Below are 72,089 nucleotides of genomic sequence, written 5' to 3'. Positions count from 1 at the left end.
TTTCTAAACCCAGCGTTTTCCCTACTGACCTCTGCTACAACCTGAAACCCTCTACGTCAGCCTACTGAGGCTTTGCGCAACCTCTCTGGGCTTCTGCATCACTCCTGCAGCCTCTGTGTGGCTTCCTCTAGCTCTGCACCTGCCTCTTCTGTGCTGATCTCCCATCTCTCTGTTTCATACTTTCTGCCTCTTGACTGTTCTCCAGACCATTGGTTCAATTTCTCAACAAACCTCGCTCCCGAAATTGAATTGACTAGTCTTCCTCAGTGTGTCCTCCAAGTGCCCCTCAAGCCTCCTCTTCTACTTTTTTTGTTGACATATCAACGACCGAAATTAAGTCCCTAATCAACGGATAAGATTAGATCTGGCTTGATCCATGTCTTTTGGACCATTCTAAAGCAGATTCATATTAATACACATTAATATTTTATTTTCCCTAAGTTTAGACTTAGGGACTCCATTAAAAATATTAATTATTTTAATATCTCCTAATATGTTTAGAATCTACCCAAACCCTTTCTGGGTATTGGATATCTTATGTGCCCCAACCTCTCCACCAAATTTCGTGGCTAAAGCACATCTGATGCTACCCCAAATCAACACTCCATTTTAGTGAGGACTGTGCTCTAACAATACTCCTCACTGTGTATTACTTTGATCATCTGACATTGGTACCTGTGCTGATGCTAGGACTTCCTGCCCAACATCCTCTACACAGTTGCCTCCTGTACTGTTTCCCATGAATCTGCTACTACCACTGTTGCATCTGTACAACAGCTCCCTCTGCATTCGTGATGTTGCTGGTCCTTTCTCCCAACACTGCATCTGCACTGCAACTTCCCCTCCATCTGTGTTGTTGTTGGTCCTTCTCCCAACACTACATCTGCACTGCAACTCCTTCTGCATCTCTATTGTTGTTGGTCCTTTCTCGTAACACTGAAAATCCCTCTTCATTCATGCTGCTAAACACACTACTTCTGAAAGGGATTCTTTACCATCCCCATCTTTTTCCTGAAGTAGTCAAATTTTGACTTTCCAAGGGCCTTGGTGAGGATATCTGCCACGTGTTCCCCTGTAGGAGTGTAGCTCAACTGTACAGCTCCTCGTTGGACACAATCTTTAACAAAGTGATACCGAATATCAATATGCTTTGACCTATCATGAAATACTGGATTCTCAAAGAGTTTGATGCAACTCTGACTATCACACATGATCCTGGTCGCCTCCATATTTCTTTTGAATAGGTTTACCAGTAGTTTTCTGAGCCATGTGGCCTCACACGAAGTTATGCTGCTACCATATATTCTTCCTCAGATGAGATTAGAGCCACAGACTTTTGTTTCCTACTGCACCAGGAGGTTATTCCTGATCCAATGTTGAAATAGTACCTAGAGATACTTTTCTGATCCACTGAACTTCCTGCCCAATCTGCATCAGTAAATCCACTCAACCTGATATCCTTCCCCTTGTTGTACAAGAGCCCATAATCAACTATTCCCTATAAATACTTGAGAACATGCTTGGTTTCTACCCAGTGAGCCCTCTTTGGTTCCACCATGAATTGACTGAGGGTGTTGACAGCGTAGCAAATATCTTCCTTGGTATTGACTAGAAACATCAGGGACCCTATGAGCTGTCGGTATAGGGTGGGATCGACATCCTTTTCTTATGATGCATCAATCTTCTTCCAGTTGGTGATCATTGGCGTAACCATAGGTAAACAGTGTACCATCCCAAACCTTTTTAGAATTTTTGTAGCATACCTTCCTTGCCCAAGGAAGATATCTCCTTTATGCTGCCAAACTTCCAACCCTAGGAAATAGTGCATTCGTCCCTGGTCCTTCATATCGAACTCTGTGGCTAGATTCTTCTTGTAGTCTTCAATGAGTTTGGACGATCCTGTTAGGAAGAGATCATCCACATATAATACTAAGATAAGCGGCTCGCTCTCTAGGACCAGATAGTAGAGATTCATAGCTGCGTCACTCTTGACAAACCACATCTTCTGCAAGTAGCCATCTATTCGACCATACCATTCTCTTGGTGCCTGCTTAAGCCCATACAAGGCTTTCTTCAGTATGCATACATGAGACTTCTTCTCATGAGTTTCAAAGCCCCCTAGTTGTTCAATGTATACTTCTTCTTCTATTACCCCGTTCAGAAATTTCGTCTTGACATCCATTTAATGGATCTCCCACCTCATATGGGCTGCAAGAGATATCACAGTCCAAATAGATGTATACCTAGCTACTGGGGTGAAGGTTTCCTGATAATCAATCCCTTCCTTTTGAACATACCCCTTAGCCACAAACCTAGCCTTTTATTTTTCAATATTGTCGTCCGCAGCATATTTGATCTTAAGTATGGGGGATTTACGTAGTGCATTATATTAGAAATCATGAGAAATTAGTCAGTTACGACTACCTCTCATGGAAATGGTCATACGTTTGAATGACTTACTTAACGCAGTTGAATCCCAAAAAACCCCTGTGAGCATCACCCGATGCAATGAGTGCTAAGTGAACTATTCAGAAATCATGAGAAATTAGTCAGTTATGACTACCTCTCATGGAAATGGTCATACGTTTGAATGACTTACTTAACGCAGTTGAATCCCAAAAAACCCCTGTGAGCATCACCCGATGCAATGAGTGCTAAGTGAACTATTCAGAAATCATGAGAAATTAGTCAGTTACGACTACCTCTCATGGAAATGGTCATACGTTTGAATGACTTACTTAACGCAGTTGAATCCCAAAAAAACCCCTGTGAGCATCACCCGATGCAATGAGTGCTAAGTGAACTATTCAGAAATCATGAGAAATTAGTCAGTTACGACTACCTCTCATGGAAATGGTCATACGTTTGAATGACTTACTTAACGCAGTTGAATCCCAAAAATGATATCTAATATTTGATCTTGTAGATCCATCTTGAACATACCACAGATCTATCTTGAGGCCTTGACACCACCTCCCATACATCGTTTACCATTATGGACTCATACTCCTCCGTCGCATCTAGCCAAACCTGATGTTGAGCTGCCTCCTTGAAGCTGGCAGGCTCTCCATCCTAAGCCACTAACGCTTGATACATGTCTGGCTGTTTTCACTCCCTTTTACTCTTCCTTGGGTCTCCGATGAAGTTCTCTGCATCATGCAAAATCTGACGAAGTTACCTGTTGTTTCTTCCTATGCCAACAGGTGCTTTTGTTCGCTCCTCTTCCTCATCCTGAGAATCTTCCTTGTCTAAGGAAGGATTCTTCACTTCCGTTGGTTGCAGAGGCATGACCAACGGATCCTCTTTCAACTGCTCCTTGGAAGGCATTTCGCGAGATCTTCTGAAAGCTCTGTCCTCCATGAACTTTACATCTCGTCGTACTACCACCTTCCTTCTCCCTGGAAGATAGACCCTATATGCCATATCATTCTTGCTATACCCTGCCAGATACCCCTTTTCTGCAGTATGATCCAGCTTCTTCCTCTTTCCTTTGGGTATGTGATAATATGCCAAACTCCAAAATATCCTGAAATGACTAACTTCAATTGTCTTCCCAGTGAAGAATTTTTCTGGAGTAATATTTCCCAATGCCCGATGAGGAGTCTTGTTCTAAACGTAGACAGTTGTGTTGCATGCTTCTGCCCACAATTTTTTTGGCATAACCTGATCATACAGCATGGCCCTAGCTGCTTCTACAATAGTCTTGTTTTTCCTTTCTTCCACCCCATTCTACTCTGGATTGTATGGAGTTTTCCACTCTCTTCTGATTCCCTCCTTAGTGCAATAATCAGTGAAGTCCTTATTGACATATTCTCCACCATTATCTGAGTGCAAGACTTTTATTTTCTTACCTATCAGATTCTCCAATAGAGCCTTGAACTCCTTTTGATGGAAAACTTCATCCTTGGTTTTGAGAAAATAGATCCAAGTTTTCCTCGAGTGGTCATAAATGAAGGTAAGGAAATACTCAGCACCGCTGAGAGCTTTGACGGACATAAGTCCGCAGATATCTGAGTGTATCAATCCTAATACACTCTTGGCCCTGTGGTTGCTCCTAGGAAATGTTGCCTTGGCATACTTTCCTAGAGCGCATCCCCTGCATACATCATCTTTCTCCATACTCCGATCCGAAACTCCTGTTGCAATGCTCCTAAGAATTCTTAGAGCTCCATGGTGCAAGTGACCCATTCTTCTGTGCCATAGTTCATTCAAGTCTTTTTCCCCATCACTGCTTATTAATGCCATTGGAGATTCTAGTTGTAATTTGTACAATCAATTACTTTTGATCCCGATCTGCACTTTATTTGTCCAGCTTAGGTGTTTGACGTATACCTTTTCCTTGATGAAGTAGACGTCATAGCCCTTGCCTTGTAGTTGTGACACGGAAAGTAATTTCATCCCCAATCCTGGCACATGCAACACATTTGTGGCACGGAACCGCTCTCTTGATTATGTCTGAAAAACTATGGTACCCTTTCCTATTGGAGTGCACTTTGCCTTGTTCCCCATGGTGATCTGAAAGTTCATCTTCTCTTCTCGATATTCTAAGAACACTACAACAAAACAGGCAATTTGAGCCAGATTTAGCACCAGATTTTAGTGCATTTTTTTTCTCAATTGGGATGAGCAGCGTGGCGCTAAATCTGGCTCTATTGTACAATTTTTAAAGCGTCCTTTCTTGCATCAAATTTTGCATCTATTTTACGCCAATTTTTCCATCATTTTTTGCATCATATTTTGAACCAAGATTTTCATTTGGTTCTACAACAGGTTTTGCTTCTAGTTTTGTGCCATTTTTTGCTTCCTCTTTTGTGGCATTCTTTGCCTCTAGTTTTGTGTCATAATTTGCATCGAGTTTTACACCATCTTTGGCATCTAATTTAGTGCCTTTTTTTACATCCAGTTTGTGCCAATTTTTGCATCTGGTCTTATGCCATTTTTTGCTTCTAATCTTGTACTTATTTTTACATCTATTTTTGTGCCAATTTTTGTGCCTTTTCTTATACCATTTTTTCCATCCAATTTTGCACCATATGTTGAATCTGATTTAGTGCCAAATGTTGCATTCATTTTTGCACCATTTTTTGCATCCACTTTTGCGTTTTATTTGTCTCCTTTTTTTGCATCCTATTTTGCACCATATTTTGCATTTAATTTTGCATCATTTGTTGCATCCAATTTAGCATCATTTTTAACACCATTTCCTGTATCCAATTTTGCATCCTTTTGAACGTCTATATTTGCATCCTATGTTGAACCATATGTTGCATCCACCTTTGCATCCCATTTTGTGTCTATTGTTATGTTCAATTTTGAGCCATTTTTTCGTCTACTTTTGCATTTGTTTTTACACCAAGTTTTGAATGATTTGTTGCACCTCATTTTACATCCAATGTTGCATCTCAATTTGCATCCAAATTTGAACCATTTTTATGCCCATTTTTGCACCATTTTTTCTTCTTTTGTGTCCAATTTTGCACCATTTTTTATGTCCAAATTTGCATCCTTTTTGGTATCTAATGTTGCATCCTATTTGGCTTCCAAATTTGAATCTTTTTTTCTGCCACATTTTGTGTCCACATTTGCATCTCATTTTGCACCTAGATTTTAGTTTGAATTTTCACCTAGTTGTGCATCATTTTTGACATCCTTGGTTTCACCCTTTTTTAGTCCCATTTTGCATCTTGTTTTGTGTCTTTTCTTACATCCTTTTTGCATCCTAATTTTACACCATTCTTTGCATCCTCATTTTGGTGTCCATTTTTGCATCCTTGTTTGTGCCCAATTCAGTATCCTTTTGTATGCCCTATTTTGTTCCCTTCTTTGTGTATAGTGTTGCACCCTTTTTTAATTTTACTTTAAAACCCTTTTTGTGTCATTGTTTGCATCTTGTTTTGATGGCTAGTTTAACATCCAATTCTACTCCCAATTTTGCATCCATGGTTAAATCGACTTTTGGCTTCTTGTTTAGAGTTTTACTTTTATTTCCATTTATGACCCCCTCTATGTGTTTATTTTACTATGTTCATTTACATAGTGAAATATATTAAAGTTTCTAAATATCATTTTGCTATAGGATTTAATGCACGGTTAGATGAAAATAAAACCCTCTCAATTTATCCCGAAAACCTAGGACAAACCAATTAAGAGAAAGGTTGTTCTAAGGCTTAGGATTCTTAGTAGATCAAGATGTAGAGTATAGATTAAGAAAAAGAGAAGGAATTCTTGTGAGTCCTCGCATGCAGGTCTTCTTGGAGTTTTTAGTATAGCTAGGAAACACTCCTAACTAGCTCCAAAGCTTGGTCCTACACATAAGAGAGAGAATAAAGCAACCTTAATAGCATAATATCTTGATAATCAAAGCTATCAGAAACATATAAATATTATTGAATAAATAAATATAAACCAAAATCCCATACATCCATTAGTTAAATAGAAGAAGTAAAGAATGAATAGAAACATATGGAAGGAAGAACAACTGATCTATATTAATAAAGGAGTTGGAGGAAAGTTACAACAATCAGATGTAGTTGCAACATCACCTCCCCCAAATCATAGCTCCAAAACTCTCCCTCTCAAGATAGATCTCAGTAGCGTGACAATACAAGAATTCCCATCATTCTTTCAATGGCCAAGCCTCCAATATATAGGAAAGTGAAGGCTATGAAGATTTCCCAAATTCCTCATTAGTTCAATTTGGGAAAAATCTTTTGGGTGAATAATGTTTCCTCATATAAAAATGACCTTTTCCACTTTCTAGATGCTTTTGTGCTTAGGAAAAAGCTTCCCCATGCTTTATGGCTCTTTCTCGCTTTTGTATGCTTTTATTTTTTAGGAAACAGCTAAAGATGAGGATAAAGAGATCATATTCCACCATATGAGTTTCCAAAAGTGAACAAGAGTGTCAAATTCAAATTCTAGTTTGCTTATGTTTTAGTTTTTTTTAATATATATTTAGTTTTAGTATTTTTTTATTTTCTAAAAAAATATATTTAGTTTTTGGTATTCTTTTTCTATAAGAAAAATTATATTTTGTTTTATAAAAATGGATTTTAAACATTCCATTCATGCTAAATTTGTGATTTTATGATAGGAGTTTAAATTATATATAAAAAGGTAACTTAATGCCATGTGTTGTGTCATTGAGATGGGTGTTATACATCTCTTCCTTGCTAAGTTATAGACTTTGCTTGGGTTTTCTTAATGCGATAAAACTAATTATGTTCTTCATGATATCTTCAAATGTTCATCTTGAACCAGGCTAATAAAACGATAAAGTTAAAATAAGTTTTCCTTTGTCCTTTGTAGATCTCTGTTCCCATTAATCTTGGTCTTAATAGATTAATTGTCTTATGGTGGCCTTGAGTGGTCACTTCCATTAGGTGCATGCTTTATAGTTTTCTGTTAGTGACATTTTTTAGGCTTGATAATATGTTATTTAATTTATCAAAATGTGTTATTGTCCATATTATTGTTAAATATGTTGGTTTTTTAGCATGGTTTAGAAAAATGTTCCCAAAATGTTTATATATTGTATTTTATAATGCAATGATTCATTGCTTGATGAAATTGTTTTGGATTTTTTTTTAGTACATTAAATTGTATGTGATAAAGTCAAAAGTCACCTATTTTTTAGATTTTCATTGGTCAATTTCCCTTAAGGCCATCAAGTTCACCATTCGGTCTCAGGTTAAGGAAATATAGGAGTCATGAAGTGGAATTGTCCAAGCACTTAAATATTGAGACATTTTTTTTAGTCACATTATACTTCTTTTCTATGTAAATTCTCGATGAAAATAGTCTCATGGAACATGAGGGGCCTCAATAGTAAAGGAAAACAAAGACTCATAAAAGAAAAATAGTACGCAAAGAACCCATCAATAATGTTGATATAAGAAGCAAAAATATTAAGTGAGGTTCTACCTCATATAATTAGAAAATGGGGGAGGAATTTCCATGTAGTAGTGGTTGATTCTTAGAGATACTTGGGTGGAATGGTTATTATTTGAAATGATCAAGACATCAATGTTACCAATATGTTTACCTCTTTTCACATTATGACATACAATTTTAGTTAATTGACATCAAGGACTACTACCATGTATCCAATGTCTATGACTCCAATATCTCAAATGGAAAACCTCCATTTCTCAATTCTATTTCTAGCACAAGTAATTTATATTCCCCATCTCCATGGATTATTGGGAGTGACTTCAATATTATAAAGTGTCTCGAGGAAAGGAAAGGATGAATCACAATGTTTAACAAGATATTTTTTAAGCTATACCATTAAAGCCATAAAGTAGTCTCCATTAAAGTTGTCAAGCAATGAGTATCCAACCCACACATGTGGATCAATGAGATGTAATACATGTGTGTGTGGTGACTAACTTAATACATTGCTATAATAACTCCACAAACTTATGTATTTCACTCCATCACATAAATTGAAAATAGTGTGACATAAGTAAACCAAGAGTAGACATGAAAGCCTTAGGCAATAAACATTCCCTAGATCCTCAATTAGGTGCTTAAATGATGAAGTGAAAATGCAAGGAGAAAAGAGGAACTCATGATTTAACCATCACAAACATGTGATAAAGTGTGACTAGGAGTGTATATATTTATATATTTTCCAAAGAGGGAGTGAAGACATGAGTTACCATTCATTGGGCCTTATTTTTCTTTCTTTTTTATTTTCTTATATAAAGGACTTAGGGAATAAGGTTTTCATAAGTTTGGCACAACTCATAGATATAAGATTTACATGAATTTTCACTTCAACTTTAGAGTTTAGACTTAGATAAATCAATATAGGGTATCTTTAATGATTTTGTCTTTCCCTTTTTGATTTTATTTCATCACAAATGAAAAAAGGGGAAATATTTCTCCAAAAATCTATGAATGCTTAATCATAATGGCGTCATGTGATGAAAACAAATTAATGATGTTATTCTCTATGAAAATGATGGGTATTCTTGAGAAAATATTATGCTTGTGGATGTCTCCTCTCTGGTTAAGAGGGAGTGAGGGTAGACACCATATTATCCATGTGTGATGTACTATGGCGAGGACTAACAATCGTAAGCCTAGTAAAGATACTAGTAGGGATAATGGTGGATTGGATAAACATCTTGGACCAATATTCTTTGAGAATTTGGACTTTGACTAGGACTAATCGCCATAAGTCAAGTACATTAATCCAAGGTAACAATAGTCATGAGGATTGACATTTCCTGGTGTTAAATATTATGATAGTGGATGAGGAAATGATCATGTGAGGACATACCTTGTGAACATCCTGGTGGGGTAAGTGCCTAGAGAGGCAATGGTGTCCAAATTTATGCCTCCCAACATTGTGCTCTAATCTAATGGAGAGATAAACTTGTTAGTCAAGGCCTTACTATTTTGACAATGTTGGCTATGATGATGTAAATCATCATTGATGCTTATCAATCCAGATCCCTTCTTATATGAATATTTCAACTTGAGAATACTTTTTCGTCTCATTATGAGTACCTCCCTAGTTTAGAGGGAGGGTCATCATCTTCATTATCGCCACCATCAATATTGTCATCATTTCATTATCGTCATAATCACCATTCATGTCTTCATCATCATCATCATCATGATTATGGACATTGTCGTCAATTGTTCATAATTATAGGTATCATAAGAAATATCATCAACCTAAAAAATGTTACGAGTGCTCGAAAAGGGTTCTTAAGACACATGATATATGAAAGAAAAATAAAAACTTTATTTTTTAGAGATGATCGATGATCATCATCATCGCTACCATTATCATCATCATTATAATTGCCATCAAACCCATCATCATAACTAATATATTTATTATCATAATTGTTGTCATCTTCATCATGAACATCATAATCATCATTCATGCCATTATTGTTCTTGATGATGACCAAGATGAAAATAATGATAATGATGATCAGATGATCATGACTTGGAAGATGACGCCAAAGATAATTATTATGATTATGACCATGACAACATTTAAAAATTGGGAAGAATGGCCAATGTCATTAGCATCATCATCATCATTATCATTGTAACTCCCATCGTCTTTATCATCATTGTCATTATCATAACAATCGCAATTCATGTCATCGTCATGATCTTCATTATCATCATCGTTATAATTATTGACATTGTCATCAATTGTTCATAATTGTCAATGTCATAAGAAATATCATCAATGCAAAAAATATGATTGTGTGTTGGAAAAGGGATGCAAAAGTGAACAAAAGAATGGGGGTAAAAATAGACGTAAATTTTGATGAAGAGTGGACACAACATAAGTAGATGCAGAACAAGACAGAAAAATTGACACAAAAGTGGATGAAAAGGTAGATGCAATAGTTGATGCAAACTTGAACAGAAAATAGGATTCAAACATGAAAGAAAAAGTGGAAGAAAACATGGGCACAATAGTAGGCATAAAACGTAGCATGAATTGTGGTGAAACAAATGTGGATACTACAATGAATTTAAAAAAAAAAAAAAAAAGGATACAAACTTGAATGAAAAAAGGAGGAAAACTTGGATGAAAAAAGGGATGTAAAATTGGGCCAGACATGGGTGCAATAGTGGACACAAAATTAGTTGCAAAATTGGACGAATCAAAAGTGGATGTAAAAGTAGATTCGAAATGGGATGCAAAAAACATAAACAATATTTGATGCAAACTTGGACACAAAAGAGGATGAAAATGTGGATACAATAGTGGAAGAAAATGTGGGTTGCAATGATAGGCATAAGATATGGCACAAATCATAGCACAAAAAAAGTGGATGAGAAAGTGGATGTAATAATAAACACAAAAAAAGATGCAAACTTAGATGCAAGACAAGATGTTATAAGGGATGTAAAAGTGGATGCAAACATGGGTGCAACATGAGAAACAAAACTGGATGCAAAATATGGATGCAATGGGAGTACATGAAAAAGAAGATACAAAATGAGACGCAAAGGGAGGTGTCAAACTAGGTGCAAATTATGGCACAAGAAAAATGGATGCAATAGTGGACACAATAACAAATGAAAAAGAGGACGTAAATATGGATGCAAAACAAGATGTAAAAGTTAATGCAACAAAAGTAGATGCAAAATTAGATGCAAAACTAGACACAAACCTCGATGAAAAACTTGGCACAAAGGGGATGCAAAAAATATGCAAAAATGGATGCAAAAAATGATTTAAAAAATGATGCAAAAGAGGATGCAAGAGATGATGCAAGTGTAGGCGCAAAAAGTGGATGCAAAAGATGGTGAAACAAAATTAGGTGCCAACTTGATGCAAAAAATGGTGCAAAGGATGGCACAAAACTTGGCATAAAACCTGGCGTAAAACTTTGTGTAAAATCTGGTGCAAAACCTATTACAATACTTGGTGCGAAACTTGATGTAAGACTTGGTGCAAAACTCGGTGAAAACTTTGCATTAAGTTGTGCACCATATTTGATAAATGGACACAAATAGCACCAAAAATGGTCTCTAGACGCAAAAAAGGAAGCAAAAAGGGATGCTAATCACAGGGTTTTGTTGTAGTGGAAACACTCCCTGATTCCCGTCATATGCCATGAGGCTCCACTGTCTATATACCATACTTCTGATGGCACAGCACTAGTCATGCACACCGCTTCTTCTTCCAACCTAGAAGCCAATGTAGAGAAATCGAAATCTCTCTCTCTTGTGCAATCATCTAAAACTCTACGTGAGTCTCATGAGGTGGATACCTCTGAATCATGGTCTTGACCCATAACTGATTTTCCCTTTCTGTCTCTGATTACTTGCTCTGATACCATATGAAAATTCTAACGCTGCAGCAACTAATTTGCTTTTCCTACTTAATTCATCATAAGTTATTCATGAAATTACTTCCACAAACATTAAAATAAATACTGTTGTAGATATAACACCTTAATATAGAAACAAACATATGCACACATTGACATAATTATTTTGGACTAATGTCCCTGAAAAACCCCAATGTGGGAAAACTGGTGCAACAAGGGAGGATTTTGTTATTCAGCAATTTTCTTATACAACAGGGTGCCAAACTAGCTTACCCACAGAAAAACAACCTTCCAACACTTTTCTAAACCCAGCGTAGGCCCTACTGACCTCTGCTACAACCTGAAACCCTCTACGCCAGCCTACTGAGGCTCTGCGCAGCCTCTCTGAGCTTCTGCGTCACTCCTGCAGCCTCTGCGTGGCTTCCTCTGGCTCTGCATCTACCTCTTCTACGCTGATCTCCCGTCTCTTGGTTCCGTACTTGTTGCCTCCTAACTGCTCTCTAGACAACTAGTTCAATTTTTCAGCAAACCCTACTCCAGAAATTGAACTGACTAGTCTCCCTCAATGTGTCCTCCAAGTGCCCCTCAAGTCTGCTCTTATATTTTTTTTGTTGACATCTCAACAGCCGAGATGAAGTCCATAATCAATGGATAAGATTAGATCTGGATTGATCCATGTCTTTTGGACCATTCTAACACAGATTCATATTAACACACATTAATATTTTATTTTCCCTAAGTTTAGACTTAGGGACTCCATTAAAAATATTAATTATTTTAATATATCCTGATCTGTTTAGAATCTACCCAAACCCTTTCTAGGTATTGGAGATATTATGTACCCAAACCTCTCCACCAAATTTCGTAGCTAGAGTACATCTGATGCTACCCCAAATCAACATTTTCAACCTTAATATTAAATATAAACTATCATAACTCAAAAAAAAAAACAAAACAAAACAAAAAAAAACAAAAAACAAAACAAAGCAAAACAAAACAAAACAAAACAAAAAAACAAACAAACAAACAAAAACAAAAAAAACAAACAAAAAAACAAAAACAAAAACAAAAAACAACAACAACAACTTAAAATTTTGACCATTTTTCAACCATGGAATTAAAAAACCTTAAGAATTCAACGTATTTCAGCCATGACATTATGAAGAAATTATATGACTAAAAAAAACTTAGAAAAATAGCACTTGAATGAAAGAATCATTATTCCAAGAGTAATTTTTATTTTGAAGGCTAGAGTATAGCACTTTTCAAATATTAACCTAAGACAGCTTATCCATCCCACACCCAAGCCCGAGGCCTAAGAGCCCTGTGTGCCTAGGGCTGGTTCTCGGAATCAACCATGTGTTCCCAACACTAATTCCTAGAATCAACCCTGTGCTCCCAGCACTAATTCCTAGAATCAACCCTGGGCTCCCAGCGCTGATTCCCATAATCGAGCCTAGGCTCCCAAGGCCAATTCTTAGAATTGACCCTAGGATCCCAGGGCCCCTGGGTCGGAAGCCTAAGTAGGAGCACCTCACCAACCCTCGCCTAGGCTTGCAACCTAAGGGCCCTGGGAATCAAGGGTCAAATCTCAGAATCAGGCCTAGGTGCCCAAGGCCTCGAGGTCGCAGGATTAGGCACAGGGGGCCTCGCCCACTCCAGCCCAAGCCTGCAACTCAGGGACCCTAGGTGCCCAGGCTCGATTCCAAGAATCGGCCTTGGGCGTCGTGGGTTGATTCCAGGAATTGGACTTGGGTGCCCAACATCGATCCTGGAAGTGACCCTATGTCCTCAAGGCCTGTGGGTCACATGCCTGGGCGAGGGAAAGCAAGGTGCCCATCCCAATCCCACGACCCAGGGGACTTAGGTGCCCACGGTCGATTCTGAGAGTCGGTCATGGGCGTCTCGGATGCTTGGGCTGCGAACCTAGGCGAGGGCACAAGCGGACGAGGCGTCCTCACGCTGGCCCATAACCTAGAGACCCTAGGCACCCAGCATCGATTTTGAGAATTGACTCTTGGTGCAAAGGGCCTAGGCATAGGTAGGCGAGCTGCCGCTCCATAGGCCAATGACTTAGGGCCCTAGGGCACTAAGGGTCGATTCCTGGAATCACACCTAGGGGCCCAGGGCCCTTGGGCAATGGGCTTGGGTAGGGGTGGGCAAGGCACCCAAGGCCCTTGGGCAACGATCTTGGGTAGGCGTGGGCAAGGCGCCCAGGGGTCTTAAGTGCCCAAGGTCAATTCTTGGAATGCGCCTTAGGCACCCAAGTTTAATTCCAAGAATCAACCCTCGGTACCCAAGCTGAATTCTTGGAATCAACATTGGGCACCTAGGGTCGATTTCAGGAATTGACCTTAGGTGCCCAGGACACCTAGGACGTGGGCCTAGGTGGGGGCAAGAGAGGCACCCTTGCCCCAAGCCCATGCTCAACGGGCTCAGGGTGCCTAGTCCGCAAGCCTGGGAAGGGGTGGGATAGGCACCCCCGCCCAGGCCTATGGCCTAGGGGCCCTAGGCATCCAAGGTCAATTCCAGGAATCACCCTTGGGCTCCCAGGGCCAAGGTCGATTCCAGGAAACTCCCAGGGTATCACCCATGGTCAGTTTCGAGTATTTCCTAAGGTGTCGATTTCAGGAATTTCCCAAGGTTGATTTCGGGAATCGCCCACGATTGATTCTGGGAATCGCCCACGATTGATTCAGAGAATCGCCCATGGTTGATTCTAAGAATCACCTTTGAGAACCTAGGGTAGATTATGGGAATCGCCCAAGGTCGATTCTAGTTATTGATTCTGGGAATTTCCCACGGTTGATTATGGGAATCACCTAGGGTTGATTCTGGGAATCGCCTAGGGTCGATTCTAGGAATTGCCAAGGACCGATTCTGGGAATCCTCGAGGGTTGATTCCAGGTATCACCCATGTTCGATTCTGGGAATTTCCCTTGGGTGCCCAAGGCTAGGGTCGATTATGAGAATCACCAAAGGTTGATTCTAGGAATCACCCAGTGTCGATTCAGGGAATCGCCCATTGTCGATTTTGGGAAGCACCCATGGTCGATTCCTAGCCCAAAGCTAGGATTGATTCCAGGAATTTCCCAGGGTTGATTCCCGAAATTACCCATGAACGATTATGGGAATCGCCCCTAGTTACCCAAGGCCAGGGTCAATTCTGGGAATCGCCCAGCGTCGATTCTGAGAATCATCTAGGGTCGATTCCAAGGATCACCCAGGGTCGATTCCAAGGATCACCCAGGGTCGATTAGGGCCCGGGTCAATTCTACCAATCGTCCAAGATCAATTCCAGGAATAGCCCAAGGTTGATTCTAGGAATCACCTGTTGGCATTATGATACAGGTGTTGTCCTTGATGGAAAATCACTCGATGACAGTTCACAGTGCAGCAGGTTACTAGCAAAGAATTACAGATCAGACTACAAAGAATGAAGAAAGAGAGGTATACGCAGGTTCACCTTGACCAAGCTGTGTATACACACAGGTTCATAGAACAAAAGGAGCATATACGTACACACACACTTTCACATAAGGAAAAGTGTGTATACCTTGGAAAACTAAGTTTTTGGTCTGAGGTATTTGATCCATGGTATTGGTCTATGGTATTTGGTCCGAGGTATTGACCCTAGGTATTTGGTCCAAGGTATTGGTCCTAAGTGGTTTTGGTCCATGGTATTGAGAAAGGCCTAAAACTATATAAGGAGGAGAAGATCATTAGGCCAGGTGTGCAAGTATTGAATATCTGATGAAGTGTGAGATCCAGTATGCAGGTTATGGGTTTGTGATTCTTTGCTTGATCTGAACTAAGGATGCACCTATGTGGTTAATGATGGATGATGGATCGGGATCTTAAGGCTTGGAATGTATTATCATTATGTGGTTTGATCATGGATAGTCTAGATCTGAATACTGACGCATATTTTATTATGCAAATGTTATGATATGGGTATGGCTGAATTCTGAAATAGTTGTGAAGTTTTTAAGTTAGTATTTGCAGATCTGTACGTGGGTTCGCTTTGGTAAAAGCGCGTATACACGCTGGTTCGTCTCATCAGAGTAGCGTATACATTATGAAATATGATATTTGAATTTGCAGTTGATTCTAGTGGTTGTTGCAGAATTCTAGGTTCTGCTCTGTGTTTTGGTGACTATGTTTCGATGACAGGCCTTTAGTGACTCAGTTGTGGGTGATTCAGAGATTGATGATTAAGTTTCAATGATTGGGTAATGCAATGGTTTTATTGCAGTGGCGATTGATTTTGAGCTTCAATGTTGTTGATGGGTCTAGTATGGAAATTGGATGAAACATGGCCTTCATATTGTGGTGTTGTGTTCCAGGAGTATCCAGTCTAAAAATTTATGAAACGTGATCCATGGAGGAAGAGAGAAGGTCGTAGCCTTCTGTAGGTCGGTGCCTACGTATTGGTAAACATATCGACCAGTACAAGAGCCACGGGATTCAAGCTCCGTTCCAGTAGTAGCTAGAAAACGAGTGAAGGTTGGAGCCTTCAGTAGGTCGGCGCCTATGTACTAGTAAACATATCAGCTGGTACAAGAGCTAGGGGTTGTAGCTCCCTTCCAGTAGAATCTGGAGAACGAGAGAAGGTAGTAGCCTTCTGCAGGTGGGTGCTTGCATATTGTTATGAGTCTACACCAGTACAAGATTATAAATAGGTTTTTCTTATATTAAAAAGAAGACAATAGCAAGTGATTTTTGTCCCGCATTTGGTTTCCACCTTAAATCTTGGTGTTCATGTGTGTTTCTTATGTATGATGGTTTGTTCTGATTTTACTGCACATGGTTACTGTTTATATGGTTAATGAAGTACTGATACACTGATTAAAGATCAACATATGATGAATTAACTAAATCATAAGTTTGTTGGATATATGCTAGTTGCCTTAAACATAGTTGCATGTACACGTGAGTTACCTTCATTGAAGTAGCATATATGAATTTGAGTATGAAAAGAGAAGGATTATTGATTTGACTAATACTGATTCAGCCCCCCCCCCACTCAATATTATTTCCAAAAATTGGTATCAGAGCAGGTCCATTGGTACAAGCTTGATCGCTTTAAGGAGATCCGTAGAACAATGGGAAAGAAGCTCAAGAAGAAAGCGTCTCAGAAGAAGAAAACAGCTCAAAGGAATAGCGACAGCAGGAGAGGAAATTGGTCGTTAGGTGGAAGCAAGTATTCAGATTCTGAATCACCTTAGATTGAAGATGGACAAGAAAATGAATCATCATGTACAAATCTTTGGTCTTCTAGTGATACTTTTCATTCTTCTTGCAAATTTGGAGATATTGGAAGTGATCGTGAAAGAAACATAGAGACAGAAGTTAAAAGACTTACAGATAAAATCAGAGATCAACAAGATCTATTTAACAAAAGGGAGTGTTCCTTCAAAGAAGAAGTTACCAGATTAAAATCTCAGCTGGAGGAAGGAAAAAAAGTAAGGAAGTAGTACAAGAAAAAGGAAGATCAATGTCAAAAGCTGCAGGATGAAGTGATATCATTAAGAAATGAAATAAATGATCAGAGTATAACAATCAAGAGACTTCAAGACAAATCCAGTTACTATATAAGTCTTGAAGTTGAGATCCTCTCTCTAAAAGAAGATCTAGAAAATAAGCAGAATGAAGAACTACCTCAAGCAGATGAAGAACAAGAAAATGAGATTCTCAAATTAAGGCAACAAGTGGAAGAAGGAAGAAAGGCTGAAGAAATCTTGAAGAAGCAATATCTGGAAAAGGAAGAGAAATATCAGGTTGAGGTAAATATATTAAAAGGTAAATTAGAAGAAAAGGATAAACTGTTACGATTTCAAGACAATACTAAGATCTTGGATAATATTCTTAGTAGTCAAAGGTCTCCTACCATCAAAACTGGTCTTGGTTTTCATGAATATGTTGAAGGTGAATCTAGCTCACAAGGTGACAAATGCAAAATTTGAAATGTTCAACAAGGAGATGAAAGGTCAACCCCATCAACAACCAAGGAAAGAAAGTCTTCAAAGAAAATCTTTTACTCCTAACCGTGAAAGTGATAGTCGGTTATTTCCTCCAATAAATAATGTTGAATGTTTTATATGTCATAATTTTGGACATGTTGTAGCCAGATGCAGAAGTAGAATGGTTCAAGACCATCACACAGAAATATCATCACATTCCAGGTTCTTTAAGGGATATTGTTTTGCTTGCAATATATTTGGTCACAAAGCCATTGAATATTATAGAAGGAATATGAAACATTTAAGATGTTATTCTTGTAACAAGGATGGACATATAGCAAAGAAATGAATGAGAAAATTTTGGCCACCATACAAAGGGAGAAAACATCATTAAACTCGAAGATATGGAAGAAAAAGGAAGTACAGTCTGAAAGATGTGGCATAGCAGAGTATACAGACATAACAGACTCAGAGGGAGCTGAAAGTGTGGAACCTCAATGTTCTAACTCTCATACGCAAGTTCCGTGAAGACAAGTCATGTATATACGTGAGTTAGAAGCTGCACAGTCGCGTATATGTGGTTTGAATAAAAATGCAGTGGGACAGACTCAGAAAAACTGATTTGATATGTTATATTTTCTGTCATGATGATAGATGACTACAGTCTGTGGATGTTATTTAGAAGTTCTCTTGATCCTCACAAGTTGTTAATAACTTGATGTATATCTGATTGATGATGATGCCTTGATACTTCTTACTGACATATGCAATGATCATATCTGACAGTGAACAGGTGGAACAGGTTCAGGGGGAGAACATGCTATGCTTCTAATAATGCATTGTTGGCATTATGTTTAGAAGTCTTTGGTACCTAATGATTCTTATCAATAGTGATGATGCTTATGCGGCTAAAGTGTTTAAATGACACATCATGCTATGTTGCGGTTATAAGTTGCCTATGATGATGATATTTGTATTGCTTGGGGTTACATAGTTGTTATTCAGATCAGATTTATGGGTGATTGTGGATGATTGTTGATGATACATGGTTGATATATTGAGGGATCTTGTGGAAAGATCATTCAGTTCTTGATGATGATGTTATGGTGTTTTCACATGCATATGATATGATGTGAATGATTTTGTGTTACTACTTGGAGATATGACATATGCTTAGTTGATTCATGGAAGGTTATGATAAGGCTCTTTCTACTAAGGAAACGAAGCAAGTTGATCTTGATGAGATCAAGAGGATGAGTTGATATCTATATGTGGCATACTTTTTCACAAGCTGATTATATTTACATTGAACCGATGATGGACGTATACAGGCTGTTGGTCTGGATGTTTTTGACAGATGCTTATGGTGCAGATCATATATGGTGTGATAGTTTTTGATGACTATCATGGTATTGTTTAGGTCTCTAGTCTTTGTTAAAAATGTCATGTATATCTTTTAAAGACCCATGAGTCATATGATGTAATAATTTCTATTTTAGTCATGTATAAACATTTGGTATATCCCCACTTGGTTGGGTGGATGAGTCAAAATTGGTGTATCCCCACTTGGTTGGGAGATTGTTGTATGTATGAGTCATTGGTGATAAGAAGGTCATACTCACTTAGTTGAATTATAGAGTCATGTTATTCTTTTGAAAATATTTTTGCAGACTCTGCATGTGCTCAGGGGGGAGCATGGACGACATAATGTATATCAAAGGGGGAGAATATCTTGGTCCTCCCTTTTCCCTTGATTTCAAAGGGGGAGAGTGACTTGGTGTTGTTGTTGCCATCAAGTCCAAAGGGGGAGATTGTTTGCATTATGATACAAGTGTTGTCCTTGATGGCAACTCACTCAAATGACAGTTCACAGTGCAGTAGGTTAACAGCAAAGAATTACAGATCAGACTACAAATAATGAAGAAAGAGGGGTATACACAGGTTCACCTTGACCATGATACGTATACACGCAGGTTCACAGAACAAAAGGAGCGTATATGTAAACACGCACTTTCACATAAGGAAAAGCATGTATACCTTGGAAAACTAAGTTTTGGTCCGAGGTATTTGGTCCATGGTATTTTGATCCATGGTATTGGTCCAAGGTATTGACCCTAGGTATTTGGTCCAAGGTATTGGTCCTAAGTGGTTTTGGTCCATGGTATTGGGAAAGGCCTAAAACTATATAAGGAGGAGAAGATCATTAGGCTAGGTGTGCAAGTATTGAATATCTGACGAAGTGTGGGATCCAGTATGCAGGTTATGGACTTGTGATGCTTTGCTTGATCTGAACTAAGGATGCACCTATGTGGTTGATGATGGATGATGGATTGGGATCTTAAAGCTTGGAATGTATTATCATTATGTGTTTTGATCATGGATAGTCTAGATCTGAATACTGACACATGTTTTATTCTGCAGATGTTATGATCTGGGTATGACTGAATTCTAAAATAGATGTGAAGTTTTTAAGTTAGTATTTACAGATCTGTACGTGGGTTCGCTTTGGTAAAAGCGCGTATACACGCTAGTTCGACTCATCAGAGCAGCGTATACATTATGAAATATGATATCTGAATTTGTAGTTGATTCTAGTGGTAATTGCAAAGTTAGGGGTTCTGCTCTGTGTTTTGGTGACTATGTTTTGATGACAGGCCTTCAGTGACTCAGTTGTGGGTGATTCAGAGATTGATGATTAAGTTTCAATGATTGGTTAATGCAATGGTTGTATTGCAATGGTGATTGAATTTGAGCTTCAATGTTGTTGATGGGTCCAGTATGAAAATTGGATGAAACGTGGACTTCAAATTGTGGTGTTGTGTTCCAAGAGTATCTAGTCTAAAAATTTATGAAACGTGGTCCCTGGAGGAAGAGAGAAGGTCGTAGCCTTCTGTAGGTCGGTGCCTACGTATTGGTAAACATATCGGCCAGTATAAGAGCCAGGGGTTGGAGCTCCCTTCCAGTAGTAGCTGGAAAACGAGTGAAGGTTGGAGCCTTCAGTAGGCCAGTGCCTACGTACTAGTAAACATATCGACTAGTACAACATCTAGGGGGTTGTAGCTCCCTTCCAGTAGAAGCTGGAGAATGAGAGAAGGTTGTAGCCTTCTGCAGGTGGGTGCCTACATACTGGTATGAGTCTGTACCAGTACAAGATTGTAAACAGTTTTTTATTATATTAAAAAGAAGACAGTAGCAGGTGGTTTTTGTCCTGCATTGGGTTTCCACCTTAAATCTTGGTGTTCATGTGTATTTCTTATGTATGATGGTTTGTTCTGATTTTACTGCACATGGTTGTTGTTTATATGGTTAATGAAGTACTGATACATTGATTAAAGATCAACATATGATGAATTAACTGAATCATAAGTTTGTTGGATATACACTGGTTGCCTTAAACAAGGTTGCATGTACACGCGAGTTACCTTAATTGAAGTAGCGTATATGAATTTGAGTATGAAAAGAAAAGGATTATTGGTTTGACTAATTCTAATTCACCGTCCCCTCTCATTATTATTTCCAATATCACCAAGGGTCAATTCTGGGAATCGCCCCTGGGTGTGCAAGAGCCCTGGGTTCTAAGCCTGGGTGTGGGCGAGTGAGGCGCCCCTACCCAAGCCCACGAACCAAGGGCCTGAAGTACCTAGGGACGATTCCCATAATCAACCCTGGACACCCGAGGGCCCTAGGCCACATGCTTGGGTAGAGTCGGGCGTGGTGCCCCCGCCTAGGCCCGTGGTCGACAGGCACTTGGTGCCGACGATTGATTCCACGAATCACCCATGGTCAATTCTGGGAATCGCCTAGGGTCAATTTTGGGTATTGCATAGGGTATCAATTCCAAGAATCACCCAGGGTAGATTCCTGGAATCACCCAAGGTCGATTCATGGAATCATCAAGGATCGTTTCTAGGAATAGTCTAGGGTCGATTTCGAGAATCGCCCAGGGTCTGATTCAGAGAATCACCCACTGTACTGACCCATGTAATCGATTTCGAGAATTTTTGGGAATCACCCTTGGGCGCCTAAGGCCATGGTTAATTCCTGGAATCACCCTTGAGTGCTTAAGGGCTCCTAGGTCATTGGCCTGGGTAAGGGTGGGTGAGGCACCCCTGTTTAATCCCGCAGCCCAGGGACCTTAGGCACCCAGGGTCCCTAGGTCACTGACCTGGATGGGTATAGGAGGGACATCCCTACCCAGGGCCCCTCGACTGTTGGCCTAAGCGTGAGCAAGAAAGGTTCGCCCACCTAGGCCAATAGCCTAGGGGCCCTAAGCACCCAGGGATGATTCTTGGAATCAACCTTGGATACCTAGGGACCCTGGGCCACAGGCGTTGGTGGGGGCAAGAAATATTCCCCACCCAGGCCACCGGCCCAAGGTCCCTATGTCACGGGCCTTGGTGGGGGAGGGAAAGACACCCTGCCCAGGCCCTAGGTGCTCAGGTTTGATTCCCAAAATTGGCCCTGGGCTCCCAGGTTCGATTCCCAAAATCACCCTAGGGCACATATTGTCAATTCTCGGAATTGAGCTTGGGCACCTAAGGCTCCTAGGCCATTTTCCTTGGCGGGGTAGGCGATGTGCCCCTGCTAAGGCCTATGGCCCTGGTGTTATAGACATTTTTGGGTACTACAACCCCAAGCATAAATGTCCATAAACTAAGGGCTCCTAAGTCCCTAAAGGTGTTGTTCCAACCCCTAAAAGAACAAGGTCAACTGACTACAGCTTCTCCTAGAAGTTCTCCATGAAAGACTACTCAGAACTAGTCAAAATTGGATCATTTCACTTGCTCCATGGCCAGGGTGTGATGCATCACACCTAGTACACACGGGAAGTGCGTTGCATTTCAAAAAGCCCTTCTATGGGGTGCGATGGACGGGAAAAGACAAGTGGCGGAGACATTTTGCGAGGTGGATGATCATGGAATCTTCCAGAAACTTCTCCTGGGACACTTGCCTCTCAAAATCGCCCAAGGATGAGTAAGAGATCAATGAGATCTCCAAGTGGCATCAAGAACTATCAGAGAGAAGACACTAATCAAAAACCCAGAGCTGACTCACACCTATGCAAATATCTATATATAGATCTCTCATCCCAGAGATCCAGAGGTTAGAGGCTAGAATTTTGCATATTGTAAGGAATTGTTGTTGGTTTCTTGAGACAAACATCATATTGTTGGGTGATCTAAGCTTTGTTTGAGGTGAAGAGGGGCTTCTTTTCTGCGAGGTTGATGCTGGGTCAGAAAAACTGGTTGTAACTCCTCTTGGCTCTTTTCTTGTTTATCAATAAAAGCTATTCAATTTTTCCTCCATGCTTTTGTGTCATTGATGCTTGCTACATTTGTATGATCAATTTACATCTGATCCTAGATAGTTTATGATTATAGATCCATGTCTTTGTATAGTGCTATGCTTCTGTGATCTTACAGGTACTTTGTGAAGCTGGGCGTGCAAGGGAGCAGGTAGTTGAAGACTATCAAAGAAGAGAGGGATCGAATTAGGAGATTAGCGCAAGACAGAGGTTGGTCTTTCTGTTCCTCTCTATCTATAATTCATAAAGGAAAAACGAAAGTAGCTTTTCTCTGTTTGTTTCTAAGGCAGATGTCACACCTTAGTGGGATAGAGTAGTTCTACATAGACACTTTTCCCTATAACAAAATGGCGACTTCACTGGGGACGAATTAGTTGGTTTGTTTATCATTCTTTGTTGTCTGTTTCATAAACTTACAAGTAGCATTCGAACTGCATTTGCCATAACAAATGCAAAGTAGATAATTGCTACTTCAATCCATCTACTGGATCTGTTTATGATTTAAACAACTGATTCAAAAACTATCTGATTGCCCTTATGATAGCTCTTAGATCCTCCTTAGATCTACCCCTGATTGTTGCATTACTGATTGCTTTTTGCTCGGCCAAAACCCAAGAACTGAACTGCAAACTGTGACACAGAACCCGAACAGAGTCTCGTTTCTAGCCCAGTGCAGGTACTGTTCAAAGATTATGAACTTCAGCGCACTTCCGAAGTGGACAAGCTGCGCTGCATTTTAGATTCTCTGTGTTACAGGTGTGCTGATCAGACTAGCTCTATGCAGTTGTGGCTTCTGTGATTCATTCTTTCTAGTTCTATTCCTGAATTTTGCTGCCTGTGATCAGTATATGTCTGTTTGAAACCCCTTTTCCTTGTTGTTATTCCGCCTCCTTTGTACAAAATAACTGTAGATGTTTTTGTGTGTTTGTTGAGTCATTTACAGTTCTCCTTTGCAAAAGTAGCGTAATCGTACTGTCGTCCTTTGATTTGAAACTGTCGCAAGCGTCGATTTCAATCATAGGAAAGAGTTTGATTGCCATTGATGGTCGATTATCCTGTTACTATTGCTTTTGGTCTGAATTTGTAATTTTATAGTGTCAAGAACAAGTATTCAGTTCTCGTAAAGTGTTGTGATCGTCTCCATTTTTTGATTTCGAAAAGAAACTTGTTGATATTTGTCGCTTGAAAAGAAATTCAGATTTGTGCATCAAATTTCTTTTTAGCATTCATATACTAAGAAAGTTGAAAAAAAATACATGCATGTGCATTTGCATATAGACAGTCTGATTGGCTTGATTTAGGAAAGTGCATTTAGAGTGTGCTCTTTGCTCTTTGTGAAAAGATTCTGTCTTTCTTTTCCCTAGTAGCTAGGATTTTCATTGCACAAAGGAGATAAAAAGTTTGTTTATCATCTTAGATTGCATTTTAAGAATTACATCTACATCTCGTGGTGAACCTGAAAGGCAAACTTCATAAACAAGATCAACTTAAAATAAATTCAATGAATCTAACAACGCTTTGTAACTTAACGCAAAACATTTAGAAGTCTAGGCTAGAGACGAATTCCGGCGTCGTAAAGCCTGGTAACTGTTGTTCTCACTGATGGTTGGGCGATTCCTCCACTTTGAGACGATAAGTGCTAGTACGGACTTGTGCTCCCATGTACCGTCGAGTATATTTTGGGAGACCCCAATAGGCTTAATCCTTTATCCATAGGAAGCCGTGTCGGCCGCCCTATCAATCGCAATGCACTGAACACAGCATTCGGGAAGATTTACTGCCGTACCGTAAAAAGTATTCTACAGTTTTGTGATTGGTTTGGTAATCCCTCTACCTAGATTTCCAGAGTAGTCCCTTTCGTTCCTTTTCAGACTCCTTAACGGAAAAGGTCCATCTGAGCACTTGTCACTTCAGGCTCATTAAAAATCGAAGGAGACTAGTGTCATCTTTTGTTTTTTCTCGACTCTTAAAAATTTAAAAAACAAGTTGTGTCAAAGAATCTAAAATTCATTTAATTCGGAAACATACTTCCCCTTTATTTTAGTTGATCGAGTAATCCGCAATCGTGGAAGAAAGTCAATTGAAACCCCGTCATTCGTGGAGGCTTACGAGTCAACCATCTTTGTCTCTGGAATCGAAGCTAGTATGGACAAAGCGAACTCATTTAACCGATTCCAAATCTCCTATTAAAGTTAGAACAAGTGTTCCAACAACATCAGAGACTCCGGTTACTCGAAACATTTCTGGAATCCCTGCCTCTACAGAAGAAGTTCAGCAGCCACAGAAGGACAGTAGTACTGATCCTAGTCTAAGAGTAAACACTTTCGTTACCGAACCAGTTCCATCTACAACCGGTTCGGAGAGTCTTTCTCTTCAAACATCTATCGCTACCGATTCCATACCTTCTTCGGCACCAGAAATATTCTACGGACCTTACGGTCTTCCCCTTCCACCTGGTCTGATTGCCATAGAAGAAATTGTGGAAGATCCTCCAACTTGTACTCCATCGAAATTTGGAGTCGGGATCACTCTATATCCTTCTTCATTAGAAGTTAGTCTACCGCCAGCAGAAGCTCCTGTAGAATCGCTAAGTAATCTTTTGGATAGACTAGAAATGTCTGAACAACCTCAACATCTAGGACTGTGGCGTCTGACACAGTGACGGCATAACTCCCTGCTATCACTCCAACAATGTTCGCCGGTATACCATCTGTCCCAACTAGCTCTCAACCGCTAGAAGGAGCCCACTCAGGGGCCATTTTGACATCATGGTCTGTTCCTGTTTGTTCATCCGGGATAATATCCGGAAACTCTTATGTTGAGTCTCAACGAATTGATCCATTTGGAGGTCAATTTGGGCAGTCCGGCCCCCAAGGGCAAACCATTCCCTTGAGTTTTGGATTACCACCATATGGGGGGTAGTATACCATTTCATTATCCCCTCCGGGAGGATATCCATACGGGAGTTCACAACAACATTCAGGTTATACTGGAATTACCTCAAGCGGTTGGGTACCAATACTACCTCAACAACCAAGAGTTGTATATTCGATGCAACAATGCTTACCTATGTCAAATATACCAACTACGCCAGCTATTTTGACAGTGTCGCAAGTTCAAGCGCTGCCTGTTGCATGCCAACCTCAGGTTGTAATGCAATAGCCCCTTGACCCTGCGACTCAACCGCGATCACCAACTGGTGGAATGACACAGGTTCAGACGGATATAATTACCCCTCATCTTGGTCAAACTGTTAGTATCGGGCAACAGCACATGGCTTCACAACCATGGCTAGTACAATACCAACAACCGCAATTCCAACAAGTATACCAAGGTTCTGAGCAACAAATCTTTGCAAATAGTGGGCTGCCGTATGTTCAAAACGGTCAAAATCAACCATTTTACAATGGTCATGCCCACCAACCTTACCAAAGTTACTAGCATCAAATGCATTATGTCGGTATGCAAAGACCAACTGCTTAGGCAATCCCCTCTTATCCTGGGTATGCTTCACCTAACCTGAATCAGCAGTTACCCTTTGTGGCAACTTTAGAGTTACCTTATTTAAATCGGTTAACAAACGATCCAATCGCTTACGCCCCTTGGTGGCCAGCGATTCCGCATAAAATTCCATCAGATATTCCTAAATTTAATGGAAATCCGGGTGAAGATCCACCGAATCATGTGATTACCTTTCATCTGTGGTGTTCATCAAACACCCTAAATGATGATTCGATAAGGCTTCGCCTTTTTCAGAGGACGTTAACTGGTCCAGCGGCAAAATGGTACATCGAATTGCCTAAAGCTTCATTCGACAACTTTAGTACCTTAGCCACAACCTTTCTAACCCATTTTCAGTTACCAATAAGGTATGAAACGGGAACAGAACTTCTTACCAACTTCAAACAGACAACGGCCACTCACATATCTGATCATATACATGAGTGGCGACGTCGTCGTAGAATGGTAAAAACGTATGTCCCCGATCAGCTCCTAGCTGAATGGTTTATCAAGTCATTACTGCCTTCCATCACGGAAGATGTGGAAAAGGGGGGGGGGGGTTGTAACAGAAGAGAAAGTTATCGCTCGTGCGCAATATTTGGACTTGATTTACACTCAGTCTGGCACACCCTACGATAAAATACCTGACGCCCCTAGACCGGAATTCTCAATTCCTCCTCCTCCTAAATCAAACAATGACTCTCATGTTGGCGATGGCGTGATTGGCGCAACGAAATCGACAAAGGCTACATCCAAAAAGGCCCGTAAGATTTCTAGTCAAAATGCAAATGAGGAACTTCTTGCCTCGGAAGTAAATGCCATGTCGACCGACAAGGGCAAACAACTGAAGCAACCAGGGGGCAAGAAGAAAAAGAAAGGGAGAAAAAAGAAGCAGGATGAGTCATCTCCTGAAAAACCTTCTACAAACCCTTCTGGGCGAAGGAAACCCCCTGCAGGGTGTCATATATGCGATGAGAATCATCGGACGAGAGATTGTCCACATAAAGCTGAAGTTAAGAAACTCTTTAAGAGTTCAAAAACATCAGCAGTATTGACTATTCCGTTTCCAAACCCGGCAACCAAACTGGTTGCTAATCAAAATGCTTCCCGATCACAAGTGCTTATGTTGTCTATCTCAAAGAACCAAAATGATGCTGTGAAAGGGAATAAAGATTACAGGAATCCACAACTGTCGAATAACAAGGCTAATGGACAACCTAGTAGTTCGACAACAACTTTGACCGAAGTTGTGCCACCCATCATTCCTAAACCAATGATAAAGTCGCCAAAGGGAGTAGTACACAAATCGACATTTAATCCTCGTGCAATAGTAGCACAGAATTATAATATAGTAGAGGACCTGGCCCAATCGTCGTCTGCTATGTCGACACTTGAGGTACCGCAAAATTGCCCCTCCCAAAAGCAAGCTTTATTATCAGAAATAGGTGGGATTGACCCAATGGATTCCAATCTTGTGGCCTTTGATCATAAAGGATATGACCCTCAATTACCGACTCAATTAGCTTTCCTTATTCAAGTGAAAGCCCTCAACAAAATTGTTCATCGAACAATTATTGATGAGGGGGCATCTACATGTATTATGTCAATGAGTTGCTGGAAAACTTTAGGCTCACCACCCTTGTCGAGATTGTCAACGACATTAAAAGCATTTGATGGACGATCATACACTCCATACGGGATTTTAAGTAACTTGCAAGTTGAACTAGGGGGCAAAATAGTAGAAATTGATGTTGAGGTTATCCATGAAAACCTCAATTACAACATCCTACTGGGAAGGCCCTGGATATATGCCATGGCCGCAGTTGTGTCGACCTACTTCAGGAAAATTGCATTTCCCTTTCAAGGAAGAATTACAATCGTCGACCAACAAACATTTCTCCCCAACAATTCACAAGTTACAGGAAGCATTCCAATGATCCATGGAAGCAATCATTCGCTTCAAAATATTGGAGTAGGGCTCCTAAAAGACCCTGCCTTAATGGGTACTTTTGCCCTACCGCCTCCGAGCAATTTGGCCGAAGTGGCCACAGTGGAAACCTGCAGTATGAAATCTTCTATATCTAATGGATTTGGAAGATTCCTAAACATTTTGACAGCATGGATCATAACCATTTTAGAAATATTGTAGCAATCAATTTTCTTGGCTTGGGGGGAAAACCCAAATTAACGCTCATCAAGTGTTTGGATAGATAGGTCTAAGGAATATGGCACCTCTTATGGTCCTTGGTCGCATGTACATTCTACAGACGAAGGAATCATTCAATCAATGATGATAGGAGAGGCACCATGGGAAGATTACCACCATCGCTCCCATCTTCCGGATTACCACAAATATTATTCCAGCAACCTTAATCATCCATCAGTTTTTGATTTTCTATCAAATACTGTAAATACGGTGGACTCTGAGGACAGTTCTTATCTCGTGTCGACCTCGTTAAAAAATGAAACGAGTCATGAGGATAGTTCTTTTACTGTGTCAACCTCATTAAAAAATGAAACGACTCCCTTTCCAAATCGAGCCTTTCATTACGATCTCGTAAAATCAAAGTCGAGTCTTTCGAAGATCTCGAAGGTAAACCTTCATTCCAACCACCGAGTTGAATGGAATGAAGCTTGGGGGGCATGCACCTCGATTTGCGTTATTATGTTGGGGGCATGCAAACTTATCACGAGCAGTGTTACTGCAGGGTTCAAGCTCGTTAAAAAATAAACCCGCCACGAGCAGTGTTACTGCAGGGTTCAAGCTCGTTAAAAAATAAACCCACCTCAAGCAGTTTTAGCGCGGACTTCATGCTCGTTAAAAAATAAACATAAGCAATGAGCACATGTTCCTCCAGAGTTTAAGCTCATTAAAAAATGAACCAATTTCCGGTAAATAACCATCGTGAATGTAATACTTCAGCCTTTAAAGCCTTGGTCGTGTTTGCACCGTCACCTCCACTTTTGCATTGGCCGATCATTCACCTCCATTTGATTGTTTACCCATTTTAAGGAACAGCTGCGAAAAGTGATCTCAGTAGCCATCCTTCTAACACTGCCGTGATTGTAAAATTCCAAACCTTACCTGGAATCAGTTGCTACCCAATTTTATCACTCGTTCCTCAAAAGACGAGTCTCCTTTAAGCTCTTTTCAAATGACTCGTAAAATATGAAAAGATTGTCGAGCCATTGGCCTCTCCAGCTTGTTAAAGGGACCGGAAGTGCTATCCCTCCTCTAAATTTTAATCTTTTTGGACCTGAGGGATTATTACACAAAAAGATCGAGCGCTTGTCTTGTTCGGCTCGTTAAAAGTATCGAAAATTCATCCCTTCTATATTGTTTTATACTTTTTCGGACTTAAGGGATTAGATGATGAAAAAGGAATTGTGGAGTTTCCTTTACGTCCCTTTTCAGACTCTCTAAAATTGAAAAGGACCGAGTTATCTTTGTCGTTAAACTTGTTAAAATTTTAATAGCGACAAACTTGCCTATAGACGAGAACGAGTTTAACTATCGCTAGGCTCGTTAAAACATAGCGATGGGTTTGCCCGAAGGGCAAATTATAGAACAAGCATATGTTATCCTCCTCAAGCTTGACAAAAATAAAGAGGTACTGGTCAGCAATGACTGGGGAAAATTGGGAAGAAAAACTTGAAGAAACTTTGTTGGTAGTAAGTCGCTCTTGAACATGACACTTCCACTCCATGTCGGAGTCGTGTTGGGTTGTTTCATTCACCAGTCACATCACCATGGTCCCATCATACCATCCACATTTGGGGTTAATGCTACCAATCCATCACATCAGTGTCACCGATATGTTCAAGAGAAGTCATTCAGAGAATTCACCTGTGTCTCACCCACTACCATACACTTATACTCCATTCTTTCATGACCTCCACCCTGAACCTTATATCACCAGATCGTTTTCACCTCCATTAAAATCATTTGCTCCATTCCGTGTCATTGATGTGGGATTCATTAAGGCCCTCCTATGACGGATCGCTTCTTGTCGACATCAGCTCATTATCCAAGAAGTCGATCTAGGAACACCCCGTTCAGTACTTTGAAGCTTGCATGCCTCAATGGCAAGTTTCTCACTTCCGGCAACAGGTTTACATCAATGACCTTCGACCGAAAGATTTTGCGTGGTTTTCGATGCCAAGTCCTTTATTCACACCACGTGAATTGTACTACAGTACCTTGAGGGTCATTATCATTATCGATGATTCCTCTCGCGCCTGTTAACAGCTTACATCATTGGCTGGTAATCAGGCGATGTCTTTCCATGTTCGACTCCAGAACATCTCTCACATGGATCGACTTGTAATTCGAGTGAAGATCGAATGATATTGAAGACCCCGGATCTAGTTTCATGCATCCGGGCTGCAATATATATTCAGGAAAATAAAGACATCAAATGTACATCATTGCTGCACAAATAATCATCCAATCAAAGGGATGATGGCTCTACCAGAATCATCAGTCTACACTTAGACGATTGTCTGTCCTATGTACATGAAAATGAATTTATAAAGCTAAGCATGGGAATGCCCACCTCAGCTAGATCATGAAAAATTATGAAGATAATGTATTGTATTGTATCTTATTACAGGTCTCCTCCCAGCTTGAAAGAACTTTGGATCCTCATAATAAAGCATTTCACCCGACATCAAAAAAGATTAACGACCTCATGCTTTAGGGGGCAACTGTTATAGACATTTTTGGGCACTACAACCCCAAGCATAAATTTCCATAAACTAAGGGCTCCTAAGTCCCTAAAGGTGTTGTTCCAACCCCTAAAAGAACAAGGTCAACTGACTACAGCTTCTCCCAGAAGTTCTCCATGAAAGACTACTCAGAACTAGTCAAAATTGGATCATTTCACTTGCTCCATAGCCAGGGTGCAATGCATCGCACCTTGTACACACGGGAAGTGCATTGCATTTCAAAAATCCCTTCTATGGGGTGCGATGGACGGGAAAAGACAAGTGGCGAAGACATTTTGCGAGGTGGATGATCATGGAATATTCCAGAAACTTCTCCTGGGACACTTGCCTCTCAAAATCGCCCAAGGATGAATAAGAGATCAATGATATCTCCAAGTGGCATCAAGAACTATCAGAGATAAGACACTAATCAAAAACCCAGAGCTGACTCACACCTCTGCAAATATCTATATATAGATCTCTCATCCCAGAGATCCAGAGGTTAGAGGCTGGAATTTTGCATATTGTAAGGAATTGTTGTTGGTTTCTTGAGACAAACATCAGATTGTTGGGTGATCTAAGCTTTGTTTGAGGTGAAGAGGGGCTTCTTTGCTGGGAGGTTGATGCTGGGTCAGAACAACTGGTTGTAACTCCTCTTGGCTCTTTTCTTGTTTATCAATAAAAGCTATTCAAGTTTTCCTCCATGCTTTTTTGTCATTGATGCTTGCTACATTTGTATGGTCAATTTACATTTGATCCTAGATTGTTTATGATTATAGATCCATGTCTTTGTATAGTGCTATGCTTCTGTGATCTTACAGGTACTTTGTGAAGCTGGGCATGCAAGGGAGCAGGTAGCTGAAGACTATCAAAGAAGAGAGGGATCGAATTAGGAGATTAGCGCAAGACAAAGGTTGGTCTTTCTGTTCCTCTCTATCTATAATTCATAAAGGAAAAACGAAAGTAGCTTTTCTCTGTTTGTTTCTAAGGCAGCTGTCACACCTTAGTGGGATAGAGCAGTTCTATATAGACACTTTTCCCTGTAACACCTCGGGCCTGGGACACCCAATGTTGATTCCAAGAATCAACCCTAGGTGCCTAAGGCTGATTCCCGGACCCACCCAGGCCCGCAGTCTAGGGACCCTAGGTGCCCAGGGCCAGTTCCAAGAATCGCCCAATGTTGATTCCCGGAATCTCCCAGGGTCGATTCCTGAAATTGCCCAGGGTCGATTCAGGGAATCATCCAGGTCTGATTCTAAGAATCGCCCAAGGTCGATTCCTGGACTCGCTTAGCGTTGATTTTTGGAATTTCCTATTGTCAATTTCGGGTATTGCTAAGGGTATCGATTCTCATAATATCTTAGGGTCAATTCCCAAGTCACCGAGGGACGATTCGAGAAATCACCCATGAATGATTCCAAGAATTACAAGGGTCAATTCAAGGTATCACTTAGGGTCGATTCCGAGAATCGCCCCTAGGTGACTACGTTATTTAGGGTTGATTCTGGGAATTACCCGAGTCCAATTCCAGGTATCACCTAGGGTTGAGTGTGGAAATCACCCAAGGTCAATTCCGGGAATCACCCAAGGTTAATTCCAGGTATTTCCTAGGGTACCGATTGCTAGAATCACCCAAGGTAAATTCTGGGAATCACCCAATGTCGATTCTGGGAATCACCCAAGGTTGTTTCAGGAATTGCCCAGGGTTGATTAGGGGAATCACCCAGGGTATAGACCCATGGTATCGATTTCGGGCCTAAGGCCAGGGTCAATTCCAAGAATCAACCATTGGGTAGCGGCACGCCTAAGGTATATCGTCAATAGGTCATTCCAGAACAAAGTGTTAGTTGATCATTCCATTGGGTAGCGACACGCCCGAGGTAGATCGTCAATAGGTCGTTCCAGAACAAAGCGTCAGTAAATCATTCCATTGGGTAGCAGCACGCCCGAGGTCAAATCAATGGAGTGCTTGACCTGACATTGTAGGGGTACCCCTTTGGGAGATGTGAAGATGTCCATGTACTCCTCCATGACCATGTCCATCTGTTGTTGTCGTGCAGAGGAGCCCTTTTTGGAGGTTGTGGATGTGGCCAAGATCTTCTTCTTGCCCCGAGGGAAAATCATAAGCAAGACAAATTTCTCGGTCTCGGAAATGATCTTACTACATTTGTTACCAGAGATCAAAGAGATGATGGTAGGTTGTGATAACTCTAGTATCCTATATAACTTGTTCCCTAAAGTAAAAATAAGAGTGTGAGGCCTAGACTCATACACAACATAACACTTCCACAAGTATGGTTGGCCTAATAATACATCACAAACTTCTAGAGGAGCAACATGTAACAACCCTGGTGAAAAGTTCATGTAATAAAAGTTAATAAAGGAAAAATAAGACCACAGTTAAGGGACACTTGTTCCAAGTTGAATTTTGGGCAAAGGTATCCTAGTGGGAATCACTAGATATCTGTTTTGGCTAAGGAAATTGGCAAAGGCTAAGGATAAGTCATTAAAAGTCATTTTGGCACATTTATTTATGAAAATAAAGGAAAATAAGAGAAAAGTAAGGTGAAAGGTCACAAGTTGCATGTGAGGAGGAAATTGAAGGAAAATAATGGAAAATGAAGAAATTAGAGGTCTCATTCATAAAAAGGCTTATGAGGATCAGTCTTAGCTTGGGAGCTCTCTCTTATTAGTTGTAGAAAATCTAATAGTAGTTAACCTGATAATGCAATATAAATCAAAGCAGAATAATATAACCTACTTCTACTATCAATTTTGTGGAAGCTTAAAGATCAAGCTAAACAATATAACTAGAAGAAGAAGAATCAATGGCACAATACACATAAAAATACTTTGGGGAAATTCTCAAATAAAACCCCACATTATTGTATTATCATACATGGTGGAAATACATAGGAATTATACAAAGCCTTAGCTCTCATAGCTAGCCAGCTCTCAGTACAGTCCTCACAGATGCTCACAAGCAATCTTGGCTTCTCTCCAACCTTCCTCTTTGCCCTCCAAGCTCCTATTTCCTTGTGTTGCTACTTGTGGATGATTCTCCTATTACCAAGTGGAAAACTCTCTCAAAATTGCGCAATCCTGAAGGATAAATCATCGGCTGCATGCATGAGTTTTCTCCATGAGAAAACACATGCAACTGATAGTACACTATACTTGACTATTAATCTCAATTGGGTCTTTCTTAGAATAGACATGCATGAGTTTCTGATGAGGGAATCTTCAGTTAACTGGAGTAGCAATAGTTGAGTGCATTAATGCATCAACTGACTGTTAACTCACTATTAGTTCCTCAAACAGTTTGGAACTAATTTAACTGGACTTAACTTAGTAAAGTGAGTTAACTAATTACAACTCAAATATAACTCAATCGTATCTCCTTAATTTAATGGATAACTCTTGTATGACTTCATTACGACTTCTAACTTGAATTTCTCCAACTAATTAATTTAAAATAAATTAATTAATCGCTTCCAAGTAGCTGTTAAGACTAAATTCGATTTTAATTCACAATTTAATTCATGGACAAATTAAATTGGAATATTCTTGTTTCCATATTTCAACACTCCCTCTCAACAAGAAAGGGATTATCTGCCACCCCGATCATGTCTCTATGGAACTCGAATTTACACTTTGACAATGTCTTTTGTCAAAATGTCAGCATTTTTCTCCTCTGTCGAAATATACTGCATCAACATGATCCTCTCAACCTGTGAAAACCCACAGGCAACAAATATTACCTTATTCTTCTCCACACTACCATCAGTAGCTTGCTTTACCTTGTAAAGCCAATGGGAACTCGCAACTGACTTGTTCTCCGGTCTCGGAACCACGTCCCAAACACTGTTACGCACTATGGATTCATACTCCTCCACCATAGCATCAACCCAAATCGGCTGCTACATTGCTTCCTCAAAGGAAGATGGATTGGTCTCAACACATTCCCCAGTAAGGGCCATGTATCCAATGTACCTCTCAGGTGACCTCCTCTATCTGTGCTGAGAAGATGGTGCTCCCACATTTTCTCTCGCATCCTAGAACAATTTGTCAGCTTCTCTTGTGCACTTCCGTCCATCTCTGGAAGACTCTGCTTGAGTGGATGTCTGCACTCTTGGAACCTCTGCATGTGGCTACTTTGCATCAGTCTGAGGCTCCTCCTCCTTAGGAACCAACAGTTCCTCCACAGCCTGTAGTTGGAGCTCCCTCTCAAGGGAAACTTGCATGGCCTTCTACTCATCAAACTTGAGATCTCTGCGAACCACTGCCCTCCGATTGGTAGGCAAGTACACCCGACAGTTGTAAGGTGTATCATTGTACCCCACAAATATCCCCAACCCTACTGTCAACTCAAGATTCTTCCCTGCATCCTTTGTCACATGGAAATATATCAATGAGCCAAACATCCTGAAGTGACACACATCTGGTCTCTTACCGGAGAAGGCTTCCTCTGGTGTCTTCATCTCAAGTATGCGATGCGGGATTCTATTTTGCAAATAGACCACTGTGTTGCATGCCTCAGCCCACAAGTGAAGTGGTAGGCCTTGGTCCTGCAGCATTACCTGTGTTTCCTCTACAATAGTTATGTTCTTCCTCTCGGCCACCCCATTCTGCTGTGGGTTATGAGGTGTCGTTAACTCTCGTTTAATTCCTTCCACTGCATAGAAGTCCTTAAACTCTTGAGAGACATTCCTTAAACTCTTAAGAGACATATTCTTAACTATTGTCACTTCTCAAGGCCTTGATCTTCTTCCCTGAATCTTTCTCGACCAAAGCTTTGAACTCACAAAACTTTGTGAAAGTTTGGTCCTTATTCTGCATGAAATAAATCCAACATTTACGATAATAGTCATCAATAAAAATCACATAATACCTTTTCTTTGCTGCGAATGCCATTGAGAATGGTCCACACAAATCAGTATGAACTCGCTCTAAGATAGCCTTTGCTTGACTGTCTTGATCATGAAAGGAAGACTTGGTGTACTTTCCTAAGGTACAACCTTTGCATTTGTCAACTTGCTCAATTTTACATTTGGGAAGTCCTGTAGGTATCTGTTGCATTATCTTCAAAGCCCCATGATGCAAATGGCCCAACTACCTGTGCCACAACTCGCCAATGTCTTCACTTTGCACCAATTATGCTTTCGTACTGAATGCTGCACAATCATCTACCTCTAGTTTATAGAGATTCTTCACCCGAATCCCCATCCTCTTGGTCTGACCCTTGGCTATGTGTCTTAGGAACACCTTTCCTTTACTAAAGACAACATTGTAGCTTTTTTCCTCCAACATCACGACCGATACCAAGTTCTTCTTCAGTCCAGGCACATACATCACATCTGTCAAGGTGAGAGGAGCTCCATGCTCCCTCTGGAAAGCAACCGTTCCGACTCCTAAAACACTATACCTTCTGACATTACCCATCTATATGCACATCTTGAGGTCTTTCTCCTCCAAGGCACTAAATAAATTTTTATCACTGGTCATGCGGAATGAGGCTCTACTATCAAGATACCAGACACAACCCATCATCGATGACACCATGCATGCGATGAGGGTAAATTCCATTTCGAACTGAGAGCCTAATGCCTCACCTTCCGATCCGTTCGAGGATCCCTTCTTGGACTTCTTCGATGGGCAATTAGTCGCATAATGTCCCATCTTGTGAGAATTAAAGCATCTTACTTTAGACATGTCACCCTTCTTCCCTCCATGAGAATAATTAGATTGAAATGGGAAGCCTTACCCTTCCCTTTCCTTGCCTTACTTGCTAAGGCCAGATTTTCTTCATCATCATTCTTGGATGAAGAACCATCTCATGTGCTCCTCATGATCTCCTCCTGCAGAAGATCTGACCACAGTCGTTCCCAATCTAGCAGTTTCTCCCTTCCATTCACAGAGTCTTGGTAGCTATTCCAACTCTTTGGAAGGCCAAGGAGAGCGAGGCTCACCATATCATCATCGGCAGTAGTTATTCCCACACTGCCAAGCTCATCTCTACAGGTGGTGAGCTTGCTCAAATATGTGGAAATAGTATCGCCCTTCTCCATCTTGATTCTTCGAAGCTTATCCTTGAGTGCAAATTTCCTCTGGTCGCTAATGTTCTGGTAGGGGTCCTTCAATGTCTTCCAAATTGAAAATGGAGTATCCTTCCCATGGAGACTTGAGATAATATAATCTCGAACTCCCTCAAGAATGATACGTCTCGCCTTCGCCACACACTTCTTCCACTCAGCCAACTCTTGTGCATTAGTTGAAGTTGGATTTGGGATTTCTTGATCAATAAATTCCTTCAAGCCATTGTCTTCTAATACAGCCTCCATTCTATCTTTCCATGCTATGTAATTCGAGCTACCTTCCAAGGCATACTCGAGTCTCAAGCCATAGAATTCCATTGGCCAACCTTGAAGTATGATATGAATTTGATTTTCACCTACAACCCCGAACTTCAAACTTCAAATTCTCTTCTTACTATATTGTTCATTGCTCCAATACCATGTAGAAAATCTACAAATATAGCTCTGATACCATGTAGAAAATCTGATGGTAGGTTAACTCGATAATGCAATATAAATCAAAGTAGAATACTATAACCTACTTCTACTATCAATTTTGCAGAAGCTTAAAGATTGAGCTGAACAATATAACCAGAAGAAGAAGAATCAATGGAACAATACACATGAAAATACTTTGGGGAAAGTCTGAGATAAAACCCCACACTATTGTATTATCATACATGGTGGAAATACATAGGAATTATACAAAGCCTTAGCTCTCACAGCTAGCCAGCTCTCAGTACAATCCTCACAGATGCCCATAGGCAATCATTTCTTCTCTCCAGCCTTCCTCTTTTCCCTCCAAGCTCCTATTTTCTTACATTGTTCCTTGTGGATGATTCTCTTGTTACCAAGTGGAAAACTCTCTCAAAACTGCACAATCCTCAAGGATAAATCCTTGACTGCATGCATGAGTTTTCTCCATGAGAAAACACATGCAACCAATAGTACACTACCCTTGACTACTAATCTCAACTAGGTCTTTCTTAGAATAGACATGCATGAGTTTATGATGAAGGAATCTTCAGTTAACTGGAGTAGCACTAGTTGAGTGCATTAATGCATCAACTCACTGTCAACTCACTGTTATTTCCTCAAATAGTTTGGAACTAATTTAACTGGACTTAACTCAGTAAATTAAGTTAAATAATTACAACTCAAATATAACTCAATCTTATCTCCTTAATTTAAGGGATAACTCTTGCATGACTTCAGAAAGACTTCTAACTTGAATTTCTCCAACTAATTAATTTAAAATTAATTAATTAATTGTTTCCAAGTAGCTGTTAAGACTAAATTCGATTTTAATTCACAATTTAATTCAAGGACAAATTAAATTGGAATATTCTTGTTGCCATATTTCAACATTAGTCACTCTCTCTCTCTCTCACTCTTGGTCACTTAGAGTTTTCTTGGAAGCACTCTAGTTTTGGAGCAAGGAAAAGGAATGCAAGCAAAGGAAAGGATAAGTAAGCAAGGAAAGAAAACACAAGAAAGGATCAAGGAAGGAAAGAAAGATCAAGCAGCTTTAGCGGGAATACTTGCAGGTACTCTTTTGCATGTGTGATTTCCTAGCTGGTTTGGACATGCATGGCTTTTCATGTTGGTACATGGTTCTCTTATTGTCCTTTCAGTTGTTTTCAGCCCATCCTTGCCTTTTTCCAGATGCCATGGTGTTGGTATCCTTATCTTGGTTCTTCGTGAGATTTGGTTTTCTAGATGGATTTCGGAATCCAGGGCAGAGGTGGTCTCAAGTTCCATTCCCAAAGGCCTAGGAATCCCTTGACAAGTTTTGGCGGGATACATGGTAAAGCCTAAGGGAGAAGTCTCGATATAGGGCCTAGTGATCTGGCCTGGATTGCAATAAAGCTTGAGGGACTCGTCTCAGTTTAGGGCCTAGTGATCCGGCTTGGATTGCGGTAAAGCCTGAGAGACAAGGAGATAGAAAATTCCTCAAGGATAGTGATGGATTCCGAATGGCATTCCAAGTTCTGCTTGGTTGTGATCAGAGCACCAGTTTTGGCGTGATCATGGTTTGGTGAGGGTGGAGGTGGTTTAAACTCTGGATTCCCTTGGTTGTTCTAGGATTGGTTATTCTTAGATTGGTTATTCTATGAGATCCCACATTCATGCTTGGAATATGGCACGGGGCGGACTGGTTGAAAGAGAGATTTGGTTCAGCCATGTCTATGTTCGGGTGGTATGTGGAAGTTGTGAACCTGGTTATATTTTCCTATCAGTAATAAAAGCTAAGTTCTCTTAATTTTTCACTAATTTATATATGGATTTGATGGTTATCCTATCTCCGATGTTTACATGGTTTTATGCTGGTTATAAGCTTGGTTCAACGACTAGTTCATGTCATGGTTATCTCATGTATTGCCCAAGCCATAGAATACGGTAGGCAAGAAAGATTGAGATTTATATTCCTTGTAACTGTGAAATCAATGGATGCAAGACCTAATTGATGATGTATTGGTTCATTGGAGAAGGATGTGATCAATCTGGTTATGTTTCTTAAGTTGTTTTAGTCATTTATGATATGTCTTGTATCCTAGGCCTATAGGTTGCATTAATTCCAAGGGTTTGACGAAATGTCAGTCTCGATTGGGGATGCTTAGGCTTAGTCTTGAGGTTGATTTTGAATTACTAGCATTTTTATCATGTTTTATTTGCATTCTGAAAGTTATAACTGGTTTTGGGAAGTGGTCGGGATTCTAGGCTAGAAAAGTGGCTTAAGTCTTAGGGTCGTTGGCACAAAACTGAGGATTTTGGACCACAGACACTAGCAAGCAGGCCTGTGAGAGTGACTTTAGGTTGTTGGTCACTCCCTTTCCCATAGCATGAGAGCAAATATGGCCCAAGAGGTCCAGAAGAGCAGTGTGACTCAGGGACAAGCTGTCTGAGTCGATGACTTGTCTCCTGAGGGGTTTGTTGATGGTATTGGATGACTGTAAAGTGATGTTCCATCGGTTCCACTTCCTTAAGGACACATAGGAGGTTGAATCTGATCATAGTAGCATCTCTCCTCATGTTTACCCTGGTTGGCATGGTTACTTTGAGTAGACCTAGGAGGGGGTGTTATAGATTGGTATCAGAGCGTGATTGCACTCTCCTTGGGTGAAGGTGTTCATCATGCATGTATGTGAGTTTCATGTGTGTTTCTTACACATACATTTCAGGTGCTTGTTGCATGACATCAGGTTGGTCATGGTTGTAGTAAGATTTCCATGAGGAACTTGATGTGGTTTTGTGGAATGTAATGTCAGAAGTATATGACTGGTTATTTGCTTATATGTGGCTTGATTACATGCAACTTGACTACATCCTTGTATGTTAGGCTACATTCTTGGTTAAATGATTACATGTATCAATCTTGTAGGTTGGTTACAAGATTTGATTGTTGATGCTCGACTACATCTGGTTATGCATATGTGTAGTTGATTGGGCATTCCTTATGTAGGTTGATATTTTCATGAGGCAATGTGTATATTAGATTAATGGTTGTTTTCATGCATGAGGTCATAGCATGCATTGTTGATATGGCCTTGCATTGATGACCGAATACTACCGAGGATGATGTTTATGCGTTGATGCATTTATTTGAAAGTTGTCTATACGATATTATGCTTATGTTATACATATATCACACTAATTTGATGATATTGCAGACAAGGTATCCTCCCCGAATTATGCTAAGGTACATTGATTTATGGTGATTTGGTTTAGCTGACATAGTATGGCTTCCAGGAAAGAGATTGGATGGCTAGAAAGGTGGTAGACTACGTAGAATCTCCTTATGAATTAGAGGGGCAGCATGGTGTGGGGAACTCTTCTGACTTGGCAGACACATTGAGAATCTTGAAGGAAGAGATAAGGAGTTGCAAAGTAGACAATGACAAAATCATGCAGGCATAAGAGAAACAAGCAGAGGTGAATGCGATGCTACTTCAAATTTTGTCAGATTTGCAGCAACAGGGACCTCTCGAATCAGCCATGGACAGGAGGACATAAATAATGGGGAATATGGCAGCAGGTCTCATATTAAACACAAGTCAGGTAGATCAGACACTATTATAGATGGCAAGATTTTGGACACTCCAGATAGGAGAGGTGACAGACACATGTATTACTCTAGTTCTTGATTTGACAGGCATCATGATTGTCATCGTTATCACCCTTACAGAAGGAGTGATAGGGGATACTTTTTTGATGAGTTCAAGAATGCAAAGACACCTGCCTTATATGGAGAAATGAAGAAATCGCAAGATGCGGAGGCTTGGTTACTTGGCATGTGGAAATTCTTTAGATTGCATGATTACTCAGAAAACATGAAAGCAAGGATAGCCCTTTTTAGTCTCAAATGTAAAGTAGATATTTGGTTGGAAAATGTGAAGAATCTCAAGGACAAACATGAGGATTATTTGACTTGGCATGTGTTTGAAAGTTTGTTCAAGAAGAAGCACCTGTCTGAGAGGTATTATGATGATAGAGCTAAGGCGTTTTATGAGTTTCGGATGGGTTCATATAATATGATTTTGGGTATGGATTGGCTATACCTTCACAAAACCAAATTTGATTGCTTCGACAAGGCTATTGAGTGTGTGGATGATAGAGAGGTGAAAAGAGGACTTTGTAGGGGAAGAAGAAGCCTACATCAGTGAGGATGGTTACTGCTATGCAGGCTAATCGTAGTTGCAGAAAAGGTTGTGTGATGCTTGTAGTACATATTTCGAGTGACAAGGGTAAGGAGGTTGAGGACGTGGATGTGTTGAGAAGGTATCTAGTTTTGCAGTAGCTTCAGGATGTATTCCCTTAGGAAATTACAGAGTTGCCACTTCACAAGGAGGTAGAACTCTCTATTGAGTTGGTGCCAGGGGCAGCTCCAACATCCAAAGCACCTTACAGGATGAGCACACCTAAGTTGGTTGAGTTAAAGTTTTAGTTAAAAGAGATGTTGAACAAAGGATACATCATACCCAGTGTATCACCTTGGGGCGCACCAATGTTGTTCGTAAAGAAGAAAGATGGTACTCTTAGATTGTGCATTGATGACAGGCAGCTGAACAAGTTAACGATCAAGAACAGGTACCCTTTGCCAAGGATTGATTATTTGTTTGATCAACTTAAGGGAGTAGTCGTGTTCTTTAAGATTGACTTGAGGTTGAGATATCATCCTATATGCATCAAGGAATGGGATATCTTCAAGACTATGTTTAAGACCAGGTATGGGCATTATGAGTTTGTTGTTGTTCCATTCGTTTTGGCTAATGCTCCAGCTAAATTTATGTGTTTGATGAACAGTGTGCTATGTCCTTATCTGTACAAGTTTGTTATTGTATTCATTGATGACATACTGGTATATTCTAAGAATGAGGAGGAACATGTCAAAAACTAGTGTTGATATTGCTAAAAGAGCATCAGTTGTATGCTAAGCTTAGCAAGTGCAGCTTTTCTCAGACTAAGGTACATTACTTGGGAGATGTTGTCTCCAAGGACGGCATAACAGTGGATCCGGATAAGATAAGAGCCATCATGGAATGGGCAACTCCTAAGAGTGTGGATGAGGTGAGATCATTCATGGGATTGGCAGGTTACTATAGGAGGTTCATCAAGAACTTCTTGCACATTGCATATCTTATCACATCATTGCAACAAAAAGGTAAGAAGTTTGAATGGAAAGCGGAATGTGAAGATAGTATTGAGTAGCTTAAGTAGTTTTTGACACATGCACCAATGTTAAAGATTGCAGATCCAGACAAGGAGTTTTTTTTATGTACAAATGCTTGCACAAAAGTTCTCATGAAAGAAGGATAAGTACTTTGTTATGAGTCACAAAAGTTCTCATGAAAGAAGGATAAGTACTTTGTTATGAGTCACAAAAGTTGAATGAGCACGAGCAGAATTATCCAACCCATGATCTTGAGCTAGTAGCAATTATACATGCATTGAATATGTGGAGACACTATCTTCTGGGTAGGAGGTTTACCTTGATGATCAATCACAGTTGGTTGAGATATTTGTTTGATCAGCCAAATCTAAATGCCAGGAAAGCTAGATGGTTGGTCACCCTTAGTGATTTCGACTTCGAGATCAGATACATTAAAGGGAATAAGAAGCGGGTTGCAGCTACTCTTAGCAGGAAGATACATGTAAATCATATAGCATTAATGAGCTCTTATGGGACAGAGTTACAGTATAGGATTTTTTATGCAAGACAGTGGGATGACAAATACATGGAGATCATTCATAGGTTACAACAGAGTACAGGTACAGGTAAAGGTGATCAGGATGCAGACTATCATCTCACGTAAGATGGGTTGGTGAGGTTTAGAGATAGGATCTATATGCCAAATTGTAGTGAGCTCAAGAAGCTTATCTTGAGGGGATTTCATGTGAAACCGTATTCGGGTCATCCGGGATATCATAAGACATTGACGGCGATGAAGAAGTTTTACTATTGGCCGAATTTGAAGAAGGAAGTGGCAGAGATCATGGTTAGATGTTTGGATTGTCAATAGGTAAAGGTAGAATGAAAGCACCCAGGTGGTTTAATACAGTGTATTTCGATTCCGGAATGGAAATGGGAGGTCATTTTCATTCATTTAATTACAGGTCTTCTAAGGAAAATGAAGAAGCATGATTCTATTATGGTCATGGTCGACACATTGAGAAAGGTAGCTCACTTCATTCCATTGAAAACTACATATGCAGCTAATGAGGTAGCACAAGTGTTCATGAGAGAGGTAGTGAGACTACATGGTGTTCCAAAGAAGATTGTATCGGACAAGGATATGAAGTTCACTTCCAAGTTTTGGACGGAGCTATTTGCAGTCCTGGGTACAGAGTGTTAGCGCTTGAAATTTCACCTCAGGCTGAGAAAGGTAAACCTCAAGGCTACATCAAACCATTTAGCCTCGTAGCTAGCCCTACGGGGCAGGAGAAGGCTCTCTCCGGTCAATCTCGGCAGATCTTCAATGGGATGAGATGACCAACAAGGTAACACTGATATTAGGCTAGTAAACTGATTAAAAAGGTTGATTTGGGGTTTTTTGGGTTTTTGGTGGCAAATTGAGGAATTGCAATTTTGGGTGCGGGGATTTGACACAGTTTCTGCAGGGGGTTCTTTGGGGCGAGGTAGGAGACCGTATTGATGCCTTTGATTGAGGTGAGTGGATGGAAAAGACCGGTGAGGAGCTAAGAAGAGCAAATAATACTTTGAATTCTCCTTAAACAGTAGAAAACATAGAAATTAAACAAATTTAAAAGCAGAGCATGGCAAGGATGAATTCTTACTTTAACACTTCATTTGTTTAATGTGCAGCAGTAAAGGAAAGGAAATGATTCACATAAACACACTTACAAGAACATTGAGAAACACACCATCAACACATGAATCCACAAGAATCCCAAAGAGGACTGCAAAACCCTGGTCTTCCTTAGCCAAAAATTGCAGAGATACAGTGAAATAATACAATGATAGCTTCACCCTCAAGAGTCCAACCATGAAAATGAGCAAGAAAGTACATAATATAGATGATCTAACCTCTTTCCCTGCCTCCATGAGTCGAGCTCACTATCCTAGGAGCTGTTTCAACTACTTTTAAACTAAGCACTACAAACTAGGCAGTCAAAACAACTTGCCTCTATAAGCTAGGAAACCAATTCATTCATTTAATATTTACCCTTTTCATGAATGAATCTTCTAGAAGTGTTACATAAGAGTAAAAGTGTCTTTCAAGTACAATAATTACATCAAAGATAATCATAATTCACCCCAAAAAGTCAAACTGGGTCAAACTGTGTTTTTCTGAGCTGTACAGTGCATTTTGGAAAAATCTGCCTGACGGGTCGCGCGCCCCTGCCTGATGGGTCGCACGCCTTTGGAGCCACTTTTGGGGCACTTGCAGGTGGCCAAATTGAGCAAGCGTAGGCTTGTTGGAAAGGTCTGTGAGTCTACGTTCAAACCCAACTATAATTTCGGAATTTGGTGGTCATTTGCCCCTCCAAAATTGCAATCTCCCAAGACTGCTTTCTGCAACTCAAAAATGTGGCAGAAAGTCATTTTTTGCTTGTTTTTTGACTTTCTGGAGGCCCAAAACTTCATAAAATCTAAAGTCCATTGATGAGCATATGTAACTTCTCATGAAAAATCTGGAAATGCTGAGTTTTTTCAAAATGGAGTTGCCGCGATGAAGGGTCGCGCGGGGGGTGAGACCCGTTAATGGAGAAAACCTGTAATTGGCATAAAAAATTCACAAATGACAAAATTTTCTCCAAATTTCTTGAAATTTGGGCTGGAAGTCCCCAATCAAGTACCATGCTCAGTCAAAGAGCCTTTGGCCAAAATTTGGAGTGGATCGGGCATTTTCCTTCGTTTTTGTGCTTTGGCCAACCGTCCTTGGAGCACCTTCGTTCTCGCCGGTATTTTTGAAATTTCTTTAAAACCATGACACCTGTGAAAAAAGTGAAGGAGGTTTTTCTTCCTTGGCATGTTGTGGACAAAAACCTCTCTCAGTTTTCCAAAATTCATCTTTTATTTCTCTGGAACATCATTTGAGTGTGACTTGTCCCGATGTGTGAAACAAGGAATTTTGTCGAAATGGAGCGAAATGAAGGGAATAGGGGGCTTCTAAATTCTTGGGGAAATTTTTGGAAGTAGGGAGGGATGTTAGGAAGCAGGGGAAAGTGGAATCTCAGAGATTGAGTGAGGGGAAGGGGTCCAAAAGGGCAAAACACAGGCCCAACCTAGAAAATTGCCAGGTTGTAGCTAGAAACTAGGGTTTGTGCAAAAATGAGGAATTTGGCGGATCTAAGGGATGGGAAGCATTTAATAAGGTACTTTAAGGATAGGGGAAGGTGTATGAACATCTGGAAACAAGTTTTGCCAATGATTTGATCGTCCAAGAGAAATTCCCTTTCAAAACCCTAGGAGAGGGAAATAACCTTGCATGGGCGCAACTGAAGCATGAAAAAGGTGTAAAATGACTCATTAGACATTGACATGATAATGAAAACCCTATGAATGATGATAGGCTCAGCTGAATGATGACATGGACTGACATTTGGGCAAACCCTAGACCTAATGCCTAGTGACCAAATTTTGCTTGAAAACTCTTTGAAATGACAAAATTTGACCTTGACACTTCAAAATCACTTTGTAAGAGCACGTTTGATCACTGGAGGAAGGCTGGAAAGACTGAAACTAACACAGAGTTAGCCTTCAGTACATCTTATCATCCGCAAAAAGATGGTCAGACAAATAGGGTCAACGAGATCTTGGAAGATATGTTGAGGATGTACACGATGAACCAGCAGAGGAAATGGGAAGAGTATCTACCACTAGTTGAGTTTGCATACAACAATGGTTATCAGGAGTCATTGAGGATGAGTCCTTTCAAGGCACTATATGGATGGAGTTGTAACACTCCCATCAACTGGAGTGATCCAGTGAACATGGTACTCTTTGTACTAGATATGTTGGCAGACATGGAGCAGGAAATGCTTGTTATAAAGAGGAATCTAAAGGCAACATAGGATAGACAGAATATTTATGCAGATCAACACAGGGTGTTTAAGGAGTTTCAGGTTGGGTTGCACGTGTATTTGCGCATCAAGCCCAAGAAAATCTCTTTGAGGATAGGTTCATGTGCCAATTTGGCACCACGATATTGCAGGCCTTTTGAGATCCTTGAGAGGATTGGACCAGTGGAATATTAAACTGCACTACCTCCAATAGTGAAAGTCCATGACGTTTTCCATATTTCATTGCTTAAGAAATATACAAAGGATGTTGCTCATGTTATTGATTTGTATGTATTGCAAGTGGAGCAAGAAGGAGAGTTCTGACCGAAGCCTTAGTGCATACTGCAGTGGAAGCATCTCATGCTCAGGAACAGAGCTAGAGATAAAGTTAAAGTGCAATGGAAGCACTTTGGGACTGAAGAAGCTACATGGGACATGGCAGATCAGACGCGATCCCTACCTCCTTCATTGTTTTCCGGTTGAGGCAAATCAATTTTGGTTTGATGTTGGTTTATGTTTGGAATATGTTTTGCTGATGTTTTGGTATATGTGTAAGGATGTAAATACCGTAATGAGTTGTGTTATAAAGCTCCAATATGTGGCATGCTTGTTATTTGGTCATGTTGTCATGATGTTTTGCTTTTGAGCGGGTCTATCATTGTAAATACTGCATCGATCTATGTTATAGAGCTACATAAGCAGTATATTTTCTTTTCAGTAGTTTTTCTGAGGTCATGGTGTGGTTTAACACTGAGGACGGCGTTCCCCCAAGGGGGAGGGTTCTGTAACAACCCTAGTGAAAATTTCATCTAATAAAAGTTAAGGCAAAATAAGACCATGGTTAAGGGACGCTTATTCCAAGCTAAATTTTGGGCAAGGATATCCTAGTGGGCATCACTAGATGTGTGTTTTGACTAAGGAAATTGGTGAAGGCTAAGGCAAAGGCATTAAAAGAAATTTTGGTACATCTATTTATGAAAATAAAGGAAAATAGGAAAAAGTAAGGTGAAAGGTCACAGGTTGCATGTGAGGAGGAAATTGAAGGAAAAGAATGGAAAATGAAGAAATTAGAGGCCTCATTCATAAAGAGGCTTATGAGGATCAGTTCGTGGATTTTGTCAGTCTTATCTTGGGAGCTCTCTCTCATTATTCACTCTCTCTCTCTCACTCACTCTTTTTCACTTAGAGTTTTCTTGGAAGCACTCTAGTTTTGGAGCAAGGAAAAGGAAAGCAAGGAAACACTAGTAGAAAATGAGAAATTAGTGACTAGGTGACTAAAAACATTAGTCACCACAGATCTTCCAAGTGAAATACTACCAAAAATGATAAATATTAAGTGACCCAACTAAAAATTACTAAGGTGAATGACTAATTTAGTCTAGGAACAAAATACTACTATCTAACAAGTACTATAAGTCGTTTATGCTAGTTATTTTAATTATTTCACTTCATCAATCTAAAATTACAAGTGACAAGGGATTCAAAGGATGTTTATATAGATTGGTTGAAAGGTCATACTTCCTTAAACACTTCTTTATTAAATCAGTGGATGATTAGAGTTACAAAGCTTATTAGAATCTTCATGGTTATATCCTTTGATCACATTCATAGGGAATTAAATTCAAATGCTGACAGATTATCCAAAATGGGACTGGGCTTACAACTGGGTCAAATACATTATGAATAATACCTATAAGGAGAAGTGTTGGTTAATTAGTAAATGACACATTTCCTTTGGTTGAATACTTAACTTTTCATGCATATCTACATATTTCATTTTCAGGGTCATATCACTTAAGATACTATTTCTTAACTTGGATATCAAGTTATTTATCTAGTTTAATGTACATTATGAGCATATCATGACATGACCAATCAATCCTTAAATTAAAATTTTAACCATGCCATGACCAACACACCAAACATAATTCTTACCCAAGAGCCTAATACAAAGAATGCTTTAGTAATAACTTGATATGAGGAGTGTTTCAATAAGATCCATAATTTGGAAAAGTTGAAATAGACTTAGCATAAATTTACTCAACCATATAAAATCCCATGAGAGATTAGAAGAGTGATTTTAATCATGCAATATCCCATCTCATTCGAGATGAGGAGTACTATGAAATCCACTTGCCACCATTCACTACAACAAAAAGTTCATTAGTGAGGGTCATGCTTATGACCCTCACTAATGACCCTCCTATATGCTTAGGCTTCCATCATTTTTTGGTATTATTGTCTACTCTCAAGGAAAATTTAACCTGCTTTTCAATATATGTCTGGTCAATTTTGGTTTTTTGAATACTCAACTATCATATGCCTCTCTACAAAAAGTAAATTTTTTATTATAATTCGGTCTTTTTAGTGAAACACTATCCTAAATAATTTAGCATTTTTATATACACTCTTATTTTAAAAGTAATACAAAATTTACCCTACAATACACACACACACACACACACACATATATATATATATAACTTCACCTCTCTAAATATCTCACACCAAAATATATAATGTGATGGAAAATAGAACCATTTATACCTATAAAACCTATGATTAACCATTTTACCTAAGCGGATTGCAAGATCAATTGCATTACAAAATTATGGGGGTTATTTCTGACTTTTTATAACATCATAATTATAAGACATGACCTTATGATATAAAAAGTGACATCATGCTTTCAAAGGATATAAAGATTTAAATGGTTTAGTGCTTTGAAACCCGCAAAAACTAGGGAGGACAAAGAAGAGCATGATTTAAATGGTTTAGTGCTTTGAAACTCACAAAAGCTAGGCAGGATGAAGAAGAGTGAAGCAATTTGAATCAGAAGCAGCATGGAATCAAATGATTAAGGGAGCTCTATACAATGTAGGGAAAAAGGCCTTTGATTGGGTGGCCATTACACAATGCACTGTCGTGGGAAACCACCTTACAAAATATGGTATTTTACATTAATTACCTTCTCTTGACCCTAGCTCATTTCGTACACTAATTTGGCTATTTTCGATTGGTTTCTTGAAGGTCTTCGATAAGAAGATATTTATGATCAAACTAGCAGCTTGGACGTTTGAGAGGCACATAATCATTTCCCCTGAGGTCGTGGATGCTCGCAATCAGCGCATCAAGCGTGCAATGGATTTGTCCATGAAGCATGATTACCTCCCCAAGGAGTTGCAAGTTCCATTCTTCTCTCCTTTATAATGCCCATTTTGTTTACTTGGGAAAAAATGGGGCAAATATGCAAAGTATGAATAATCCATCGATTTTGTGGTTGTATTTCATCAAACCTGGAAAAGATAGATTCTCCTTTTTGGGATAAAATGTTGCTTGTAAATGATATTGTATTAAAAAGTATAGGTCACCTCAATCAAGATCAAAATCCAGCTGGTTTAAAACCAAAATCATGAAGTACCAAGACTTAGCCACTAGGGTACATACCCACAAATATCAATAAATAGTGTCTGGGCCATTGGGCCTAGATCCCAATAAAACATAAAACCATGAAGATTAGTCCACCAGGAGCTAGCATAAATCTAGCCCCAGGCAGTGGCATTCACAAACTTTAAGGACTTGTCAAATCTTCCATAGGCCTCTAATTAAATCACTCCATCATTAATTCTACCTATACTAATCAATCATGAAAATTATGTTGACATCCCTTGAGAGTTGTCTATCACATGCAAATTTTATATAGATAGTAATCTATCATTGAAAGCAATCTCATTGGTCAACAAGGACAACCAATATATATTATGCCATTGATCCATTAATGCATGGGGGAAATATATGCCACCAGTTGGATAATGTACTTGCTTAAATCCAACATGTGGCATATACTGCCCCTGGGCATTAATGGATCAATGGCATAGTATATATTGGTAGCCTTTAATAAGTGGTCCAAGCCCACAAATCAGTAAGATATTGAAGGTTTCGAGCCTATTGAATAAAAAACCAATTCATAATTGACTAGAAATTAGCCAATTAATATGGGACAAAACAAGTTGAAGGTGTAAGATAACATGTTCCCCCATCACTACTGCTATCAACAACGGTATGATGACTAAAATTTAGGGCACACCTGTGACAACATTTATCCTCTAATATGCCATCGAATTCCATTGCATTCTCCATAAAAGTAGTATAGTATAGAGTTATCACCCAACCATAGATAGATAGATGGATAAAGATACTATTAATTTTAGATAACAATGGTATGTTCTATGCTTAACACAATTTACTTCAATTTTCCTTTAGCAGCCCAATGACAATTTCCAATAATCTCCAGTAGCAACCACATTAACTTAATCACATTGACAATAAATGCAGATAGAACATAAAATAATATGCAGAAAACAAACCAAGAAAGAGGAAACCAGATTTGGCGGATGCCAGGGAAAAACCCCAATGTGGGGAAAACCCTTTGATCAAATATTCTTATTATTGTTCAATAATTTAGCATACAGAGAGAGTACAAAACCAAATTCACTTGCCCAATACATTGTCAAATCAACCCTATAAAATTTTGCAGTCAACTGTAGTCGATTTCAGCCCTAACCAAAAAGTCAACGCTAGTCAAAACAACACCAACACTTCACCAATGTAGCTCAGTCCTCCTTGGTCAAACTCAGCCTGAAGAGGAGGTCAAATGCTGCCAAAAACAACTCGATCAAACTTGGTCAAAGGAGAGAGAAAATATGCAGTGATTTTCTGCGGTCAAAATAGAAGTCAACTTGAAGTCAGTGATGGTAAAATTGTCCCAAACACCTTGATTTATGTGCAAATATATGTGACCTCAAGAGATCGAAATTATGCCCTAGAAAATGCAGTCAAACTTGGTCAATGAAGCCTTGGTCAACGTTGGTCAATGTTGTCCTCAAATTCGGCTTGCAATTTGACCCAGAAATTCATCCTTCCATCCACACGTGTGAGAGAGAGAGAGTTGATCTTCAAGCTATACGAACCAGTCAGATTTGGAGAGAGAAGAAATGATGAGTGATATGATGTCCAAATGAGGAGAGAGGTCACTCCTATTTATACAATTTGATGAGGGTGAAAGGACACATATATTGGGCTTCATGAGCCTACATTAAGCTCAGGCCGACCTTAACAATTTGTGCATGAGAGAGAATAAATTCAAACTTCCAATTCTTCTTGTCTGAATGAGATGATATTTGTATCGAACTTGGACATCTTGGAAAGAGGAATCCAATGCAATAATCATCTCCATCATATGAGTTGTCCCAAGGTGTAATTTGGCCCTAGTTGCCAATTTTAACACTCCCTCTCAACTAGGGATAATTCCACCTACCAATCCATTTGTCATCATCATGCTATCCTTATTCATGTACCATCTTTGTCATCGCTTCTCTTCTCTTCTCTACTCCTTTGAACCATGAAGTAATAATGAAGAAGAAGTGATCGAGAGTGAGTCACAAGACCTTATCACTCTCCACTGACAAAACTCAGCCCATGATCCCAAATCAAGTTGTTGAACACCATGCATCATAGTCATAGGGAGTACCGTAGTACATTTTGCGTCCATCAGTAGTGTTATGGTCCTTAACCACTTTTCCCAACTCATTAGCCAGATGAGAGGTACTTCCCATGAATCCTGGACTCCATGGGTAGGATATATGTTGGGGCATTGGCAGGAGAAGGTGAACCTCTCATCCTGCTCATATACCTTAGGATAAGGTAAACCATTCATCCTATGCATATGTCAATCATAGGGGAAGGTGAACCACTCACCCTACATACATGTGTCTACAATCATACAGAAAGGTGAACCACTCACCCTACACACATGTCAACCATCATGGGTTATCACAGGGGAAGGTGAACCATTCACCCTACACACATGTCAACCATCATGGGGTATCACAGGGGAAGGTGAACCACTCACTGTGTACAAAGAACACCACTAGGGGAAGGTGAACCACTCACTGTGTACAAAGAACACCACTAGGGGAAGGTGAACCACTCACTCTATGGTCACTCATATCTCCAAGAAGTACCCCAAGCCCCCAAGATCTCCCAAAGCTCAGTGTCCAACTCATACGGGACCCTCATAGGAGAGTATTTCAATGACTCCAAGTCTCTCTCAGAAGGTTAATAATTTAACCTTCCCCAAGGGCTTTGTGAGAATCTCCGGGACCTACTCGTCTGTCCTGATGTGTTCTAGCCTTATTACTCCTCAATGTACCCTATCCTGGATAAAGTGGTACCTAATATCAATGTGCTTGGAGCGGTCGTGGAACACAGGATTCTATGAAAGGAAAATTGCACTCTGGTTGTCGCAGAAGATCACGGTGGTATCCAGCATGTGCTCAAATAGGTCATTGAAGAGGCTCCTCAACCAAACAACTTCACAACTAGCCATACTCGCAGCAATGTATTCAGCCTCAACGGTACTTAAAGAAACCAATTTTTGCTTCCTTCTCATCCTAGACATTGAAGTAGACCCCAAAGAGAAGCAACACCCATATGTGCTCCCACGATCCACCACACTTCCAGCCCAATCAAAATCTGTATATCCATGTAACCTCAAATTCCCAACTATATATCTTAGTCCATAGTGGATTGTGCCCCAAAGATATCTCAAGAGATTCTTGGAAGCAATCCAATGAACGTGATGAGGCTCAATCATAAATTGAATCAATGTGTTCACAATGAAGCATATGTCAGGACAGGATTTTACCAAGAACATCAGAGCCCCCACAAGTTGACAATACATAGAAGGGTTTGCTAATCCAAGCCCAACAACACTTCCACATAGCTTCTTGGAGTTGATTTCCATCAATGTAGACACGAACTTGCAATCCACCATCCCACATCTCTTACGCAGCTTCATAATATATTTTCCATGAGAAATGAAAATATCACATGGCTTTTGCCAAACTTCTAGCCCTAGGAAGTAGTGTGTCAATCCTAGGTCCTTCATCGTGAATTCGAAAGCTAACTCCTCTTGCATTGATGAATGAGAGGATCGTCACCTACCAAAAAGAGATCATCCACATAAGGGACTAGAATGAGAGGCCTATCCTTTTCAACCTTGAAGTATAGGATCGGGTCAGCATCGCTCCTTGTACATCCTAGCTACATAATATAGCTATCAATCCTCTCATACCAAACCCTAGGGGCTTGCTTCAACCAATGGAAGGATTTCTTCAACTTGCATACATGTGACTTACGATCTTGAACTTCAAACCCCTCAGGTTGTTCTACGTAGACTTCCTCTTTAAGCGATCCATGCAATAAATAAGTTTTGACATCCATTTGGTGTAGGCTCCAACCTTTTGAGGCATCAAGGGATATGATTGAATGGATGGTTGTATATTGGGAAATTGGTGCAAATATCTCATCATAGTCTACTCCTTCCTTTTGAGAGAAGCCTTGAACAATGAATTTGGCCTTGAATTTTTCAGCACTCCCATCAGCTCCATGTTTGATTTTGTAAATCCATTTTGAAGTGACCACAGACTTGTCCTTGGGTCTCGAAACCACATTCCAAACATCATTCTTCATGATTGAATCATATTCCTCGTTCATCGCATCCTTCCAAACTTGGTGTTTCATGGCTTCTTCGAATGTACATGACTCAAATTGTACAACCGTACTCATGGCAGCTAAGTACCTTTGGTACCTGTTTGACTCCTTGCTTTCACAAAATGTCCGCCTTGGTGCAATATGTTTCTCAACATCTTCAAGAGTATCTTTGAACCTCAAACTTTCCTAAGGAGATAATCTTCATCAAAAGTGACATCATGACTTATTTCCACTTCTCTTTGACCATGCACATAGATTCTATATGCCTTTGAAGTTTTATTGTAGCCCACAAATGTTCCTTTCTTCCCAGATGCATATAGCTTGTTTATTTTCTCTTTCGACACATGAAAATATATGGGACAACCAAAAATTCTAAAATGAGAAACATAAGGTTTCTTACCGGTAAATACTTCTTCAGGTGTCTTGAAGTCCAGTTCTTGGTGCGGGCATCTATTTTGAACATACACAGTGGTGTTGGCATATTCTCCCTATAAGAACTTCGGTAGGCCTTGGTCATGAAGCATGTCATGGGTGGCTTCTATGATAGTTAGATTCTTCCTTTCAGAAACTCCATTTTGATCAGGAGTATATATAGTAGTGGTCTCCCTCTTAATGCCAACTTCTCTATAATAGTCATTGAATTCATTTGACTGATATTCAGTTCCATTATCGGCCCTCAATATTTTGATCTTCTTCCGCGATTGATTCTCAACCAAGGTTTTGAAAGAGTGGACCATTTGAACACTTCATCCTTCTTCTTCAAGAAATAGATCCATGTTTTGCAGGAGAAGTCATCCACAAAAATTACATAGTACAAATATCCACCCAAAGATGTTACGGGCAACATACCTGATAGATCAGAATGGACAAATTGAAGAATATCGATAGTTTGACTTTGAGTTGAGGGGAATGGTCCCCTTGTGTGTTTTCCAGTCGCACAACCCTGACACACACCTTCATGATCTAAGTTGAATTCAGGCTTTGTACTGAAGGTGAGAAAATCTTCGGGCCATAATTTGAATTGAAGAGAAGTACCACAAGACATTTCTCCCAGCGGAATTCCTCCAACCTGATAGAGACCTTCAACTCTAAATCCAAGAGTGAATGCATCTTTCAAGTTCCTTTTCCAAACATGAACTTTCCTATCAACAAATGTCACCTTGAAACCTTTATCTTCCATCGCACAAATAGAGACCAGGTTCTTTTTCATATCAGATACATACAACACTTCTTGTAAATGAAGGGTTTGACCTTGATTTAAGTGAAAAGTAACATTCCCAATTCCTTTCACGGGATAAGTGGCATTATCCCCAAGTATAATCTCCATATTTGTCATCTTTTCAATCAAGTTTGAGAGGGCCTCCTTATACCCAGTGAAGTGCCTTGAGGCACCACTATCATCAACCAATGATCTAGTGTGTCTGTGGGAGATGCAATGGTAAGGGCAGAAATAAGATAAAAATATTTTTTCTTTTCTACAACATTAACTTATTCATACCTAGAGTTTCTTGACTTCTTGGGAGGATGACCATTTCCATATCGAGCAGCGGGAGCATTTCTCTTTCCTTTGTTGTTGAACCTGTTGTTCCTTTGATTTCCATTGCCTTTGTAGTTGTTTTTATTATTGTCGTAATCTCTTGGAGTATCCTTCTTGTGAGCACATTCTTTAGCGAAGTGGCCAAACCTGTTGGAATTGAAGCATCTCTATGAATATTGTTTCTTCAGATTGGGACCTAGAATAGTTGATTAGGTCAATGGACTTGTGAATTTACATGCCACAGGTGTAGGATGTGTATATCAATGCTTCATTTGGGGCTACAAGAATGCATTGTGCATATATTTGTATAGGCTGCAGAAGAAGATTTTCTCCTTCATAGCTCTTGAATACACCTACAAAAGAGAGATACCCAACAAAAACCCTTGTCCCAAAAACGAAATCAAAAAATACTTGATTCAAAAATGTGTTCCTTGCTTGTTTCAGAAAATTTGTAAAGAGAGTCAATTTGCCAAGGAAGAAGAAGGTGTTGTTTGTAGCTGAGCCACCAGGAGGAGGCATTAGAAAGATACAACCAAGCCACCAAATAGATTCATCATTTTGATTTTGTATTTTGTTGGGCCAACCTGTGTTTAACTATCAACAACCTCAGTTTATGATATTTGACAGCCAAGGGTTTATTGTTTAAGTATTTAACATCCAAGGTGAAACCTATAATCCATAATTTAATAGCCAAGAATATGGTTATGGTCAGTTAAATACGAGGTCCCTTATTCTAGGAACCCCGACATCCCCCTACCCCCCATGATGCTCCCTAAAATTTGAGGGGTGTCTCCACATGTTCTCAAAGTGCATTTTCCATCTCCTGCATCCCAACATTTAGAAACTTAGTGGAACATTGGAATTATCAGTGTAAGGTTGCTTCTCACGAGGAAGCACCCCATCTTAGCCCAAGGAAACTAAAGCTTTTTAACAAGAACTGGTTTTACTTATTAAAGCCAAATTCACTTTTTCTTTTGATGCCCTTCCTATTTATAGTCATTTAGAGATGGGGTCTCCTATTCTATGGACACCAATGCCCCCCTATCCCCCATGAGGCCCCCTAAAATTTGGGGGGGTGTCTCCATATGACTCTCAAGTGTGTTTCCCAGCTTTTGCATCCCCATGTTTTAGAAATTTGGTGGAACATTAGAATTATCAGTGTAAGGCTAATTTTCATGAAGAACCATCCCCTCTTAGCTCTGGGGAATCAAGGCTTTTTAAACAAGAATTGGTTTTACTTGTTCAAGACAAATTCATCTTTTTCCATTCCAGTCCCTTCCTACATGTGCACATACTCATATGCTAGCATTTTCGGCTTAATGAGGATGGTAATTCCCTTGTATTCTTGTAATTAGATTGTTGTAGATCTCTTTGATCCATGATGTACTCATTTTCCCATGAAGTAATATGTGATGCATCTAAAAATATTGCACGAATCTGTCAAATTCTAGTTACTTCTCCCTTTAAAAACCTTCAAATAATGGACTGCAAATTTCTATATTCAATACCAAACAAATATTAATTTATTGAGAACATGGTCAAGTAATTAAAGCACTTTCTACGCTCATACATGGGTTCAAAACCCAGAAGACATGTTGTCACACTAATGTTTCCCACAAAGTTAACTTCCACATCCATGGTCAGTAGAAGTCCAAGTGACATGGATGGCGTAAGGATGTAGAGTATCTCAATGAATGATGTCAGGTTCAAGCCTTTTGTGGACTTTACAGAATAGATACTTCTTGGTCATGGCATTTAAGCCAAAGGAGGAGAAAACAGTTAACAAAGGGCTATTTAACAACAAAGGAAAAAAATGTGCCTTGACCAAAATGCCATCAATGATAATACGTTGATAACACATTTATCTAACCTTTACATACTTCATTGTAGACTATTTTAACTCCTTATCCAAAACAAACCTAACTATAGTTCTAGCATTAATTAGGACAAATCCTTGGTTTTCCCCTTGCACGATTACCAATTCAAAACCCTAATAGATTACCAATAGGGTGTTGGTTCAAAACCCACTGGCTAGGTAGATCAAATTTTGATATAGTTCAACTCTCATCACAAAACTATATATATATATTAGACGGATGATATAGAAAAAAATAAAATATGATGTCTTAGGTAGCAATGAGAATGCAATGGTAGTCCTTGGCACTCAAAGAATACATTAAAATATCATAAATGCTAGTGAAGGTGGTAGTCATTAACTTTTATTAATAGGACAAAAAATCCATGGGAATTATTCAATTGAATTCAATAGCACACAAGAAGACATATTGGACAATATTCACATGAATCCCTATGGTTCATAGGTAAACTATAAAGATTGGATAACCTTGAATTCAGAGCAAGACACTCCTTAATACTAAATAGGTTGGTAATAAATTTCCATAGCATCTAAAGGTAAATACCTTACTCAATCTTGATGATAAACCAATGCGGGAAATAGAAAAATAGCAAGTATTTGAAATAAGTCACTGCCTTGCATTATATTCAAATATAATAAAAAAAGAAATGTTGACTATAAATCTTGAACATTTATCTTGATAACTGAAGAAATTTATCCATAACTTAATAGACAATTGGGAAAAAGTTCTTGATTAAATAAGAAAACATATAAAAACTAGGATACAAATTCTACAAAAAGGGAGGTGAATCTTTTGGTAGACTCTCAGATATTTTGTGAATACAGTGGCCCCTAGGGCATTAGAAAAATTCAGCCTACAGGTTTCAAAATTCCAACTCTTTACAAAGTCTTCAATTCTGTCTTTTATCCCCTCTTCCATACTAAGTTCCAGCCTTCTTTAGTGTAACTTATTTCCAAGAAGAGAAAGGAAAATGAGGTTTCTCGAGGAGGTTTATCACCTTAGGTATGAAGGGTCTCAATTGTCTTAGAAAATAGTGTACTTTGTTGGCATTATTTCTCCATGAATTCCTACATTTATAACAATTTTTCAGTTGTCTTATCTATAGTCATAAAGTGAAGATGTTATTAGTGTATTTCCAGGTATTCATTTTGAATGCCATTTGTCATTCTGAAAATACTATCCACTCAATGAATGTATCAACATCCATTCATAAATTGATTGATGGAATGCTTTATGAAGCAAATGACAAATGACTTTTCCTAGCTTGTTTTTCCATATGAATGCACCTTTGCTTCTCATCTGTTCATTTTAATTTGGAGTTGTTTCCCTTGACCTTTCTTTTTGTTTCTACATAGGATATACCAACACTGAAGCTTGAAACAGTGGAAAACAAACTTGTTCTTTTTCTGATTCTATTTATTGTTGTTAATATGGCCCTCATAGGTTTCTAGTTTACTAGCCATGTAAATTTAGTAGCAGCATTTGGAAATGGACCCAAACCCAACAACCATATTTCAAATTTTGAGCGAAGTCCTTTATTGGAAGGTTGGTTGACATTCTACCAGCCATTATTTTAATCTTCCTTTTGTATCTAGTGTAGAAACATGCCTATGCCCTAAGGACTTACGCCACTAAATCCTATGAAGATGCCTCTTTATCCCAATAGATGAAATAAAAGATCATGGGATTTCATGTTAATCTTAGTATATAAAAGTTCCACAAAATTCACACTTCCTTTCCCATCACTCAGTACAATTCAATATTCCTACAGTTTTAGAGAATCAGGGGACTTCATATTTTGCACAGTGATTCTGAGTACATTCTATTAAATGACTTCAAATAAGAACAAGGTTCAGACGAAGGAACAAGTTGTCTTCAAGTGAGAGGGATATGGAATTTGACTGATAGTGTTAGTGTTGTAAAAGCTTCAGAAATAGAAATGCCAAATTAAATACAAGTTGTTGGATCTAGCACTAGCATAAGGCACACCATTATACCAGAAAATTATAATGATGTCACAATGTGAAGAAACAAAAAAGAGCTTGCATCTGACAACTACAATAAACATTCAATGATGCCTGCTGGCTCTAGATATGCAGGTACATTTATATTCATAAAATATGAAGGCCAAGTAGACAGTTGATGTTCACTAATGCTTTCAATAATGGAATATAATTGCTCACATAGTTTGGATCAAGAGGGTTGAAGACTTCTTCCACTCTATCCATTTGTGGGGCTTGCTGCTACTAATGCAACCAATGTTGCTATAAATGCAATAAAGACAAACATTCAAACCGATATTACAAGAGTTATTGCTAATTCAGACATCTTATCCAACACAATACACTTTTTTTAATGCCTAAATGTGATAACTAAACTATGGCAAACATCAGAAATGATGCAGTCTCCTTAGATGTCATGAATGCATTGAAACTGACAACTGGGACAAGAGTAACCAACAAAGAACCTAGAGGCTTGAACCTGAAAATAAATTGCACATTTTAGAGCTCATGGAAAGTTCATATATATTATGTTTCAATGGATCTTTGAAGTTTGACAATGACTAACTAGAGGGAAATCATGTACAAGCCCTAAAAGTTGATAAAGAATTGAAACAATCCCATAAAGAGGCACTTGTTTTTTCCAATTGAAGGATAATTTGGTGGAAGCTCTAAGGGAGTCAAATACATGTTTGAAGAATATGAAGAAGAAAAATAAAATGGTGGTGTCTTCCCTATTACAATGGGGATTCTCATAGGCTACCTTGAGGATGATAACACTGAATATGAAGAAAATTCTGAAAATTTTCAGTTTTATGCCTTGAGTAGTAATAAAGACGCTTCTCCAAAGGAGGATCCGTGTGATTTTCTTCAAGAAACCACTGGAGACAAGAAAATGGGTATGGAGTACTCGGTGAATGATACTCTTTTCAACATCATTGGAGACCACCATGAAACTTTGTTGCCTAGTGAGACAGGGGTGGTATTACAATAGTAACGAATGAAGAATCTGAACTAGGGTCTAGAAGAGGCAACATCATTGGCCTTGTGGGATATGATGATATGCTCATTGTCCTAGAAGGACATAGCAGAAAAATGAGTCAGGTTGAAGAATTGAGGTGCATAGAAGATCCATGATATGAAGTCCTGGGGGCTAAAAGGCATGATTTCCTATTGGAAAATGTAAACCTCATGACACCAAACCATACTCATGATATTGATGAAGGTATCGTTGTTTTCGACTCAAAAATTGAGCAAAACAATTACACATTTATAGCTATACATTTGGAATATTTTAACTTAAATTCTTCATGCATGCCATCTAATGAGGACCTAGGAAAGGTGTTTATGTAGAGGGATAAGGTTAGGTGTGCTAGAGACGACATTTCAAGACCAGTAAAAGGACCCTCAAATCAACCTTTTGAAGGGTTGCTCCGTGAATCAAATTCCGTAATTTTGAATAAAGGTTTGATTCAAAATCAATACCAGGGATGACGTGACAAGATTTTCCTTATTAGAAAGAGCACCATTCGTTGAGCCCAAGCCATGATACAAACATGAGTGTTCTTGGCCCTGGAGACAACCTTTCCTTTGCTACAATGAAAATATATTTTTCATGAACCAAATAGAGTCTGAATGTGGGTGTTTGCAAATTTGCACAAGATATTTATAGGGTGGATTTAATGAAGTTATCAGTGATAAGGAGGGTTTCTCTCCCATAATATGCTAGTTTCGCAATGATCGAGGACTTATAGGCCAATTTTTGCCTAGAATGTTGAGAATTCATGATCCCATGGAATCAAAGGAAGGGAATGATGACACTAAACCACCAATACCAAAACTTGTGTCTTGTAAGTACTCTTATTTTTACATGTCACCTTTTTTCATGGTGACTAAACACGAGAAAGGGACACTACAACCTTGAGATGATGAATTCGATTCATTGGATAATTGATTTTTCCTTAACAAATCTATGTTGATATGTTCAGATTTGAGGGTTCTAAAAAACTCCTCTATAGAGCACTTTCCCCCCAAGTTACAACCATCTACTATCTAACATTTTGCACATGGATTGGCATATATATTCTAGAATCTGGAATACAAGGGGAGTCCTATGGAAGGAAGCCTTTGATGATAAATATAAATGACCTCAAGATTACAGTTTTATTGATATGTCATCACACATGAGAAACTCCTGTAGGATCCAATGTGATGTTTTCCTAGAGAAAAAGGTATTAACTGCAAAATTTTGCTTTTTACAGTTAAAATGGCCTTGGAAAGACAATGCAACTCATGATTTGTATCCTATCTTATTGCTTAACAGGGAAATCAAAGCTTTCTCTCATAATCATGCTATCATATTCAATAGGAAGGAGGGTCCTTGATATGTACCAACATTTATTATGTCATGGTGATGACAAAATCAAGTGTTATTGAAGGTTTGATCTTAGACATAATGCAGTGTTAGAAAATAGCTTGTTCTTACATATTGCAACATGTCCTTTTAGATATGTGGAGTGAGTATCATCTTAGAATATTATGGTACAAATTGGCACTAGTATGCATCAACAAGTGCCCATTGTAGACCTATGTATAACTCTTATATTATAGAGTTTCCCAATGAAATAATTACGGATAACTTTGTTGTTGAACACTTGCAAAGATTGGAAAAGTAAACATATATTGAACTGCAATTTGTTTGTTGTATTTCTAACCATAGAGGAAAGCACGTGTTGGCATTATTTTAAGTAGGGATATAGGTTTAATTCAATGCAATGGAAGTGGTTACATACATTGTAAACAAACAACAACTTCTCCATACGCGAGATTTATTAATAGATTTGCTAGTGAATGATCCTCTAGTTGCATCTTTTTTTTTCTTAGCCTTTGAAATCATCATGAGTTTCTAGAAACATATAACAGACTCACCTAGTTATAGTAAATTCATGTTGTTCGATGACCTCAGATCTGTGGTGTGTTTTGAATCTAATATTGAGAATAGTACAAACAGATGGCCAGCGAAGCATTGGAAACAGAGAAGGCCATGAAAGTACTTATTGGAGCATTGTAATGCCTAGCTAACTATAGGAAATGGACTTGCATGAGTAGAGTATGAAGCCTAAGGTGATTGTCAAGGTAAAGGGATGGAAGAACTGAGAGCACCATCTGGGAAATGAATTTGGTCTTCCACACTGGAACTTTTTATCTTCTTAGTAGTCTGGGGCTCTCTGGACAGATCAAATCTTATGCCCTTCATTTTTAGCTCCTGAATATATCTACTCATAGCCCTAGAAGCAACCCTGTAATTACCATTTTCCCATTATACAATGAACTTGGAATCATCCCTTATCCAAAGAAAGTTTATACCTCTTTCAACAACAATTTTTAGCATCAATAAAGTGCAAATATCTCTACTCTATTATTAGTATCAACCATGACTATTGCCTTTAAAGAAACAACATGGTTGTATCCACTAATTATATTTCCTCCTCCATATTTTCTAGGAATACCTTGACAAACTCCATCAACATAGGTCCATGCCTTTAATTTATCAATCTCATAGTTTTTCAAATTTCATTGGTTGTTTGTCTTTATAGGTTTGAAAATACCTCGATATGCATATCTAATATGATGAACTCATGATACCCAACTAATACGTGATATTCATGATATCCACTTAGATATCTCCTCTTGCTAGCACAACACAATTCTTATTCTATTTTCCTAAACACTAGGGCAAAGAACACACATCTAGCATTCTACCACTTGATTTTGCTCAAATGCAAATTTGAGCCTTGAGGAAAATTTGGCTACAACAAGTAACTTCAGTCAATCTTCACTGAAGCATAAATGGTTCGTACAAACCAAAAGCATGCATAGAAACCAACTGTACCTGTCAATACAAAGAAAGCATATGAGATAATTGTCATGTAGTCGAAGTACAAAATACCAGAGACAACGTTCGTAATCTCCATCTTGGTGAAGAAGTAGAATGTAGCATACAGGAATAGGTAAAGTGAAGATGAGCCTGAAGTTAGATAAGCTCTCCACCACCAGTGGTAGTCCTCACTACACAACTGAAAGTAGTAGAGGACAATAGTGATCTCTACACAAGTAACAATAAGGATAACAAAGACAATGAACAAAAACCCAAAAATGTAATAAAGTTGATGTAGCCAAATAGATGTTAAGATGAATAATAATTCAATGAAAAGTGCACTAAAGGTTAATATGCCTCCAATGAGTACTGAGAATATTGGATGCATGTACCATACCTGTTATGGAATCTCCCTGGGATTTTTAGTTGTCTTAACAAGATCTTCAATTACAGGTTTCTTTTAGCTGAAGTAACTACCAACAAAGACCAAATACACAAATATTGTTAAACATACACATGGCAGCAACAAATATGAAAGATAAAACATGAGAATGCATTTTTATTAACAAGAGATATACATTTATAGTACATGGTTTGATCATTGGGTTCCACATCCCAAGGTCTCTTGGACTTCTTTTATATATTCGGCTTCCACACTAACCCATTGAGGATTAGGTGTCCAACATTCCCCCCCTTAATCCGAAGGGTTATGTATGAGTCCACGAAGAGAGTTGTAATACAAAATGTGCAAAAATGCATGGCAACACTAGGCTGAATGTGCTCTCTGAAATGTTGGTATAAAGGGTGGTGGTATAAGGATGACCACCAACACTGGAACGCTTAGTGCAGTTCCCGAAACTATTCCAAAACAGGAAAGAAGCTAAAATCTCCTGCTAGAGGAAGTTCTCCTATTGTTTTGAAGAGGGAAACATTCAACCATGAAAGGGAGGTCTCACCCCACATAAAAGGGAGAACTTCAACCTGAAAAGGGAAGTCTCAACCTATGATGGTTTAAGGATGACCAACAACTCTGGAATGCTTAATGCAATTCCTGGAACTCTTCCAAAACTAGCAAGAAGACGAAGTCTTCTACTAGAGGAAGTTTTCTCAATTTTGTTCCTGGAATTCTTCCAAAACTAGCAAGAAGTTGAAGTCTTCTGCTAGAGGAAGTGTCCCAGATTACCAACTGAAGGCATGCTCAAGGGCATCTTTGTCTCTGGCTACAATTATGAAACTAGTCTGGCAGGTTGTGGCTCAGGCTCGCTTGATGTGACTTTGAAGCTTGTAGATGACCATAGTTTCCCCCCTATCAGATACAAGGCGAGATGATGGAGAAAACTCAACTGCAAGACTGTTCAATACTCTGGAACAAGTTCTGACATGTGATTGGAATATCTTCTTGGTTGTTGATGCCCATTGCCAAGAAGCGATCCATCGAAGATGAATCTTTGTTCTTGTAGGACGTTTGTTTCTAAAGCATCTGTGTGAAGAATGGGTGGTTTTATGACAGTGCTTACATGGATGAAGATCAAAACAATGATCTTTCAAATGGCCAACTCGGTCACAGTGTTGGAATTTCACAATCTGTTGGTGTTGTTGTTGCTGTGGAAGAGGGGCGGAATCTGGAACAACTGGTGGTGAACTGTCATGAATGAATCAAACACTCTGAAACTAAATGGGCTTTGAGTAGTCTGGAATATGAAAGGACAAGTCCTTCTCATACCCAAGACCATTTCTGTGCTTGTTGTGGACAAGTTGTTCTCAAGGCCTGATGATGGGCTTGGGAAGTGCAGACTGAGTTTCTGCATCTGCATGTACAACTGCTGCTTTATTGGGCACTAGATCAGAATGAACTTGCTTCTTATGGGAGTCTGTTTTAATGTTCTGAACAGAAACAGGTTCAGAATGACTCCTCTATTTTAATTCTTCTTGTTGTAGCTGAGATTCGAGCTACAAAAAATCAATTTTCTCTTGTGCATTTTGTAGACAGACCTGAATGTTTGTGAGAGAAACTTTCTTGACTTTTAATGTATCATGAGTAGTAGATAATATGAGAGTTTTGAGGAACTCTAATACTTCACTGGTTCTGGCCATTTTTTCTTCAATGTCAGATTTACACCTTAAAAACTGATCACAACTACTACTCAATGCAGAAAAGTAATACCCACTCTCAGTACACAACAATATCCTTTATAAATGTGCAACAAATGATCAGTGTGCAACCAGCAAGCACCAATTACAATCCATATAAAAATAAGAGTTTACTCATGACCAACAGCAGTCGAATCAAGAAATCAATGCATATATATGTAGACAAAAATGAGTTTTAAATACAATGCCACAACTGGGGCAGCAACAACTGCAAACTTGCTTGGATCCTTCAAATACTCCTTCACTTTCAAAGCGGAAATGATGGCTATCAAAACTTCAAAAACTATAGCACCATGTCATGGACAGGACTTGAATTCTCATATATAAATACTTTGACTAGGGTACGAATCAATATTCTCTGATCTTGCAACTTTCTTCAAAGAAAACAATAGTCCACTGTAAGAAACCCAACTGGAATAATTGAGAAAACCACAAAGAGTGTTGAGTTTGTATGGTTTGGTCCACTGTAGTATTTTAACAAATAGTTTGTGTATCAAATGTTGTAGGTGCATTCCTTGTTGTTGGCTCATGTAAATACATATAATGTTGGGACAAATACTTGTGGAAGAACTTCAAAATATTAATTTAATATCAACTTTAGACCCAACAAGCATAAATAATACTAATAACAAGTGTAGCAACTATAAACTTCTTCACTCTTCACTGAAATACATGTTCAGAATTTACACAATGATGTTGTAGATGCTAGCAGCCATTTAACTATTTTGATAGATAAAGGGGAGAGCTAGTACACAAACAAAATCTAATATATATATGCATTGTCTATGATGGCATTAACTCACGGTTCGCTTCAACATTGGAGATACCAGATTTGAGTAAGTTACTGGCAGATTTTTGGCTACCTCTTCAACACATATTCGCACCTCAATATAAGCTACAACAAGTCAATAAACGCATCCCTTGACTCTGCCTAACTCAGCTCACAAGGGGTAAATCAACCAACAGGCAGTAAACTTATTCATTCTTTCTTCTAGGGAGGAAAGATTCAAGAATGGCGAGTTTTGATGAAGCGAACAATAAGATACCCTCACCCTTCTCCGATGTTCAAACACTTAACTCATCCTTCCAATCAAAAGGCCTTTCTGTGGAAGATATGGTTTCACTTTCAAGAGCCCATACAATCGGGATTACTAGGTGCATAGTGTTCAGGCAAAATTTATACAACTATAGTGGCAATGACCGCCTCGACTCTACAATCAATACGTCGTTCCTCTGATTACACCTCCAATGGCATCACTTGGGTGCTGTTAAAACCGATCTAGATGCCACTTTGTTTTGCTTTTACGGCTTAAAAGGCCAGTTCTGGTTTGGTGAATGAATAACGAGTAAACTAAAAGAAATTAAACGTTGGATCGATCGTCGCGTCCAACCATCCCGCCTCTACGCGAGAACTTCAATCAAAAGTCGCACAATATCTCTTCCATGATGCAAGAATTTAGAGCTTTCAATGGCGGACTCTGCAGTGAACTTCTCAAGTCTGACAGAGAAAAAGCTTAGACTGGATGGTCTTACCGCAGAGGAATTGCAAGAACTCAAGAAACGACTCGAATTCTGGAAGAGGGAAGTCACACGCCTGCTTAGAGCTCTTCACATCTGAGTTCAGGACAGAGATGAATAGAAACCCCAGAAGTTAAAGATCAGATGAAAAAGGCAAGAAAGATACAAGGAAGCTGGGTCTCAGGCAGCAAACGCAAAGGTCCCCTAGAGAGTTCAATCATGCGATGAAACGTTCAAAGAGACTGCCCAATCCTTAGATACAGATCACTGCACAATGATCATTGTTATCAAGATTATTATCACAACGTTCGAAGAGATCATTGTTATCAAGATTATAGCTTCCCGAGACTTTATATTGATTAAACATATGCAGCGGATATGAGTATAGAGACCGACTGTTCATTGAATATGAAACGGATATGAGTATGGAAACCAACTGTTCATCGAATATGGGTGGAGATGAGTCTTTTACCCAACAACATTTGGGCCAATGTTCAGGCAGGGAATATAAAAATGCATATGATGCGGAGATTATATGCAGAACGAGCAGCTGACATTGCCATAGCAGTCCAGTCGTAGAAAAATACCTTAATAATGTGATTTTCTTGTGCCTTACACGGCAGCACTGGCCTGGCTGGCTAACAAAACTGAATGCAATATCCATGGAATATACCAGTGACACCAGTACACAGATTTTGATAGGCCGCAGGTAGGAATACATTGCCTAGTTGCAGATCTGATGCGCTCAGCTACAATAAAATAAATGGTCCTGTTATTTAATGACAACCACAAATATATCAAGGAAAGTGAAATGCTCAAGCATAAATGGATGCAACAGCCATCCTTCAATGTTTTAGGTTGTCAGGCGCGTTAGGTAGTCAGGAAAATTACAGGTAATGAAGACTAGGCCAGCACTATTCAAGGCAACTCAGACCAGCTGCGCAGGGAATAACAACATGCCATTTTTATTTTTATTTTTCTGTTTCTACCTAAGGCATAAACTGTGAGGAAGAAAACTACACAGACCACACATCATGGCTCTGATACCATGTTAAACACACACATGGCAGCAACAAATATGAAAGATAAAACATGAGAGTACATTTTTATTAACAAGAGATATACATTTATAGTACATGGTTTGACCGTTGGGTTCCACATCCCAAGGTCTCTTGGACTCCTTTTGTCTATTCGGCTTCCACACTAACCCATTGAGGATTAGGTGTCCAACAAATATCACAAACCATAAAAATACTAAAGTAGCCATTGTCCTAATTGGTATGGCACCAAAGGGCTCTTCACCCCATATAAGTGCATTAAGGACCAAGAAAATGCTAAAAAAAATGTTGGGGAAGATGAACATAGTCTTCAACGTGTTTGTTTTCCATTTTGTGCCCTTGAACATCTTATATAGACGAGCATAAGAGTAGCCAAAAAAACCCATGAACACCCACAAAAGAACCATAGTTGTCATCAGTCCACCATGATAGGATGGTGAAAGAAATCCAATCATGGCAAATATCATTGTGACAAGTGTCATCCAATTTCTTCTTGGGCTTCATCTTGTGTCTCCAATTGATTGTAATTTGAGATTGTAAGATAATCCTCACTTACTTGAACTCTGCATAAGGTTGGTTCCTGGATTGACATGATCTATTGTTGCTCATTTAAGGTCTTGGTCAACCTTTTCACGCCTCACAAAGGTTACTCATTAATGTCTAACCTAACCCTGTAATATTTGCCATCAACTTCCTCTTGCAATGGGATTGTAGAGAGTTTCATCCACATGTTTTCCCCTTGTTATGACTGAGATAACAAGTCTATGTTATGTGTGCCCTCATTATGACATGTATAATCCAACCGACTCTTTTTTATCAAATCTACTCTTAACATGTGTTGTTTTGATCAATCTCCCAACTACGTTTGTCTAGTGTAATGTTTGACTCAGGTTTGACTTTGAAGGAAGATGCATAGGCTTCTTGAGGCACATTCAGGACTATTAACATAATTATCCTTTTTGTACTACCTTTAGTTTTACATACTCAAGAAAAGGAAACAAACTACCTTTAGTTTTACATGCTCTAGGGTACACTAGTGCTTCATGCTCTAGGGTACACTTCAAGTGCATGAAATTTTTGTAAAGGAGGTCTTATTGACTGGTATATATAACTATAATTATCAATTGCAATCCTAAGCAATTTGTTACAATCTAAATTCTGTAGCAAAGGCCTAATGCATCTTGATCTTGGTCTAACTGTACCTGAGCTACAGTAGCTACAAATATAAAAGACACAGGAGTGGAAGGTCAAATTGGAGGACAAGATATAACATTGTTATAAAATGGTATGTATCTATTGTTGAAATTTCTAAGTCTAACACATCATAAATCCCTACTGCATTATCTAGTTTGTTATATCCTACTTGTTCTTTTCATTAACAAGTTATTTAGAAATATAAATATTGAAATAAACACAAATGCAACCTTAACGCATATACAGTTCAACAACTGAAATAACTAAGACAATCACACAAGGGACACCGTTATTTTTGGACAATCGTCCTCAAAAAAACCTAATGCGGGAAAACGGGTGCAACAGATATGAGGGTTTTATTATTATGCAGTTTATGAACACAACTAGGGAGCCAATAATGGCTCACCCAACAAAGAATTCCCTCGACCGTAGTACCTCTCTTGGGAGAAAGATATTCTGGCTGATCAGCAACTAAGTGATGAGCCCCACAGTGATTGTTCCTTAGCTGGACAGCAAAATTTGCTCCAAGCTTCCCTCTGGAACTACGTCACCCACTAGAGACTGTGTCACCCTCCTTCGGCTCTATGTCAGCTCACCAGCACCCAGTCTGCCCCATGAAAATCACCAGTGCTTCCTATTGGCCCTGTGTCAGCTCTGCTAACCTCTACGCAGCTATTTTTGCCTCTGTGTCAACCAATTGGCTCTCTGTGTCAGCCCTCTGGCCCTCTGCATCACTCACGTTGCCCTCCTCAGCCTCTATGTCAGTCCTAGCTACCTCTGCATCAGCCTTCCCAGGCTCTGCACTGTCTCTTTGGCACTATCTTTGCCTCTCTGCTATGTATTCTCGGCCTTCTACCAAACTTCCCCTCGCTGCAACAGATCACTGGTTCGATTCTCTCAGCAAAACCCGCTCCAGGAAATCGAACTAATTGATCAATATGGTGTTTCTCCAACTGACCTCAAGCTTCTTATACTTTTCTTGTTGAGTCTTCAACGACCGAGATTAAGTCCCTAATCAATGGCTATGATTAGATTTGGCTTGATCCTCATCTCTTGGAACCTTCTAGCCCGAAATTATATTAATACACATTAATATTTTAATTTTCCTAAGTTTATACTTAGGACCCCATTAAAAATATTAATTATTTTAATATCTCATTCAGGTATAATTTCTCCAAATGATTTCTGAGTTTTAGAGATCTTATGTGCTTTAGTCTCTCCACCAATTTTCATGTCCAGATCACATTTTATGCTACCAAAAATCAACACTCCCTCTTAGTGAGGAATGTGCTCTAATAATGCTTCACCATGTAAACATCATATTAATCCTCTACACCAGTATCTGTGCTAATGCTTGGCTTGTTGCCTCACATTATCTACACTGTTGCTTCTTGTATTGCTTCCCATGACACTTCCACTACCACTGTTACATTTGTACTACATCTCCCTCTCAATATGCTGTCCATGATGCCCCTAGCACTGCCACTGCTAATTGTTGCAGTGCAACTCAGTTACCGAGAAGTAGGTAACTAACTTCTCCCAAATACTGACATCCTAGTCAGTTTGGAAGCCTTGTGAAACTGAAGCTCCCTCTGCTGTTATCTTGTGCTCCCTCCGCTGCCACTGTGTTGCTGCATACACCTCTGTGCCTCTCGCACTGCTGCAACCTCCACTACATTGCCTCAGATTTATGCACCCAAGCACTGCCTTGCTACTCCACTACACTTTGCTCCACCTAACCCTTGTCATCGTGCTACTATCGTTAAGGGCTCTCATAGTCGGATATGATCTAAGAGTTTAGGCACCTCAAGGATCCTGCCCCTAGTATGCAGTCCTCCTCAATACAACTCGATGTCTCCCCATCGCTTCTCTAGAGGTGCATGAGCACTCATGGCACAATCGTCATCAGTCTCGACCTCTTTCTCTGCCTTAGCTGGAGCTACCTTTGAATCGGAAATCTCTCCCTTGATTTTCTTCCTGGGACACTAGGATGCATAATGTCCCAGCTCCCCACAATGGAAGCACTTCACCTTGGAGATGTTCTTCTTCTTCGTCTTCCCTTGTTGTCCCATAGATGCTAGAGCTACATCCTCCTACTCCTCTTTCTTGATTCAGCCTCCCTTGCCACTACTGTCTGCCTTAGTCATTCTCTTAATCTCTTCCTGACGAAGATTTTCCCACATCTCCTCCCAACTTGGAAGAGTAGCCTTTCCCAAAATTCTTTGGACAAATGTCTTTCTTTCCTCAAAGTCTACATTTAGGGCAGTCTTGACCATAAATTTTGGATCCGGTGTAGACCCCATGGAAGTAAGATGATCGCGAATCTCTTGCAACCTGAGAAGGAATGGATCTATCTTCTCTCCCTTTTTCATATGATACGATCGCAACTGATTCTCCAATAGCATCTCCTGCTGCATGGAAGAGCC

This window comes from Pinus tabuliformis, chromosome 2_2 (genome assembly GCF_031772625.1).
Source record: "Pinus tabuliformis cultivar Carrire ecotype Pingquan chromosome 2_2, CPIR1, whole genome shotgun sequence".
In the NCBI taxonomy this organism is placed as follows: Eukaryota; Viridiplantae; Streptophyta; class Pinopsida; order Pinales; family Pinaceae; genus Pinus; species Pinus tabuliformis.
Note: the sequence above shows the minus strand (reverse complement) of the source record.